The sequence below is a fragment of the Megascapheus bottae genome, chromosome 14, assembly GCF_031878675.1.
Source record: "Megascapheus bottae isolate mThoBot1 chromosome 14, mThoBot2.hap1, whole genome shotgun sequence".
Taxonomy (NCBI): domain Eukaryota; kingdom Metazoa; phylum Chordata; class Mammalia; order Rodentia; family Geomyidae; genus Megascapheus; species Megascapheus bottae.
In genome coordinates, this window is record NC_143522.1 from 32,066,005 (window position 1) to 32,136,453 (window position 70,449).

General features: G+C 59.7%; 2 protein-coding genes across 3 annotated transcripts; both read right to left on the reverse strand.

Moving 5' to 3' along the window:
* Positions 1–16,425: 16,425 nt before the first annotated feature.
* On the reverse strand, positions 16,426–57,574 carry Jag2 (jagged canonical Notch ligand 2). Of its 2 annotated transcripts, XM_090344945.1 has the most exons (25): positions 57,230–57,574; positions 30,815–30,872; positions 29,173–29,424; positions 29,025–29,085; positions 26,576–26,706; positions 26,345–26,464; positions 26,048–26,156; positions 25,465–25,586; positions 25,182–25,295; positions 25,059–25,105; positions 24,805–24,978; positions 23,963–24,113; positions 23,730–23,882; positions 23,536–23,649; positions 21,803–21,916; positions 21,608–21,721; positions 20,979–21,095; positions 20,577–20,604; positions 20,411–20,496; positions 19,881–19,994; positions 19,689–19,804; positions 19,100–19,348; positions 18,493–18,624; positions 17,491–17,647; positions 16,426–17,326 (listed from the first exon to the last, which is right to left on the reverse strand). In XM_090344945.1, exons 1-25 carry the CDS (start codon positions 57,566–57,568, stop codon positions 16,833–16,835), a joined length of 3,666 nt encoding a protein of 1,221 aa, XP_090201071.1. In that variant the 5' UTR covers positions 57,569–57,574; the 3' UTR covers positions 16,426–16,832. The 2 variants fall into 2 exon arrangements, with proteins under 2 accessions (XP_090201071.1, XP_090201072.1); XM_090344946.1 differs by lacking the exon at positions 25,182–25,295 and having other exon boundaries at positions 25,465–25,578; positions 26,043–26,156; positions 57,230–57,568.
* Positions 57,575–61,697: 4,123 nt separating this feature from the next.
* On the reverse strand, positions 61,698–68,357 carry Nudt14 (nudix hydrolase 14). Its single transcript, XM_090344158.1, is given in 7 exon segments — positions 61,698–62,048; positions 63,690–63,801; positions 64,121–64,261; positions 64,263–64,373; positions 64,491–64,532; positions 65,325–65,368; positions 68,237–68,357. Coding segments are annotated over 7 exon segments (882 nt in total). The 5' UTR covers positions 68,318–68,357.
* Positions 68,358–70,449: the final 2,092 nt, after the last annotated feature.

A 70,449-nucleotide genomic window follows, 5' to 3' on the forward strand; every position in this document is an offset into this window, starting at 1 on the left:
ACACTCTGCAGGAGAGCTCCGGGGACTGTCACCTGGAGATGGTTGGGGACACTCTCCAGGAGAGCTCCGGGGACTGTCACCTGGAGATGGCTGGCTGGGGAAACTCTGCAGGAGAGCTCCGGGGACTGTCACCTGGAGATGGCTGGCTGGGGACACTCTGCAGGAGAGCTCCGGGGACTGTCACCTGGAGATGGTTGGGGACACTTTCCAGGAGAGCTCCGGGGGTGTCACCTGGAGATGGCTGGTTGGTGACACTCTCCAGGAGAGCTCCGGGGGCTGTCACCTGGAGATAGTTGGGGACACTCTGCAGGAGAGCTCCGGGGACTGTCACCTGGAGATGGCTGGGGACAACTCTCCAGGAGAGCTCTGGGTGTGTCACCTGGAGATGGTTGGGGAAACTCTCCAGGAGAGCTCCGGGGGCTGTCACCTGGAGATGGCTGGCTGGGGACACTCTGCAGGAGAGCTCCGGGGACTGTCACCTGGAGATGGCTGGGGACAACTCTCCAGGAGAGCTCCGGGTGTGTCACCTGGAGATGGTTGGGGACACTCTCCAGGAGAGGTCCGGGGGTGTCACCTGGAGATGGTTGGGGACACTCTCCAGGAGAGGTCCGGGGGTGTCACCTGGAGATGGTTGGGGACACTCTGCAGGAGAGCTCCGGGGACTGTCACCTGGAGATGGCTGGCTGGGGACACTCTGCAGGAGAGCTCCGGGGACTGTCACCTGGAGATGGTTGGGGACACTCTGCAGGAGAGGTCCGGCGGTGTCACCTGGAGAGGGTGGCTCGGCAGGAGGTGCAGGCAGTGTGTGCAGGTGTGAAGCCTCTGCGGGCTTCCAGGCCCCGCCGCTGCCTGTGGCTCCGGTGCTTGAGGCCATCCGGGGAGTCAGGAGGGGCAAAGGCCCTGCCGGGCCTGGCGGAGCGCGGCCGCCCTCCGGGTTACCCCGGTGACGGCGCCCGGCTGGCGCTGGAACGTGGCCCAGGGCTCTGTCCCTGCAGGCCGCGGATTCCTCTCCTGGTGGGCGAGGCGGAGGCGGACCTTCCGCCCTTTGATGGCGGCCAAGTCTGAGGCGCGGACCGCCCAGGACCCGTGAGCCCCGGAGCGGCGTCGAGGGCGCCCCACCCCGCCCCACTCCCGACCTGTGCGGGCAGGGTCCGCGGGAGGGGCGCGCGGGCCTGGGACCCGGCCGGCGGGCCCTGCAGGGCGGGGTCCAGGGCCGCAGGCCGCTGCACCGGGAGAGGGGTGGGGGCCGGGCCAGGGCCGGAGACCCGCGGCGAGCAGAGCGCACAGCCCCTCCCGGAGGTGTCGGCGCGGGGAGAGCCGGCGGGGGGCCGGTGGGGGAGGGGAGGGAGCCCTGGGGGGGAGGGGGCTGGGCGGGGGCCGGGGCCGGAGACGCGCGGGGAGCACAGCGCACAGCCCCTCCCGGAGGTGTCAGCGCGGGGGGAGCCGGCGGGGCCCGGGGGGGGGAGGGGATGGAGCCCTGGGGGGGGCTGAGCGGGGGCCGGGGATGCCGGGCCAGGCCGACAAGCCCGCGCCTGCGCGCCCCCAGGGCTGGGCGCCCGGCGCGGGGGCGCACGCGGGGCGCGGTCGGGCCGCAGCGCCCCCGCCCCTCCACCGGACGCCGCCGGGACCAGGGCCGCGGGAGGCGGCGCGGCGGTGGAATGCACCGTTGTGAGCGGCGCGCGCGGAGCAAGTCCCGGCCGGCCGGGCCTGGCCTGGTGCTGCTCCGGCCCGCGCTCACCTGGTGGGGCGGGGAAGGCGGGGAGGTGGGCGGGGAGGCGGGGCCGTGAGCGGGGAGCGGGGCCGCGGGCGGGGAGGCGGGGCCGTGAGCGGGGGCCGGGGCCGCGGGCGGGGAGGCGGGGCCGTGAGCCGGGGGCGGGGCCGCGAGCGAGGGGCGGGGCCGCGGGCGGGGAGGCAGGGCCGTGGGCGGGGGGCGGGGCCGCGGGCGGGGAGGCGGGGCCGTGAGCCGGGGGCGGGGCCGCGAGCGAGGGGCGGGGCCGCGGGCGGGGAGGCAGGGCCGTGGGCGGGGGGCGGGGCCGCGAGCGGAGACCCCAGGCGTTCCTGGGGCGCGCTGTCCCCTGTGGCCCATGGCCCCACGCCAGGCCTGCCTCCCCGCTCGTGGCCCCGCCCCGCCCCCCGTCCCGCCTCCCCGGCCAAGCAGACCTGGGCCCTCGGTGGCTCTAGCACCTGGCAGCCTGCCCAGCCTCCATGTGTCTATTAGACTAGGTAGCAGGGAGTGTGCATGCTCACTCAGGTGTGTGTCTGTTAGAATAGGGGGTGGGGAGTGTGCATGCTCACTCAGGTGTGTGTCTATTAGAATAGGGAGTGGGGAGTGTGCATGCTCACTCAGGTGTGTGTCTATTAGAATAGGGGGTGGGGAGTGTGCATGCTCACTCAGGTGTGTGTCTATTAGAATAGGGGGTGGGGAGTGTGCATGCTCACTCAGGTGTGTGTCTATTAGAATAGGGGGTGGGGAGTGTGCATGCTCACTCAGGTGTGTATTAGAATAGGGAGTGGGGAGTGTGCATGCTCACTCAGGTGTGTGTCTATTAGAATAGGGAGTGGGGAGTGTGCATGCTCACTCAGGTGTGTGTCTATTAGAATAGGGAGTGGGGAGTGTGCATGCTCACTCAGGTGTGTGTCTATTAGAATAGGGAGTGGGGAGTGTGCAAGCTTACTCAGGTGTGTGTCTATTAGAATAGGGAGCGGGGAGTGTGCATGCTCACTCAGGTGTGTGTCTATTAGAATAGGGAGTGGGGAGTGTGCATGCTCACTCAGGTGTGTGTCTATTAGAATAGGGAGTGGGGAGTGTGCATGCTCACTCAGGTGTGTGTCTATTAGAATAGGGAGTGGGGAGTGTGCAAGCTCACTCAGGTGTGTGTCTATTAGAATAGGGAGCGGGGAGTGTGCATGCTCACTCAGGTGTGTGTCTATTAGAATAGGGAGTGGGGAGTGTGCATGCTCACTCAGGTGTGTGTCTATTAGAATAGTGGGTGGGGAGTGTGCATGCTCACTCAGGTGTGTGTCTATTAGAATAGGGAGTGGGGAGTGTGCATGCTCACTTAGGTGTGTGTCTATTAGAATAGGGGGTGGGGAGTGTGCATGCTCACTCAGGTGTGTGTCTATTAGAATAGGGGGTGGGGAGTGTGCATGCTCACTCAGGTGTGTATTAGAATAGGGAGTGGGGAGTGTGCATGCTCTCTCAGGTGTGTGTCTATTAGAATAGGGAGTGGGGAGTGTGCATGCTCACTCAGGTGTGTGTCTATTAGAATAGGGAGCGGGGAGTGTGCATGCTCACTCAGGTGTGTGTCTATTAGAATAGGGAGCGGGGAGTGTGCAAGCTCACTCAGGTGTGTGTCTATTAGAATAGGGAGCGGGGAGTGTGCATGCTCACTCAGGTGTGTGTCTATTAGAATAGGGAGCGGGGAGTGTGCATGCTCACTCAGGTGTGTGTCTATTAGAATAGGGAGTGGGGAGTGTGCATGCTCACTCAGGTGTGTGTCTATTAGAATAGGGAGCGGGGAGTGTGCAAGCTCACTCAGGTGTGTGTCTATTAGAATAGGGAGCGGGGAGTGTGCATGCTCACTCAGGTGTGTGTCTATTAGAATAGGGAGTGGGGAGTGTGCATGCTCACTCAGGTGTGTGTCTATTAGAATAGTGGGTGGGGAGTGTGCATGCTCACTCAGGTGTGTGTCTATTAGAATAGGGAGTGGGGAGTGTGCATGCTCACTCAGGTGTGTGTCTATTAGAATAGGGGGTGGGGAGTGTGCAAGCTTACTCAGGTGTGTGTCTATTAGAATAGGGAGCGGGGAGTGTGCATGCTCACTCAGGTGTGTGTCTATTAGAATAGGGAGTGGGGAGTGTGCATGCTCACTCAGGTGTGTGTCTATTAGAATAGTGGGTGGGGAGTGTGCATGCTCACTCAGGTGTGTGTCTATTAGAATAGGGAGTGGGGAGTGTGCATGCTCACTTAGGTGTGTGTCTATTAGAATAGGGGGTGTGTAGTGTGCATGCTCACTCAGGTGTGTGTCTATTAGAATAGGGAGCAGGGAGTGGGAACGCTCACCCCGGGCTGTGTCTTTATTCATTAGCCCTGTGTGCCCCACATAAGTTTCTTCTGAGGGCTTGGGGCCCCCTCTCAGCCACGGCCCCACAGTCCCTGCCGGGGTCCACAGAGAGAGCAGCACAGTGCCACCACCGGTGACCCCAGACACCCGTGGATGCTCCCCCCTGAAGGGCCCAGCCGCCGCCCTGGCTGTGCTGGTGTGTGCCATGGAGACAGGAAGGTGGGCTGCCGGCCCCACCCCACAGGGCAGCTGCCCCCTGGAGGTCCTTCCTGTGCTGGACCGGTTGCACCAACAGCCCCCTGCCCTAAGCCCTGGCTCCTGCCCGCCGGACGCCGGCCCGGGCTGCTGCACCCCTGCTTGTGCTTTCTTGTGGAGTTGGACACGTTAAGCGCTCCTCCTTCCTGCAGTCAGGTATGAGGAGCTGCAGGCCCCGCCTGGCCCTGGTCCTCCCCGAGCCCGTCCGGGAGTAGTCTGGGGAGGACAGCCCCTGGCAGGGCAGGGTGGGATGGAGGGGGGACGGGGGGCCAGGCCTCTGTCTGTCTGTATTAGAAACAGGAGTGCTACGTGGGTTGTGAGCCCCACAGAAGGGGACTCGAGGTCCTGTCTGGTGGACTCCAGGGTTGCCCCCACGGGGCCTCAGTGTACATGGGCAGCCACCTCCATGTCCTGTGGCCAGGCCTGGGCATCCAAGCGGTCGGCTTCTGCCCTGCTGGACCTCATGGCGTCCACCTCACTGTGCACTGGCTCCCTCCCTGTGCTTGGCTCCCCCCGGCCCCTGGTGCACCCTGCTCTGTCCTCAGCCCGGAATCCTCCTGAGCATTCGGCGAAGCCCCCAGACCTGCTCTCAGCCCCTCCACCCCTGCACTCAGCCAGCACTGCCCAGGCCCCGCGCGCCCGCAGAGCAGGGACCTTCCTGACCCTCCCCTGGCAGGAGCCTGCACAGCTCTGATACACCCAGCGCCACGGACCTCAGGCTCCCTGGTGTGCTGCGGGCTGGACTCGAGCTGGCCACTGGACGCCCTTTCCCTGCGGCCCTGGCCCCAGGCTCAGCTCCAGCCACGGGACCGCCTTTCCGTCCCAGCCAGCCAGCCCAGCCGGGCAGCCCTCATCTCCCTGGCCTGCCTGGCTGTGCGCCAGACTCTCCCAGTCAGCTCACCTGGGGTCTGAGCTGCAGCCATGGTGGGAAGAGACGTCCCCCTCCCTCCAGCAGCCTGTGGACAGGACATGGCGCCCCAGCCACGTGAAGTGTCTGCTTTGCTGTCACACAGCACCTCTGTGGCCAAGGGGTGCCTGCCCTCCCCCCTCCTGACTCTGAGAGGAGGGGCTGGCTCTTCACCATTACCAGTGCCTCCCCCCACGCATGCACATGCATACCCACAAGTGCACACGTGTGCATACACGCAGCGGCTTGGCGGAGCGGGGCAGCAGGCGTGCCCCAGCGTGCCCACCCTGCAGGCTGGGAATCCAGCCGGCCTGGCCACCACCTGGTGTCTCCCGAGCTCAGGCCTGACCTGAGACTGCCTGTGTGGACCCGGACCCAGGGCCTCTGTCCTGACCACTGAGCCCATAGGGAGGGGAGGAGCAACGGGAGCAGTCACAGGAGTCGGAGGAGCCCCCACGCTGAGGCCCGCTGCCAGCACGTGCAGAACCGCAGGAGCCTGGCAGGCCCGTAGCAGGCCCGGCCGCCTGGACCGGTCCTCAGAGCCCATCCTCTGCGAAGGCCCATGCTGAGCTTTCGGGGTTTCCCCCCTTTAAAAACTCCTTGCAGGGGTTGGGGATTTAGCTCAGCAGTTGAGCCCTTACCTGGCAAGTGCAAGGCCCTGAGTTCAGCTCTAGAAACACACACACACACAAACATACACACATGCACAAATACACACACAAATACACACATACACACAAACACACACACATACACACAAATACACACATACACAAACACACACATACACAAACACACACATGCACACACAAATACACACATACACAAACATACACACATACACAAACACACACATACACAAACACACACATGCACACACAAATACACACATACACAAACATACACACATACACAAATAAACACACATACACACACAAATACATACACAAACACACACCCATACATACACACACAAATACATACACAAACACACACAGACACCCGCAGTCCAAGCTTATTCCTGAACTTTTTCATATATATAACGCTCATTCTTTTAAGAAATAGAATCCCCACCTGTTAAACCTGTGCCTTTGTGGGCTACAGGGCGCCACTGGGAAACCTTGCTGGTCTTTGAAAAGTACTGGTAGTTGAGGTGCGGTTTGGGGATGTCAAAGTAAGTCATGGTGTTATCTGAAGACAGTCGGGACCCCTCCCCCCTAGTCATGAAACTCATTTTCTTTTCTTGTCTTGTTACATTGGCCGGAACTCACAGAGCGGGCGCAGCCTTCGCTTTCCCCAAGCGTGACGGGAGCAGCGCCGCACTGGCCGACCCCCATTCCCCGCGTGTCTGTACCTCGCTTGGGATCAGACGTCATCATGCATTTTATTCTGTACCAATGTCATGGCTAGGGTACCTTTTCTCAAACCTGGTGAGTTGCTGTGTTAAAAAAAAATCTGTCATTTGAAATACGATGTAAAAATCAGTGTTCATAAATTCTTTAATAAAAAAAAGACTAGTAAAAAAATTCTGGTTTGACTTGTCCTGATGTTGCTGAGATAAACGTAATGTGACCCTACTATCCAGCTGGCTTCTAGTCCGCTAACCTGTCAAGATTTTTAAAACTCTTTCTCGGGCCAGGAGTCTGGCCTAGAGGTAGAGTGCTTGCCTAGCATGCACGGAGACCTGGGTTTGATTCCTCAGTCCCACATACACAGAAAAAAGCTGGAAGTGGTGCTGAGGCTCAAGTGGTAGAGCTCTAGCCTTGAGAAAGTCCAAGGACAGTGCTCAGGCCCTGAGCTCAAGCCCAGGACTGGCAAAAAAAAGAAAGAAAGAAAAAAAACAAACCTCTTTCTCATCAATAAAACCCGCTTCCAATTCATGCATCTTTCACTGCCTAACTTAATTTCGCTTTGAAAAGTAGGTTTGGTCTCCTACATATTTCCCTTTCTTGAACTGACAAAATATTGTAGCTTCTCTGCTCTCTCTGACTGGTGAGAGGCATTTGTGCCTCTGAGGAGTCAGGGCCTCCGGGGGTGTGAGTGCACACGGCTCTGCGTGTGCACACGGCTCTGCGTGTGCACACGGCTCTGCGTGTGCACACGGCTCTGCGTGTGCACGTCTTCTGTGTCAGCTGATTTCCGTCTTTGAGAAGTTCTGGGGATGACCCAGGCCCTGCGCGGTTAGATATGTGTTCTGCTGCCTATGCCCTCTCCTCCAGCTGGCGTTTTGCTCATTCTCGGTTTGGACGTGGAGGCTCATGGAGTTATCGGCCAGGGCCCTCCGACCCCAGTGCTCTGAAGAGGTAGCAGGCTGTCCACTGCCCATGCACAACTCTGAGCTCCAACTGCTGCCCCCTGGCTCCACAGAGCTGGCTGCCCTCAAGCCCGTTCTTCATGACGAGCAGCCCAGCCCCCCAGCGTGGAACAGGGTTTGTTTTGTACCGTGTCCCGGGCACACAGGCACGTGTGCCCATGCCATATCGCAGGCAGGCAGGAATGCACACCTGCAGGGGGACCCGGGGAGGGGGTGGCTGTCTCCAGGGCCTCCCCACAGCTCAGGGTGGGTCATGTGATCCTTTAGGCCCTCGTACCCTTCCAGAACTTTATTGTTAGCTTATTCCTGGGGTTTAAACATTTTGGTGTTGGGATAAATGAAATCTTTCTTGCTCCGTCCCTCCTGCTGGCAGTGTGTGTGTCTGTGTGTTTGTGTGTGCTGAGGTTTGAACCCAGTGCCTTGTACTTGCTGGGCAAGTACTGGCTCTGCTGTTTGGCTGGCCTCAGTCCCCGCGCCTCCACTTGGGATGCCTTCTGCTTCTTTTCTAGCCCTGCCTGCATGGCGCTCACCATGTGGGTGGAGGGGCTTCTGGAGCTACACAGACCTCAGGCGCTGCCCACTGAAGGCCCCGCTTGGATTGGTGTCACGTCACCCAGGCTTCATGAAGAACACCCGGGCCCTCTGGCCACAGCAGAGGACGTGGGTTAATCTTGGAAGTTTGTCAAGAAAGCCACAAGGCTGAGCTGGCTCTGGGGAAGGCAGGCTTACGGGAGGGAAAGCAGACAGCCCAAGACGAGGCGCCCCAGGGAACGCTGGGCCAGCCTCACACTGTCACCTTTGCTTGTTTGTTTTCCCTGTGCTGGACCTGGGGCTTAAGCTGAACAGTTTGGCGCTCAAGGCCAGTACTCTACCACTTGAACCAGAGTTCCACTTCTAGGCTTTAGGTGGTTAGGTGGGGATAAAAATCTCACAGACTGGCTGGGACTTTGGCCTAGTGGTTAAAGTGCTTGCCTAGCATGCACGAAGACCCGGGTTCGATTCCTCGTTATCACATACATAGAAAAAGCCGGAAGTGGTGCTGAGGCTCAAGTGGTAGAGCTCTAGCCTTGAGAAAGTCCAAGGCCAGTGCTCAGGCCCTGAGCTCAAGCCAGGACTGGCCAAAAAAAAAAAAAAAAAAAGAATCTCACAGACTTTCCTATCTGGGGTGCTTTTCACTGAGATCCTCAAATCTCAGCTTCCTGAGTGTCTGTGAGCCACTGCGCCAGGCTGGAGAGATGCCTTTTTGATTAATGCACAGACACTAACACAGAGACCAAAGGAAGGAACAGGGAAGTAGATCCTGAACCCAGGAGAATGACAGCGCTCCAGAAACAAACCCCAGTGAGACCAAGGCGCGTGATCCAGCTGACAGACAATTCAAACTAACCACAGTAACGTTGCTCACCACGGGCAGGAGAAAGGTCTATGGACAAACTGAGAACTCCTAAAAGATGCAGAAAACAGTTTGACTGTGGAGTGGTAACCGTGGAGCTGGAGAAACTGGAGGATCCATCGAGCTTAGGGAGACTCAAGACGGCTCGGGAGATTCACCAGCAGTAAGAGTGAACACTCAAAAAGAAGGAAACCAGCCAAGGAGGCACAAGGTACCCACCGGAGGCTGCTAAGGGCGGAGGCAGGCGCTGCCTCAGGACAAGGGGAGGGGGAAATCACAGAGAAATGAGCTTACCAGTCCAGGGCTGACAAGAGGGGCATCCAGCCAGGAAGCCCAGGGGACCCACGTAAGATAAAACAAGGACCTCCATACCGAGACAAATCGTAGTCAGAATAAAAAGAAAGCTGAAAGCAGGAAGTTTGCAGGCCAGAAGGGAGTGGGCTGAGATATTTAAAGTGCAAAAAGAAAGAACCTTCCAGAGGAAAGGAAGGGGATGTGATGAGGGGTTATTTATTTGTTCAAAGTAGTTGTGTGCATGTACAGAAATACCACAATGAAATCTCCACATATTAAAAATGTACGCTAACTTAAAAGTGAAGCCATCAGAAGGAAACAAACCCAGCCAATCAAGAACAGTGTATCCAGGAAAACAACAAAAACAAAACCCCAGCAAGCTAAAGGCATCCAGACCTGACCTGGGGGAAGACCTGCTCCCCCTGGCCGTGAGAACTCCAGAAATCGTCCATAGAATTCTATCTCGGTTTTTAAAATTTGAGAGTGTCTATAAGCATATCCACTGTAAAAACAAAAGCAAAAAAACCTCAAATCACTATGCTAAAGAAAGAACATGAAGGGCCAAGAGTCTGGCCTAGTGGTGGAGTGCTTCCCTAGCATGCACGAAGACCGGGTTTGATTCCTCAGTACCACATACATAGAAAAAAACAGAAGTGGTGCTGAGGCTCCAGTGGTAGAGCTCTAGCCTTGAGAAAGTCCAAGGACAGGGCTCAGGCCCTGAGTTCAAGACCCTGAATTCAGGACTGACAAAAAAAAAAAACATGTTAAAAAAGAGAAACAGGGCTGGGAGTTTGGCCTAGTGGTAGAGTGCTTGCCTAGCATGCATGAAGACCCGGGTTCAATTCCTCGGTACCACATACATAGAAAAAAGCCGGAAGTGGTGCTGAGGCTCAAGTGGTAGAGCTCTAGCCTTGAGAAAGTCCAAGGACAGTGCTCAGGCCCTGAGCTCAAGCCCAGGACTGGCAAAAAAAAAAAAGGAAGAAAAGAAACAGCAGTGGCCAAGTTGTCCCACTAGGCCAAAATTCTGGCCTTTAACATGTTTTATTAATGTCCATATATTTTGCTAACAGTCACACATTTTCCCCTGCCAATTGTGGGGCTTGATCTCAGGGCCTGAGCATTGTCCTTGGACTTTTTTTTTTTTTTTACAAGTAAGGGGTGGTATCAGAGATATATTGTAATGTATAATTTCTTTCACTTAAAATTAAGGACAAACATTATTTTATGTCCTCAAGAAGCATATACAGGGCAGGGTGCAGTGGCTCACACCTGTAATCCTAGCTACTCAAGAGGCTGAGATCTGAGGTTCACAGTTCAAAACCAGCCTGGGAAGGAAAGTCTCTGAGACTCATCTCCAATTAGCCACCAGAAAGCCAGAAATGTGGCTATGGGAGCCAGTGAGCCAGGGGGAGGGGTCAGAGGTTAAATGGGGAGCCACAGGGTGTGAAGGCCAGCTATTGAGACAGAGACAGATATGAGGCCATGGTTTGGCAGCAAGCTTTATGTGAATCCCTTCCAGGACTGACCAGTGAGTAGGGACCTGTCACCAGGTCCTGAAAGGTTCCACAGACTTTTACCATCCCCCAGGACTCTACAGCCTGGGAACGCAAGCCACACCCACTCCTCAGCATCCCCCCTGCAGTGGACAGACCACAGCCTCCCTCTGGGGTCCCCGGGCTTTGGGGGAGTGCCATGGCCTGGGGTTTGCTTGGGTGCAGGCAGGAGGTGGTGGTCTTCTTTTCCATGGCTTCCTTCCTCTCCCTCAGGCCATGGCCTCGAGGGGCCGGTGCGGACAGTTACAGACCCAGGCTCCCCACCAGCCAAGGAAGGCAGCAGGCCCTCCAGGCCTAGAGCTACGGAAGGCAGAGCCTCGGTGCGTGCGTGCGTGCATGTGTGTGTGTGCATGCGTGTTGTGCATGTGCGCGTGTGCATGCGTGTGTGCATGCGCGTGCATGTGTGCGTGTGTGTGCATGCGTGTGTGCATGCGGTGTGTGCATGTGTGTGCGTGTGTGCATGCGCGCGTGTGTGCGCGTGTGTGCGCGTGTGTGCATGTGTGTGCATGCGTATGTGTGCATGTGCGTGCATGTGTGCGTGTGTGCATGCGTGTGTGTGCGTGTGCGTGCATGCGTGTGTGCATGTGCGTGCGTGTGCTCGTGCGTGTGTGTTGGCTCCCCAGACCTAGTCCACTGGGCAGCTCCTCTCCCTCCCGGCCTGGTGTTGGCAGAAGCCCCCCTGCCCCCCTCCTGACTCACGAGGCTTTTGATGTGTAAGCAGCCTGCCTTTCCCTGTACTTCCCCTGGGACACGCCAGGCTCTGATGGGAATTGCAGGCCTGCGGGCAGCTGCGGGGGTGGCAGCGGCAGCGGCACCTGCATCAGGGAGGTGAGAACAAGGCTTCCAGCAGGCCGGGGCAGGTCCCTGGCGGGGGAGGGTCGCTCCTGCTCACTGAGGTCCCTGTGCTGTGCTCTGCAGACCGCCTGGCCGCCTCCTTCCCCCCCTCCCTCCATCCCTCTGGGTTCTAGGGTCCAACTCACCTGGTCACCCACAGGCCATCACCCCGGCAGCTGTGTGGACACAGCCCCTGCCCTGCTCAGCAGTCTCCTGACCTTGCCCAGAGCCCCCCAAGCACCTTCCTCGCCTGTGTCCAAGCTTGGGGCCCCCTCACACCACTGGACATGCTGCTGCGAGCAAGGGGCGGCCTGGACCCAGAGGGACAGTGGTGTCGGGAGCCCGGGGTCTCTCAGAGGCCAGTGTCCTTGTTTCCTATCAACTCACCGTCCCCTCCCTGAGACTGAGGGCTCTTCCACCCTGGGTCTAGAGGTAGAAATATGGCGCCTGAGCAGGTGCTGGTAACTAACTCCCACTTGCAACCCTACTCGAGGCTGAGATCTGAGAACTGTGGTTCAAAGCCAGCCTGAGCAGGAAAGCCCACCTGACTCTTCTCTCCAGTTAAACACCAAAGAACCGGAGTGGAGCTGTGGGTCCTGTGAAGAGGACCTGAGCGTTAACCGCGTCCAGAGTTCAGTGCCCTGAGTGGAGGTCCCAGGACCTGTGAAGGAGGAAGAGAAGGGGAGGCAGAGGGGAGAGGAAGGGGGAGGAAGGGGGGGGAGGAAGGAAGAGGCAGAGGGGAGAGGAAGGAGGAGGAAGAGGGGAGAGGAAGGGGGAGGCAGAGGGGGGAGGAAGGGGGAGGAAGGGGGGGAGGAAGGAGGAGGCAGAGGGGAGAGGAAGGAGGAGGAAGAGGGGGGAGGAAGGGGGAGGTAGAGGGGGGAGGAAGGGGGAGGAAGAGGGGGGAGGAAGGGGGAGGAAGAGGGGGGAGGAAGGAGGAGGAAGAGGGGAGAGGAAGGGGGAGGCAGAGGGGAGAGGAAGGGGGAGGAAGAGGGGGGAGGAAGGAGGAGGAAGAGGGGAGAGGAAGGGGGAGGAAGGGGGGGGAAGAAATCTTGCACTGAACAGTCAGCCCCAAGTACCACCCTTGCCAGCCTCCAGTCAGCTTGAGGGCTCTGCCCCAAGCCCCACGACCCACCTCACACCTGGCTGGCCCCGTGAACGGGAGGCGCTCCTCACCCTGCTCCCCTCCTGCCCGCCCGCCTCCCCTCGCCATACAGCTGCTCAGAGCTGCTTCCTTGCTGCTTGTGAGTCCTCTGGGGCAAGGGAGGCCACAAGAATGTCACAGAGAAAACACACCCTTACTTCCAGGCCTCGGTTTCCGTTTTGGTAGAATCCAAGTCCCTGATACTCTCAATCTAGGGCCCTCCCAGGACCCTGCTGTCCTGAGTGGCCCGGATGCAGGGCAGCTGGAGTCAGGCCCCTTGCTGGCAGGGGTTAACGGGCCTGACCGTGGGGACCAGCGCTTGTGTGTATTCTCCAGGGCCCGAGGGACCGTTTCTTGGGAGACACCAAGGTTAAAGCTGTTGTCAAGCAGAACCAGCTGGCGTGATCCCTGGAGCGGGCAGTCCTCAGGGCAGCGGGGTGGGTGATGCTGTTTCCAGGCTTCAGAGCCACCCCAGTGCCTGCAGTCGATGGCCTGTGGGGACCAAGACCCCTGTCACTGCCCTCTACTCGGACCCCATGCAGAAATCAGGGTGGCCAGCCGGCGGGGGCGGTGGGAGGGCTGGTGTGTCAGAGGCCTGAGCACACCGCCATGCCACAGGGTGGGTGAGTGCCTGCCCTGCACACCACCGAGGCACTAAGGACCAGTCAGTCTACCCAGGAGTGAGCTGTGTCCTGTGCCCAAGGACTGTCCAGGCCTGCATGCTAGCCAGGCCCCCACCACGGGGCACCAGCGCCACAGCAGCATGCAGGGCCCTGCCAGCTGCCGTGGCCTGTGCCCCCTGCGGGCTGCCTCTGTGCCACCTCCCCTGCCCAGCTCTCTGCGCCTGGCATGACGAAGGGACACACCCTGCTGGGACAAGCAGCCTGTGGGCCCCCCTGGGAGCAGATCCAAGCTGCATGGGACACACTGGCTGCAGGCAGGGCCGCGGGAGGCCCACCGGGCCTTGGTGACTGTAGAGCTTCCTCCTCCTGCCCTCATCCCCACCACTCCTGCCACTTCCACAGAGCACCAGCCAGCCACAAGGAACGAGGGATGGGAAAGCAGCAGGGCGCCCGAGGCCTCTGGGAGCGTAGAAGCCTCTGCTGCGGGCCCCCCGCTGTCCACGCTCATCTGTCTGGCAGCAGCGACCGAGCTCAGGCCTGCAGAGGAGCAGAGCATCTTCCTGCAGGTGGTCAGTCCGGCGGGCAGCTGTGCAGTCACAGGGCAGCCTCCCGCAGCAACTGCTAGGATAGGAAGCGCCAAGCCTGCTGAGGAAGCAGGCCCTCTGACTCCTCCCCAAGAGGACCCAGGAGGCCATGGCCTGGCCCCTGCGTGCGAGGAGCAGGGAGGCAGCACAAATGGCTTTCTGGAGGCCGGCAGGGGCCCAGGGCGTTCAGGCCAACGCCAGCGCCCCAAAGAATCCAGCCGATCACCTGGCGGAGCAGCCGGCCCTCGAGCCGGGCCCCTTCCACGTGGCCAGGTCTCAGAAGGCACAGGACAGCCATCCACTTTCCACGCAGGGTACTTCATCACCCACGCAGGCGTCATCCACGCAGCGCACCTCCTCCAGCAGCCAACCAGGCGGGCAGCTTCAGAGGAGGGGCCGCCCCCTGGCCTCCCTCCCTGCCACCCTCCAGCCTTTGGCCGTGGCTCCCCCTTGGGGATGAGCAGGCAGGCCTGCAGTGCTCGCCTGCAGAGCCAGCTCAGCAGCTGAGCCCCCTGCAATACTTTCTGGGCCCATTTCCCCGAGAGTCTAGCCGGGCTCTAAGCGGCCTAAGATGGCCTTGCATTCAGCTGCTGCCACCTTCCACCCCTCCTCCTCAGGTGCATTACGGACTACTCTGGGTTGTCTTCAAGCTCCCCGACTCTCCTCCCGTGTGCAGTGACTGCTGAGCTTTGAGGTTCCAGCTGGAGAAATGTATGTTTCTAGATGTCCTACCTGGCTCTCTTCAGATTCACTGAGCCCCTCCAGCTCCCACTCGAGCTGTCAGGACTTCTGGCCTATCTTCCTTAAACACAGGAAGCAGATTTTCCATAGGCTGAGTCGGAGACATTCCAATGCACACAAGCAGATGTCTCGGGGGGTGTGAGGGCGTTTGCAGGTCTGCTGGTCACTGGACAGCTGCCTTTGTTCTGAGGCTTTTCAGCTCTTGCCTGTTCACCCACTGAAAAGTGAGGCAGAGGTCAAGAGCAGACATGGTTTGCATTTCTTTCTAATGAATAAATGCATCTGGGGACTCCAGCTCCAGTAAACCTCCGAGCTGGGCTGGTGGTGAGAATGTGAGTCCCTCCTCCACTGCAGTCACAATGGGGAGGGCTCCAGGCAGACCTGACGCCCGGGCTGCCGGGGCACTGCCTGGGGGGAGAAGGGGAGAAGGAAGGCCATTCGCTGGTCTCCGGGAGGACGGGGCAGGCCTGCGGGAGATCCACTGGTCTTGTCACACGCACAGTGGCGCTCAGTCCGAGTCCACACAGAAATGGCACCAATAAGAGTCTGTGAGATGCTTCTCTCCAGTTAACCACCAAAAGCCCCAAGTAGTGCGATGGTTCAGTGGCAGAGCACTAGCCTTGAGTGAAACGGCCCAGGGACAGTGTCCAGGCTGAGTTCAAATCCCAGGACCAGTGTGAAAAAGAAGGAAGGGCACGTGGTGTCCTCAGAGCAACACGTGCAGTGGCCTCCTGGCCAGTTTAACCCAAATACACGCACAGCCAAGTCTCCCAGGCTGCTGCTATCCACCCTTTTCACAAATGTGCTTCGTGGCTCCCCTCCTCCCCACCCACAAGCCCCTGCCCCTCACATGAGCGAGAGTGCTGTCTGCACAGCCGATGCTCCGGGCCCGGCCCCCTTGGCCGCTGGTGAGGAGCTGCAGGCGTATCGGCCGTCCCTTCCCTGGGCTTCTTTCTCTACACTCCACCCGAATCCCCTCACACACGGCCCTGGCAGGCTTCTGCAATTTCCTAATGCCACTTGACTGTTTAGGAGTGGGCGACAGGCACCCTGACTCCCTTCCCCATTCCCTGAAAGGGGCCCCTCCATGTCCCTGTCCCCAGTCCCAGAGGCCCTGGCAGGGCCGAGGCCGGAAGGCCCCTGCACAGGACGAGCCACGCCCACCGCTCAAGGCTTTGCCCCAGCTCCAAATAAAGGAATGGCACCCAAAGAACAGGAAGGCCAAAGCGTTTAAGTTATTAAATCAAATATACAGAGTGATTCGTTTAATATGTACATATTTACAGAAATGCACTTTCACGAGGAGGCGGCCGGGGCCAGCAGCCCGGAGCGCACGGCAAACGCTGACAGCTGCGGGAGTGTGAAGGCACTTGTCACAAGCTTCAATACTGCCGCCCCGGGGGGCAATGAGCAGTCGGGAAGGGCACTTCTGAAAGCACAGTTGGGGATCTCTGAGAGTTCTGGGCAGGAGGAAGCAAGGATGGCAGGTTGGGGATACCGGCCAGGGAGCGGATCCACTCACCAGCCCCACTGATAACCACAGGTGCCACCAAAAGCCACAGGTCATGCCAACAACCCAAGGCCACACCAACAACGAGGGCCACGCCGACCACCACAGGTCCCACTGACAGCCACAGGTCCCACAGACAGCCTCAGGCCACCCTTGCCAGCCACCAAGTCCTACTGAGACCCATAGGCCACACCCACAGCCTCAGGCCACACCCACAAGCCACACCCACAGCCATAGGTGTCAGTGGCTCTTTGGCCTGGAGCCACAGAGAAACCCAAGTGAGGAATAAAAATGAAGATTCTGTAAACAGCACACGACCTCTGGTAACAAACGTGACATGCTTTGGTGAGAACACAGCCACGTCACGTGTAACACACGGAAACTTTACAAAAATAGCAACGATCCGAGAATACTCCATTGTTTTCTGCCTGACAGTGACTGAATAACTTATACAAGGTTAAAGAAACGTAGAAAATAAACATTTGTTTTTTTTGTTTTTGGTGGGTTTTTTTTTTAACACAAAATAAAGAAACTGTGCACATGGCCTGGGCCTCCTGCAGTCCAGCGAGGTGTGGCGCCGGCAGGGGCTCCGGGCCCGGCCCAGCGGGCAGCTGTGGTCCTACTCCTTGCCAGGATACTGCACCTCCTTGGCGCTCCTGACCACGCGGTTGTCCACTTTGGGCCCCGAGGCCGCCCAGTGGGCTGGCCTCCCTGGAGAGCAGCTGGGGTCTTTGGTGAGTTTACGTGAGAGGAACTTCTCTGCCTCTTCTGGGGAGTCCTCTCCAAGGCCCAGCTCCTGGTCTTCCTCCTCCCCGCTCCCGCCGTGGGCGCCGGGTCCTGGCAGCGCCTCGCCCGCCCGGCGTGGCGGTGGCGTGAAGTTCTTGCACTGGAACAGCACGTCCCTGTGCCCGGTGCTGGGGCCGCTGGCCCCCGGCCGCTCGATGGGGTTGCGGATGGGGTTGAGGGGGGCCCACTGGTTGTTGGCGCTCTCATCCCGTGGCAGCCGGCTCCTCTCCCGCTCTTTCCTGCGCTTTCGAGTCCACCACACGCACAGGACCACGCAGGTCAGCCAGAGCACGCTGAAGGCACTGCACAACACGGGCACCAGCAGGCCTGGCGAAGGCAAGGGCAAGGGCAGGGGCAGGGCACTGAGGCGGGCCCCGCGGCCTGGCACCTCCCCTTGGGGTCTGGCTGGTGGGGGCTCCGGGAGCTGAGGCTGGGACAGCAGCAGGCGCCCACTACCCCAGGGATCGGGGACCCCTCCTGTCCCCGCTCACCTGCAGAAGAGCCGTCCACGACCGCCGTCTCCACTTTCACCTCCGTGACGGCCAGCAGCAGGGAGCCGTTCCCCCTCTGTGTAATGGCAGCCACAATGGCCTGGGCTGCGCTCTGGATGAGACTGCTGTCCAGGGAGTCCCACGCAGGGCTGAAGGACTAGGCCAGAGGGTGGAGCTGGGGGTGGGCCGGCCGCCACAGGACCCAGACCCGCCCGTGTCCCCAGACCAGGCTGAGGACGGGGCTAGGGGGACCGTGTACCCCGGGGGGGTCCTCCGGGAGGGCGGGGGGGAGGAGTGGGCCGGTGCTGTCCACCCCACAGCCCTGTCCTGTGGGAGGCCGCCAGAGCTTTCTCAAGACAACTCCCAGGCTTGTGCAAACAGCACTGCCTCCTCTCCTTTCCCAAGACCCACTTTAGGCCCCTCCCACCTTCCTCTCCCTGCCTGCTCACGCACCACTCTAGTCTCCAACCACAAAGTCACCTTGAGCCTCTGTCTCACCTCCCCTGCCCAGGCTCCTTCCCCGGGTCAACTCCACTGGCTGCCAGCTCAGTGCTGTCTCATTCAGGGTTGTTGAGCCCCAGCCTCCTCCCCAAGTACCCAGAACCCCGCTGTCGGATCCTGGCGCCACAGCTCCACACACTGGCCTGAAGGAACTGGAGCCCCCAGCCCAGCCTGGAAGGAATCTCCACTGTCACTGTCCAGATGTCCCCAGACCTCCTAACAGCCAGTCAGCAACTCCTGAGACCTGGGCCCACCCACCCTGCCTGTCCACTAAGGAGCTGGCCCGTGGACTGCTGGTGACACGGCTCCTGTGGTCTTGGATGTCGGAGGTTCTTTCTTCAGCGACCTCTGACCTCTGTCTACTCACTTCCACCCAGCCTCCCCCCGGCTCCACGGGTCTGTGTGGGCCACAGTTCCCACAGACCCGTCGCTCTCTCATCCTGCGACTGCTCCTCCCCTGGGGGCACCCAGAGCCTCGGGGCCAGACCTCCGCCCGCTTACCACAGCCACCTCCACGGTGCTGGCTCCCGAGGAGGCCTGGTCACAGAGAAGCAGCAGCAGGCGATCGCGGGCCACCGCCCTCGTGGCTGGCAGAGAGCGGATTCCAGAGCAGATGGCACCCACCGTGGTGCCCTGTGCAGATGACAGCAGGTGAGTAGGCTCACAGCCAAGGACCTGGGGACACGTGGAGCCCGCCCCCGCTCTATCTGCCCTGTCTCGAGGCCAAGGCAGCTCTAGGGAGGGGCGGTCACAGTGGGGACCGGGACGGGCCTCGTGAGCCTCTGTGCGCCTCATCCTGCCGGATGTGGAGACATGTTCCAAATGCCCAGGGACTGCGGCCAGGACGCCCAGCACCCTCAACACTGCAGGCTGCAACGCAGAGAGTGAGCGGCTGCGGGCCACCCCGGTCCAGCTGGACACATGTGCGACTGGGCATGTCCCAGGCTGCACACGTGAGCCACCCAGCTCGGACCCGACCCCACGGCCTCTGTGCCTGTGGAAGCCATGGTGGCTGCTCACAGGCCCGGCCGCCCTGCCCTACGAGGGCGAGCCCTGGCCGGGCTGCCACGCCAGTGCCCTGTAGCGTGAGGCCACCGGGCGCGCTCACCTGTGGCATCTGGTCTCGGTTGAAGCGCAGAGTGAGGCGTGCGCAGTTGCTGTCCAGGTGCCCGGAGCGTGGCAGGCAGACGGTGCGGGGGGGCAGGGGCTCCTGGGCCCCACACTCCCCCCAGGCCTCACAGGGGGGCTGCAGGCACTGGACCGGGGACTTCTCCCGACACTGCTGCCCCGGCGGGCACTGGACACTCGGGGCATCAGGCTGGACAGACAGCAGACAAGGCTTCCACCCACACCACACCTGGACACACGGGCACACGGCAAGGACCACGGACGGCAAGAGGCAGCACGCCGAGGGGGAAGACACAGCCGGTCAGTGAGGCCCATGGCGCTGTCCCGGCCAGGCTGGATGGCAGCCCAGAAAGGACTTCCTGCCATTCAGGTAGAGCGCGGTGGGCCCCAGGGCAAACCTTGGTGTCTCCAAACAGGAGAGTCAGGGTGCTGGGACCCCACCCCGCCCCCTCCCCTCCTCCAAGGACCACTTCAGAGGTGGGCGTCCCCCCAGCCAAGGCTCCGAGGGAGCCTCGGCACGCAGGACGGGGAAAGGCAGGGCAGACCAGGGGCATCCGGCTGGGCCCCACCTTGCTGCACTGCGGACGGCCATCCCGGCAGCGGCAGCTGTTGCAGTCTTCCACCCAGGAGCTCCCGTGTGGAAACGGCACGCCCCGCGACCAGCAGGGCCTCCCAAACTCCACCACTGTGGGGAGAGGAGGGAGGCTCAGTGGAACGTCCAGCTCTGAGGACGGCCCAGCCCGCTGTGGGGACAGACCTACCATCCTGGCACCGGGAGCCCGTGCGGCCTGGAGGGCAGCTACAGCGGTACCCGTTGATCTCATCCACACAGGTGGCCCCGTAGGCACAGGGCGAGGACTGGCACTCGTCCATGTCTGCAGGGAAGGCACCAGCCCTTGGGGTGGGGCCGGGAGATTGCCTGGCCCCCCAGCCCTGCAAGGCAGGACGCCTGCATTCACAGCAGCCCAGGCTGCGATCCGCAGCTGTGGGCCTAAAGCAGACACCTCCTCCCGCCTCGGCTCTGGGTGAACTGGGACTCTGGGGCCCCATCTCCCCAGGGTGGCCCCACTGCATGGCTGCCCCTGGTGGCAGACACCTGCCCTGCTACCACCCCAGACTCTACTCAGCGGAGTGTCCAAAAGCATATAGGACACCTGTCGGGTGTGGACAGACATAGCCTCTACTTGTGACACCGCACTAACCATGGCCCAGGCCCCCCCCCGCGCCCCCCCCAGTCCCTCAGGCCCTGCCCAGGCCTCCCAGGCCCCCAGACCCCGCCCAGGCTGCTCACTGATGCGGCAGTCTGGACCTGCAAAGCCCGGCGCACACTCGCAGCGGAACCAGTTCACACCGTCCACACAGATGCCACCGTTGTAGCTGCAGGGAGAAGGCAGACATCAGGGATGAGCCCCCGTCGCCAGCCCAGCCCCACCCCGGCTCCCAGAGCTGCCACTCACCAAGGCAGTGGGTTGCAGTCATTGGTATCTGCATTTAAGGGAAGAGAGAGGGTTTTTGTTCCGGCTCCTCCTGTTCAGGGCCCCCTCTGCCATGCCAGGCTGGTGGATGAAGGGACACTGCACTGGTGGCCAGGGGGAGGGGCAGGGGTGCTGGAAGGCTCGGGAGCCTGGCAAGGCCACACGGGCTGAGAGGGGTCACAGGCTACAGGGGGGGTGGGCAGTGGGTGGCCGAGGAGACTGCAGGGCATGGGGAAAGAGAGAGGGCCAAGGGACGCAGAGAGAGGAGGGCAGGTGGGGAGGGGCAGCTCCCTGGGGTAGGGAGCCACAGGGAGGAAGCCCGACCCGCAGCCCGCTCCCATCAAGAAACCACATCTGGTGCCCAGCTTTCCCGCCCCAGCTCACTGTGAGTGCAGGTCCGGCCCTCCCAGCCGTCCCGGCAGATGCAGGAGAAGGAGTCACCGCTGCCCACACAGGTGCCCCCATTCGCGCAGGGGTTGGGCAGGCAGCTGCTGTTCTGGGCTGTGAAGAGGAGGAATAAAGGAGCCGCTGTGGCTGCTCCCCCAGTGAGCAGGGAAGTGGTGTGGGCCGGGCTGGAGACCGGACAGGGAGGGACTGGGCTGGAGCAGGGGAGGGGACAGGACAGGACAGGGACAGGACAGGGAGACTGGGCTGGAGCAGGGGAGGGGACAGGACAGGGGGACTGGGCTGGAGCAGGGGAGGGGACAGGACAGGGAGGGACTGGGCTGGAGCAGGGGAGGGGACAGGACAGGGACTGGACAGGGAGGGACTGGGCTGGAGCAGGGCTGGAGGCAGGACAGGGAGACTGGGCTGGAGCAGAGCAGGGGACAAGACAGGGAGACCAGACTGGAGCAGAGCAGGGGACAGGACAGGGGGACTGGGCTGGAGCAGGGCTGGAGACAGGACAGGGACTGGACAGGGAGGGACTGGGCTGGAGCAGGGCAGGGGACAGGACAGGGGGGACTGGGATGTTCAGAGGGTGGGCTGGGGCTGGGCTGGTCCACGCTACCCACCAATGGTGCAGGTACTGCCCTTCCAGCCTGGTGGGCAGGCACAGCGGAAGGTATCCCCACTGTCATAGCACGTGCCCCCATTGCTGCAGGTGTAGGCATCACACTGGAACTCGCCTGTGGGCACACGGCCACTCAGCAGACACCCAGGGCCATGGCGGACAGCCCCACCCCCCGCTCGCTGGGCCCGGCACTCACGAGAGTGGCATGTCTTCCCCTTCCAGCCATCATTGCATGCGCAGTAGAAGTCATTGACAAGGTCATAGCAGCGGCCTCGGCTGTGGCACGGGTCGGGGAGGCAGTCGTTGGGATCTGGGGAGAGGATGATGGTCAGTGTGGGTTGTTGGGGGAGGAGGGGGAAGGGAAGGGGGGCAGGGGGTCACCAGCACTGTTCAGACCTCAGAAACCTGGGCTCACTGAGCTGTGTCCAGGGGTGTGGGGCGGAGCCAGCCGGGCCACGGGAGGTTGGGGGACTGAGCCATCAAGGGAGTGGGCGGGTGGTCCCCCCATCCCGCCCCCCAGAGCCAGCCAGCCAGGCAATGATGGAGCAGAGCCAGCCAGGCCGTGGGAGGGTTCAGGGCGGAGCCAGCCAGGCCGTGGGAGGGTTCAGGGCAGAGCCAGCCAGGCCGTGGGAGGGTTCAGGGCGGAGCCAGCCAGGCCATGGGAGGGTTCAGGGCAGAGCCAGCCAGGTTGTGGGAGGGTTCAGGGCGGAGCCAGCCAGGCCATGGGAGGGTTCAGGGCAGAGCCAGCCAGGCCATAGGCGGGTTCAGGACAGAGTCAGCCAGGCCGTGGGAGGGTTCAGGGCGGAGCCAGCCAGGCTGTGGGAGGGTTCAGGGCGGAGCAGAGCCAGCCAGGCTGTGGGAGGGTTCAGGGCAGAGCCAGCCAGGCCCTGGGAGGGTTCAGGGCAGAGCCAGCCAGGCCACGGGAGGGTTCAGGGCAGAGTCAGCCAGGCCGTGGGAGGGTTCGGGGCGGAGCCAGCCAGGCCGCGGGAGGGTTCGGGGCAGAGCCAGTCAGGCTGTGGGCGGGTGGGGTCAGAGCCAGCCAGGCTGTGGGAGGGTTCAGGGCAGAGCCAACCAGGCTGTGGGCGGGTGGGGGCAGAGCCAGCCAGGCAGTGCGAGGGTTCAGGGCAGAGCCAGCCAGGCTGTGGGTGGGTGGGGGCAGAGCCAGCCAGGCTGTGGGAGGGTTTGGGGCGGAGCCAGTCAGGCTGTGGGCGGGTGGGGTCAGAGCCAGCCAGGCTGTGGGAGGGTTCAAGGCAGAGCCAGGTAGGCTGGGTTCAGGGCAGAGTCAGCCAAGCTGTGGGAGGGTTCAGGGCGGAGCCAGCCAGGCTGTGGGCGGGTGGGGTCAGAGCCAGCCAGGCTGTGGGAGGGTTCAAGGCAGAGCCAGCTAGGCTGGGTTCAGGGCAGAGTCAGCCAAGCTGTGGGAGGGTTCAGGGCGGAACCAGTCAGGCTGTGGGCAGGTGGGGTCAGAGCCAGCCAGGCTGTGGGAGGGTTCAGGGCAGAGCCAGCCAGGCTGTGGGTGGGTAGGGGCAGAGCCAGCCAGGCAGTAGGAGGGTTCAAGGCAGAGCCAGCCAGGCTGTGGGAGGGTTCGGGGCAGAGCCAGTCAGGCTGTGGGCGGGTAGGGTCAGAGCCAGCCAGGCTGTGGGAGGGTTCAAGGCAGAGCCAGCCAGGCTGTGGGCAGGTGTGGGGGCAGAGCCAGCCAGGCTGTGGGAGGGTTCAGGGCAGAGCCAGCCAGGCTGTGGGCAGGTGTGGGGGCAGAGCCAACTAGGCTGTGGGAGGGTTCAAGGCAGAGCCAGCCAGGCTGTGGGCAGGTGTGGGGGGCAGAGCCAGCCAGGCTGTGGGTGGGTGCCGGGTGGGACGCAGGTCAAGCAGGAGTGAGGAGCAGGAGAGGGGCTGACCCGCCAGCAGTGGGCAGTGCAGGGGCACCGTACTCACTGGTATCACAGAGCTCCCCCTCCCAGCCACTGGGACAGAAGCAGCGAAAGGCGTCCACCTCATCTATGCATGTGCCGCCATTGCGGCAGGGCTGGCCCAGGCAGTCGTCAATGTCTGCAAGAGAGGCCGCCGCGGCCGGGTGAGTCCTCCCCAGGCTACCAGCCGCACCCTAGCCCACCCGGTACAGCACTCACTCTCGTGACAGTAGGTCCCGGTGAAGCCACTGTCACAGACGCAGGAGAAGTTGCCCTCGGGCTGGCTGACACAGTGTCCGTGGGGGCCGCACACGTTGGAGGGGGCCATGCCAGACACCCCTGGCCCTACCTCAACCCCGCAACCATCAATTACTGTGGCGGAGAGACAGACTGCAATGAGGCCCCTCTCCTCCCCACTTCACCCCAACTCCCCACCAGCAGCTACCCCGCACCTCTGCACGCGCCGCCAGGACAGCGCTCCCTGGGCACGGAGCAGTTCTTGCCAGCGAAGTCTTCAGGGCAGGCACAGTAGTAGTCCCCCTCTAGGCTGTAGCAGTGGGCACCGTTTAGACAGGGGCTTGGTTCACAGAAGTCCACGTTTACCTGTGAGACAAGAGGAGACACATGTGTCCCAAGAGCCACCCCTGCACAGGCAGACTTCAGAAGGTCCCTGAAGACCGCGCCTCCCCGGCCCTCCCCCAGCAGACGCCCCAAGTCCAGGCCTTGGCAAGCAGGCCCTCCCATTCCAGGGCAGGCAGTGCCACCCAGAGCCTAAAGCCCCCGCCCTGGGGTTGTCCAGGCCCTGTCAGCTGGCCGGAAACACCCGTGGGTCACCAGGCCCCCACCTCCACAGCAGCCCAGCTTCCTCTGCCTCCCACAGGCAGCATCCGGCCCTGACTCCTCCCACCAACTGGAGAGCCAGCTCCTGACCTGCCACACTGCCAGGCCACCCTCAGAACCAACAGGGGTCTCTCCAGAGCCAGCGCACCCATGGAATCTGGAGCTCCCCCAGCTCCTCCTACAGAGGCCAGAGCAGCACACGTGGCTGGCGGGCGGGAAGTACAGAAGGAGAACGCTAACGAGGGCACAGGCACCAGTGCTACCGAGAGACGGCCAATCCTGTCCAAACACACCCTGCTGGCCCTGAGGACCAGAGAGGACGAGGCCCCTGCTCCCCCAGGGTCCTCTCCCAGGCTGCTGCCGACCGTGGGGCCTCCTCAGCCACGCCCCCACGACGCTGCGGCCCGTAGATGAAGTCCCTGCGTGGGGACGGTGGCCGAGCCGCAAACCTCACCTCACAGAGCCATCCGGCCAGGCCCCGGGGGCAGTGGCAACGGAAGCCATCCTGCAGGTCCTCGCAGATGCCTCCCCCACGGCAGGGGCTGCTGGCACACCGGCTGTGCTCCAGCTCGCAATGCCGGCCGCCGAAGCCCCGCGGGCACAGGCACTGGTACCCGTTCACCAGATCCTGGGCAGGGGAGCCAGTGAGCCTCAGCGTCCCTCCCGGCCTCCCCCCCGGGCCCGCCGGGTGGGGGAGGGGCGCCTCACCTTGCAAGTCCCGCCGTGCTGACACTGCTGGCCACAGTCGTCGATGTCTGGGGAGAGAGGCGCAGGGAGGGTCAGGGGCCTGCGGCCGCCGGCCCCCCCACCTGCAGCGCCCACCATACTGACTGATGTGGCAGTTGGTGCCCTTCCAGCCCGGGAGACAATCACAGTAATAGCCGCCAATCAGGTTTTTGCAAGAAAAAGCATTAAGACAGGGTTTCCCTTCGCACTCATTGGCGTCTGTGAAGAGACAACGGGGCCGTGGGGCTCAGGCTCTGCCTGCCACGGTGCCCGGCGCCCGCAGTGCCCGCCGGCGCCCGCCGTGCCCGCAGCCCAGCTCCACCAGCAGCAGCCAGCCACACGGTCAGCGCAGTCCATGCTCAACAGTCCCGCCCTGGGCGCTCCTTACCCAGCTGGCAGGTGGCCCCTACCCACTGCTCAGGGCAGATACACTCGAAGCCGTCCACCTGGTCCACACATGTGCCCCCAGCTGCACAAGGGTTGGAGGCACACTCGTCTATGTCTGCAGAAATAAGAGGCCCAGGGCGTGGCCGGTGGGCCCCAGGGTGAAGGTGAGGCCCAGGGCGTGGCTGGTGGGCCCTGGGTGAAGGTGTGGCCGGGGCATGGCCAGGGCCTGGCCGGTGGGTCCTGGGTGAAGGTGTGACTGGGGCATGGCCCGTGGCCCCACATGGGGCATGCGTGGTCCGTGGCATGGGCCATGGCTGTGAAGTAGGTTAGGGTCTGTGTGAGTCAGGAGGATAGACAAATGTGGACTGAGTGGTCAGGTGAGTAGAGTGACCAGTGTGCGGGGGGCACAGCCTGGGGGGTCAGGAGGCCCGGCAGTGTAAGACAGGAGCCAGCTGTCCCCTGGCCACAAAGTCCACCACACAAGTGGACCAGACCCCCAGGGAACTAGTCATCACACAAACCCCCCGAGATGTGGCCGGAGCCACAGACACACGCCGGGGTCCCTGCCCCGGCACTCACCCAGCGCACAGGTAGGTCCTTCCCAGCCCGATGGACAGTGGCACTCAAAGCCCGATGGCACCTCGTGGCAGGAGCCCCCGTTGGCACACGGGTTGGAGGTACAGGCATGCTCGGCTGCAGAACCACAGTAGGGGTGGTGAGGTAGACGGGCAGACCCAGACTCCCCTGGTCCCCAAGCCCACAGGGCGGGCAGCGGAGCAAGGCAGCCCTGGAGGTGGGTGTGGTTGGTCATCTGGCTGTGGCAGCCGTCTCAAGGGCCACCCTACACCTGGCCAACGTTCAGGGACCGGCCTCTGACGTACCCCGCTCACAGTTCTTGCCGGAGTAGCCCTCTGGGCAGGCGCAGTGGTACTGGTCGGGCTCTGCGTTGATGCACGTCCCCCCGTTGACACAGGGGTGGTGGCTGCCACAGTAGTTCAGGTCTGGGGGGAGGTGTGGAGCTCAGAGAGCAGGCCTGGCCAGTCCCCCCTTTCAGCTTGAGGGCAGCCCTGTCCGCCACTACCCTGCCCACCTCCCGCCTGCCCACCAGCTACCTTTGTCACAGAGCAAGCCGCCCCAATTGGTCTCACAGTCGCAATGCCAGGGCTCCACACAGCTGCCGTGCACGCAGCCGGGGTAGGGGACACACTCGTCACAGAACCTGCCCTGCCAGCCGTAGTTACACCTGGGGGCCGGTGGGGGAGGGGCGAGGCCGTGAGATGGGCAGCTGAGAGCAGCCAGGCAGGCAGATGCAGAAGCGCCCCGCATACTCAGAGCCAGAGCAGCTCCGAGCCAGGCCTGGGCCCCGCAGGCACAGGCGTGCCCGGCTGAGGGCTCTGACCGGCAGCCCCAGCTGCCCTGTCACTCCTCCCTGAGCTATTCTAGGACTCACCCTGAGCCAGGCCCCAAGAGCAGGCGCCGGGAAAGGAAGACCCAGCCTGGCCGTGGGGCGTGAGGGCCAGCGCCCATAGCAGAGACAGAAAAACCTGGGGAGGAGCTCTAGCCATCCTGGCAGGGTGACCTTGAGGACTTCATGTGACCTCGCTGCTACCCAAGGGCAGCACCTTCTCTGGCTTCCAGTAAAGCCCAGATAGGGCATCCCTCACAGGCCACCCCAGGGCAGCTCCTGGCCTGACTGGCCTGGCGGCTGCCCTGAACACAGCGCTGAGGGCCGTGTGGCCACAACCCCCAGGTCAATCTCTGCGCCCACTCTGGGGGTCCTGCAAGGGGTGAGCAGGCTCCCTGTGCAAAGGTGGCAGATAGGAGCTGGGGGCTCTGAGGACCCCCTCCCAGAGGGCTCCAGCCCCAGGGGCGGGAGTGACATCCAGGCCCCGGCGCTTCCACACCGGCACGAGGAGTTATTCTTAGAAAAGAACCACAGCCCTTCCTGAGCCACAGAGCCCTTCTGAGTCACAGAGCCAAGGTTACGGCCCAGCTCACACAGCCGGGAACCGGGAAACTGAGGCTCTGAGCAGGTGGCTCTGGAGACAGCTGGGTATGCCGTTGACAATGGGCTTCACATCTGCATGCCAAGTTCTCTCTCCAGGTGACAGGACAGACAAGGGCGGGGGCGGGTGGTCCAGTGATCCAGGGCCAGGCTGGGACCCCAGACCCCTGGGCGGAGCACCAGACCCTGCTTCCCACTTTCCTGCCGGCAGCTCCAGGGCCTGGGGAGGCGCAGCAGGAAGGCACAGCCATCTCCTCAGCATCCGGCTGAAACCCGAGCCCTGGCGGCCGGCCGCGGGCCTCACCCGCAGGGCCACCTACTGCCCGGCCCGGGCCTGTGCTCCTGCCCCCATCTTCCGGTGCGGCCCACAGCCTTCCTGGGGGGCGGGAGCGGGGCTCCTCATCCACCCCGCCTGCCTCCGTGGGGGACACTCGTGTAGCACCAACACCGGGACAGCCACCAAGAAGTGCAGAGGGCACTGACCTCACTGCCCACACAGGGTGTCTGCCCACAGCTCCAGCTTCCCTCCGGCACCCAGGCTGGGCGGAGCTGCCCCACCCCCTGCCCAGGAGTTGACAGGCACCAGGGGTGGCCCTTGTAAGATCATCTTGTCTGAAGCCCCCGGTGAAGGAGCCGGGAGCTGCCTCCCACCATTCCCTCGCTGGAATGGGCACAGGCGGGTTGCTGCTCCCACCATCTCCCACCAGTCCACCCCGGCCTGGGACTCCCTCTGCCCCGCTCTGTGCCTCAGCACCCCGTGTGAAGAAAACGGGGTGGGGGTGGCCAGAGAGATGGAAGGATGGGTAGGTGAGGCCCGGGGCTTCCTGCTGCCTCCCCCAGCGGGGTGCCAGCTGACAACCTCCAGCCCTTCCGCAGGGCCTTCTCCAGCACCTCAGGGTGCTGCACCTGCCTGAGGACGTCTGGCCCCAAGTCCCAGCTCCTGGCCAGCCTGACTTCCACCCTGTGTGCTCGGCAAAGGCCTCCGCTGGCCTCCCTCCAAATCCTGCTGCTCCCTGCAGTCTAGCCAGCTCCTGTGTCCACACACCTTCACCTGCTGGGCCGGCCAGGACTCGCGTCTCAGCCCCTGCTCCCCTCCGCCTGCACACACCACGGGCCTCTCCCGGGGAGGCCTCCTTTCCCCACGGGCCCTGCCCTCCCAACCCCGCAGCTCCACCACCCAGCGGTGCAGGACCCCCTGCCCTCCTCTTCCTCTCGGTCCTGCGGCGAACGACTCACGAATCCTGGTCCAGAAGGGAATCTGTGGGCTCTGCCTTTCACCTCTCCATGCTGCCTCCCTACAGCTCCCCGACTCTACCACCTCACCCTGGCCTTCCTGAGGTCCTTCCTGCCTCACCACAGCTCTCCAGGGCCCAGGACCTCTGCTGCAGGGCCTGGCCTGTGGAGGGCTGGCTCCTGACCCTGCTCCCGGCCTGCCCATCACCACTTGACCCTGCCGGCCTGCCCTCCCCTCGGCAAGCGTGTCTCCCCCCGCCCCCCCCCCCAGGGCCCCAGCAGCTGTTGAGGGCAGAGAAGGGGCAGGCGCTGGAGGTTCTCACCTGCACTCCCCAGGCACCGAGCATCCCCCATGGAGCAGATGACATCCTTGTTTACACACGGCTGTGAACAGAGGTGAGGATGCCCAGCTGCAGCCGGCTCCACAGGCAGGCCCGGCCCCCCCGCCGGCCCCACCGCACCCCCACGCACCTTCCTTGCACTCCTTGCCCATCCAGCCGTCCATGCAGGCCTTGTTGCCGTACTGGTCACAGGTGTAGTGGCCGAAGAAGTCGTTGCGGGGCCTGCAGAACTTGTTGCAGGTGGCGCTGTAGTAGTTCTCGTCACAGCGCACCCGGATCTGCAGCTCCAGGTGTGCCACGTGGCCGCTGAAGTGCAGGCTCTTCCAGCGGTCCTCGGGGTTGATCATGCCCGCGTGCGTCACGCGCTCGATCAGCAGGTCCTCTTTAGGGGCAGCAGAGACAGCCAGCTACGCCACCCACCGCCACAGGCCCAAGACACCAACCTGGCCTGGCAGCCGAGGGTCGGGGACAGGCCAGCCCTAACCTGCAGTGGCCATGAAGGTGGAAGGGGCCGATACTGGCCAGAGCACACAGCAGCTAGGCAGAGCCCCGCCCGCCCTGCTCCCTGGCCAGCCCACACCCACATGGGGAAGCACAGGAGGCCGAGGCCTCTAAGGAGCCGGGCCTGCACCACGGCTTCCCCCGGGAAGGCTCGGGCGGCTCCAGCGCTGGCCAACGCCCTTGCACGGCTCGGTGTCCGGCTCTGGCCCACAGGGGGGCAGCACTCGGCCGTCCACCTGCCTTCCTGCTCAGCGACGACCTGGCAGCTCCAGGCACTCTGCATTCCGACACCATCTTTTCCCACCCCACTTTTTCCTGGGGTTTGGACACGATGGTTTGAAGGTAGTAGCCAGGCACTCTGCCACTTGAGCCACACCTCCGGCGCTTTTTGTATGTTATTTTACAGGTATGGTCTCATACTTTGGCCCAGTGTGGCCTTGGCCTGAGGTCCTCCTGTCCACATCTCCACACAGCTGGGATTACAGACATGTACAACAAGTCCAATCCTTGGGCTTGGACTCGGGGCCTGAGCAGTGTCCTGGGGCAGGTGCCCTGGGCCAAGACAGCCCTAGCTCCATGCCATCTCTCCTCAGACTTCCAAGGCCCAAGAACCCCGCTTCTTCCCTCTGCAGTCTCCTGGGCTGGCACCCAGGACTACAGAGACCTCCTGAGGCCGTGCTTAGGCAGAAAGGGGCCCATGGGAGGGCATCTTGGTCTTCTACATAATCAGCTTAGGCCCAAAAAGAACACGCCCCAGGGGCTGGGAGGTGTGACCTAGTGGTAGAGGGCTTGCCTAGCATGCATGAAGACCGGGTTCCATTCCTTGGTACCACATACATAGGAAAAAGCCAGAAGCGGTGCTGTGGCTCAGTGGTAGAGCTCTAGTCTTGAGAAAGTCCAAGGACAGTGCTCAGGCCCTGAGTTCAAGGCCCAAGACTGGAAGAGAGAGAGACAGAGAGACAGAGAGAGAGAGAGAGAGAGAGAGAGAGAGAGAGAGAGAGAGAGAGAGAGAGAGAGAGAGAGAGAGAGAGAGGGAACATGTCCAACTGGACAGTAATAATGAAGCCAGGACCAGGAAGAAAACAGTGTGCATACAAGATGGCAGAGCTTCCTGGCAGCAGGGCAAAAAGGGTAAACCACATCTAAGACTTTCCAGGCAGAGGAGGCATGAATGGAGCCTGAGCTTTCGGCCCCAGCAGACAGACAGCCAAGCCCCCCTTGAGGACCTGACCTCCCAGTCAGAGGCAGGCCTGCTGGCGGGGTTTACTCACCGTCCGGGGTGGTGTCGTTGTCCCAGTCCCAGGCCTCTACAATGAGTGTGAAGGAGCGCTGTGAACACGGGGCGGGAGGGAGGGAGGGCGGGAGTGGGGGACCGCGGTGAGCCCAAGGCTCCTGCCTGCCTGCCCATCCCCACCACACCCTCCACGTCCCTCCTCAGAACCCAAAGCTCCCGGCTCAGTCAAGGGGCCTGGCCGGGACCCTGGGGAGATGCTGCGTCCTGGCTGGAGGGACCCTACACCAGCCTGTCCACCCCCGCTCAGACCAGGCTGAGAAGGCTGAGGCGCCCAGCAAGAGGCTGGGGCCAGAACTAGGAGAAGAGCACTTCCCTTGGGCAGGACAGTCGGGCACCCCCAGCCTGCAAGCCAGCCGCCATCCTGGCTGCCCTCTACCAGATACATGGGGCCCAGCAGACCTGCGGTGAGGGCCCCCAGTAGGAACAGAGCCACCAGACAGGACCCACAGAGTGTCTAGCCCCACACAGGGAGGGGAGGGGCCTCTCCAGCACAACCTCAGTCCCCGTGGCTGCAGCCCGGCCCCCAGCTCCCTCTGCCTTGGAGGAAGGGGCTCTCCCCAGGGCTGCCCAGCCCTCCAGGAGGTGAGGGAGCGTCCTGACGTGGGCCCTGGGCGGCTCAGGCCTGAAGCCTGGCTGACAAAGAGCAGAGGCCCCACCAGGCCGTCTTCCCCAACCCCAAGCCAGCTCCACCAGCCCCAGAGCAGGGTCTGATCCTGACACACACAGCCTGGTCTTGGAGGTCCTCTGCACTCCCACGTCCCCTCAGACGGGGTGTCCTCTGCATTACTCCCGAGTACACCTGCCTGGAAACCCTGCTCTAACCCAGACCCATATCACCCAGAAGCTAGGCCGGGGGCCGGAAGCCGCCCTGGCCCCACCGGCAGCTCCAGCCCCAGCTCTGGAGTCTTGCTTGCTCCTTGTCCATCCTGGACCCAGTCCCCTCCAGGCCACCTGCAGCTGCTCTTCTCCCGGGCCCCGGGGGACGCCGTGCAGGCCCCCACGTGCAGGACCCCGGGAGGGCCGGCACCAGAGCCCCTTCCACTCCTCTCCTTCCCTTCTGGCCTCACCAGCCACTCATTCCTACATGGCACCCGGGTCAAACACCACCGCTGTCCCAGTGACCAGAGCTCACAGAGCAAGGAGCAGCCAGGGTAGCAGAGGAGCCCATGGGGGAGCCTGCTGGAGGGAGAGAGCCACGCAGGGGGCAGGGGCCGCTGGAGAGGGGGAGGCGGCTCCTCAGCACAGAGCACGGATGCCCAGCAAAATGGCCGTTGGGGCTGAACGTGGCCTAGCTGGGGATGGGCCAAGCGCAGGACGAGCCCACCAGCCAAGCCCACGCAGAAGAGCCAAGGCGTGGGCTTCCGGCCTGCTCCCGGGAAGGCCACGCCCGCTGCACAGGTAGAGTTACCACCCGGTCCGCCCGGCCGGGCTCGGGTTACCGGCTCCCATGGGGACGTGCGCAGGCCCGCGAGGGCCCCACCGCCCACCAGCTGGGCTCCTTACACCTGGACGGGAAGCTGCTGAGCCTGAGCTGGCAGGCTGGCCAACTCCCCACCTGCCACTGCAGCCCCCAGCTGCCTGCCAGCCTCCACGACTGCACCCTTCACGGCCAAGCCAGTGGCAGTGACCGCCTGACTCTGGGGCCTGGTGGGCAGGGACCCCGATCCCTGGGCGGGAGGCCCGTGGAGACACATGAGCTGGGGGACTGGGGATGGGATCTGGGGCAGCTCAGAGACCAGCTCCCTCAGCCACTGGGAGAACGGGGGCCTTCCTGCCAGACCGGCCCCCACCGCCAGAGGCCTCCCCACTCCAACCATGCCCCTCCCATGAGCTGGGCCCCAGGTCCCCAAGGACAAACCCCAGCCTGAGATCCATCTCATCACCATCTGACTGGTTCCAAGGCCAAGTCAAAACCCTCAGCAGCCCCCCAGACATGGGCGGATGGCAGGGCAGGAGACCAGATGTATGGACAAAATAGACTTGAGTGCAGAGGTGTGGCTCTCTGGCCCTCTGGCCCCAGAGCACACGGATCCCTGGCCAGCAAACGCTCCGTGCCATGGGGACCAGGCTTCCAGGGCCACTCCATTCTCCACAGCATCCCTGCCTGGCTGCCAACACAGGACCAGGATGTGGACCCAGCACCGCAGCCCAGCAGAGATGCAGCTCCTGAACCCTCAGCTGTGGAGAGACCAGGCCTATGCAACCACTGTCACCTAAGGGACGGGGGAACGGGCAGCGACCGTGGCTCTGGGCCCGGAAGACCACAGCAGAACAGAGGCCAGGCCCACCCACGAGTGAGCCAGGGGCCCAGGTGCACCCCAACAAGGGAACCAGGGGTCCATGTCCACTCCACAAGGAAGCCAGGGGACAAGGTCCACTCCATGAGTCAGCCAGAGGACAACGTACACCCCAAGAATGAGCAAGGGGACAACATCCACTCCACGAGTGAGTCAGGGGACAACATACACCCCAAGAATGAGCCAGGGGACAACGTCCACTCCATGAGTGAGCCAGGGGAAAACGTACACCCCAAGAATGAGCCAGGGGACAACGTCCACTCCACGAGTGAGTCAGGGGACAAGGTACACCCCAAGAATGAGCCAGGGGACAACGTCCACTCCACAAGTGAGCCAGGGGACAACGTACACCCCAAAAATGAGCCAGGGGACAACGTCCACTCCACGAGTGAGTCAGGGGACAAGGTACACCCCAAGAATGAGCAAGGGGACAAGGCCCACTCCATGAGTGAGCCAGGGGACAACGTCCACTCCACGAGTGAGCCAAGGGACAACGTCCACTCAACAAGTAAGCCAGGGGACAATGTCCACTCCACGAGTGAGCCAGGGGACAACGCCCACTCCACGAGTGAGCCAGGGGACAACGTCCACTCCACGAGTGAGCCAGGGGACAACGTCCACTCCACGAGTAAGCCAGGGGACAACGTCCACTCCACGAGTGAGCCAGGGGACAACGTACACCCCAAGAATGAGCAAGGGGACAACGTCCACTCCACGAGTGAGTCAGGGGACAAGGTCCACTCCACGAGTGAGCCAGGGGACAACGTACACCCCAAGAATGAGCAAGGGGACAACGTCCACTCCACGAGTGAGTCAGGGGACAATGTCCACTCCACGAGTGAGCCAGGGGACAACGTACACCCCAAGAATGAGCAAGGGGACAACGTCCACTCCACGAGTGAGTCAGGGGACAACGTCCACTCCACGAGTGAGCCAGGGGACAACGTCCACTCCACGAGTGAGCCAGGGGACAACGTCCACTCCACGAGTGAGCCAGGGGACAAGGTCCACTCCACGAGTGAGCCAGGGGACAACGTCCACCCCAAGAATGAGCAAGGGGACAACGTCCACTCCATGAGTGAGCCAGGGGACAACGTCCACTCCACGAGTGAGTCAGGGGACAACATCCACTCCACGAGTGAGTCAGGGGACAACGTACACCCCAAGAATGAGTAAGGGGACAACGTCCACTCCACGAGTAAGCCAGGGGACAACGTCCACTCCACGAGTGAGCCAGGGGACAACGTACACCCCAAGAATGAGCAAGGGGACAACGTCCACTCCACGAGTGAGTCAGGGGACAATGTCCACTCCACGAGTGAGCCAGGGGACAACATACACCCCAAGAATGAGCAAGGGGACAACGTCCACTCCACAAGTGAGTCAGGGGACAACGTCCACTCCACGAGTGAGCCAGGGGACAACGTCCACTCCACGAGTGAGCCAGGGGACAACGTCCACTCCACGAGTGAGCCAGGGGACAAGGTCCACTCCACGAGTGAGCCAGGGGACAACGTCCACCCCAAGAATGAGCAAGGGGACAACGTCCACTCCACGATTGAGCCAAGGGACAATGTCCACTCCACAAGTAAGCCAGGGGACAACGTCCACTCCACGAGTGAGTCAGGGGACAACATCCACTCCACGAGTGAGTCAGGGGACAACGTACACCCCAAGAATGAGTAAGGGGACAACGTCCACTCCATGAGTGAGCCAGAGGACAACGTCCACTCCATGAGTGAGCCAGGGGACAACATCCACTCCACGAGTGAGCCAGGGGACAACGTCCACTTCACAAGTAAGCCAAGGGACAACGTTCACTCCACGAGTGAGTCAGGGGACAACGTAAACCCCAAGAATGAGCAAGGGGACAACGTCCACTCCACGAGTGAGCCAGGGGACAACGTCCACTCCACGAGTGAGCCAAGGGACAACGTCCACTCCACAAGTAAGCCACGGGACAACGTCTACTCCACGAGTGAGCCAGGAGACAACATCCACTCCACGAGTGAGCCAGGGGTCCATGTCCACTCCACGAGTGAGCCAGGGGTCCATGTCCACTCCACGAGTGAGCCAGGGGACAACGTCCACTCCACGAGTGAGCCAAGGGACAACGTCCACTCCACAAGTAAGCCACGGGACAACGTCTACTCCACGAGTGAGCCAGGAGACAACATCCACTCCACGAGTGAGCCAGGGGTCCATGTCCACTCCACGAGTGAGCCAGGGGTCCATGTCCACTCCACGAGTGAGGCAGGGGACAACGTACACTCCAAGAGTGAGCCAAGGGAAAAGTCCACTCCACGAGTGAGCCAGGGGACAATCGTGGACAACGTCAACTCCAAAAGTGAGCCAGGGGAAAACGTCCACTCCACAAGTGAGCCAGGGGTCCATGTCCACTCCACGAATGAGCCAGGGAACAAAACCTACTCCACGAGTGAGCCAGGGGACAACGTCCACTCCACAAGTGAGCCAGGGGTCCATGTCCACACCACTAGTGAGCCAGGGGTCCATGTCCACTCCATGAGTGAGCCAGGGGTCCATGTCCACTCCACGAGTGAGCCAGGGAAAAACGTCCACTCCACGAGTGAGCCAGGGGTGCATGTCCACTCCACGAGTCAGCCAAGGGACAATCTCCACTGATGAGTGAGCGAGGGGACAATGTATATCCCCGACAGAGCCAGGGAACAACGTCCGATCGAGGAGAGAGCCAATAGTCCCGAAGCGCCCCACAAGTGAACAAGGAGTCCACGACTACTTCAAGAGTGAGGCAGGGATTCAGGTAAAGCCCACGGGAGACCTAGATATCCGAACCACCCAAGAGTGAGCCAGGGATCCATGTCTAACTCACGGGTAAACCAGGGGTCCTGGATACTAAATGAGAACAAGAATCACCTCCTCATAAGGACCTGGAACTCCTCTACACCTGGATACTAAATGAGAACAAGAATCACCTCCTCATGAGGACCTGGACCTCCTCTACACCTGGAGAGTAAATGAGAACAAGAATCAACTCCTCATGAGGATCTGCACCTCCTCTACACCTGGATACTAAATGAGAACAAGAATCACCTCCTCATTAGGACCTGGACCTCCTCTACACCTGAATACTAAATGAGAACAAGAATCACCTCCTCATGAGGACCTGGAACTCCTCTACACCTGGATACTAAATGAGAACAAGAATCACCTCCTCATGAGGACCTGGACCTCCTCCACACCTGGATACTAAATGAGAACAAGAATCACCTCCTCATGAGGACCTGCACCTCCTTCACACCTGGATACTAAATGAGAACAAGAATCACCTCCTCATGAGGACCTGCACCTCCTCTACACCTGGATACTAAATGAGAACAAGAATCACCTCCTCATGAGGACGTGGACCTCCTCTACACCTGGATACTGAATAACAACAAGAATCACCTCCTCATGAGGACCTGCACCTTCTCCACACCTGCATACTAAATGAGAACAAGAATCACCTCCTCATGAGGACCTGCACCTCCTCTACACCTGGATACTAAATGAGAACAAGAATCACCTCCTCATGAGGACCTGCACCTCCTCTACACCTGGATACTAAATGAGAACAAGAATCACCTCCTCATGAGGACCTGCACCTCCTCCACACCTGGATACTAAATGAGAACAAGAATCACCTCCTCATGAGGACCTGGACCTCCTCCACACCTGGATACTAAATGAGAACAAGAATCACCTCCTCATGAGGACCTGCACCTCCTCTACACCTGGATACTAAATGAGAACAACAATCACCTCCTCATGAGGACCTGGACCTCCTCTACACCTGGATACTAAATGAGAACAAGAATCAACTCCTCATGAGGACCTGGACCTCCTCCACACCTGGATACTAAATGAGAACAGGAATCAACTCCTCATGAGGACCTGCACCTCCTCCACACCTGGAGACTACATGAGAACAAGAATCACCTCCTCATGAGGACCTGCACCTCCTCTACACCTGGATACTAAATGAGAACAAGAATCACCTCCTCATGAGGACCTGGACCTCCTCCACACCTGGATACTAAATGAGAACAAGAATCAACTCCTCATGAGGACCTGCACCTCCTCTACACCTGGATACTAAATGAGAACAAGAATCACCTCCTCATGAGGACCTGGACCTCCTCTACACCTGGATACTAAATGAGAACAAAAATCACCTCCTCATGAGGACCTGGACGTCCTCTACACCTGGATACTAAATGAGAACAAGAATCACCTCCTCATGAGGACCTGCACCTCCTCTACACCTGAATACTAAATGAGAACAAGAATCACCTCCTCATGAGGACCTGGACCTCCTCTACACCTGAATACTAAATGAGAACAAGAATCACCTCCTCATGAGGACCTGGACCTCCTCTACACCTGGATACTAAATGAGAACAAGAATCACCTCCTCATGAGGACCTGCACCTCCTCCACACCTGGATACTAAATGAGAACAAGAATCACCTCCTCATGAGGACCTGGACCTCCTCTACACCTGGAGACTAAATGAGAACAAGAATCAACTCCTCATGAGGACCTGCACCTCCTCTACACCTGGAGACTAAATGAGAACAAGAATCACCTCCTCATGAGGACCTGGACCTCCTCTACACCTGGATACTAAATGAGAACCACAATCACCTCCTCATGAGGACCTGCACCTCCTCTACATCTGAATACTAAATGAGAACAAGAATCACCTCCTCATGAGGACCTGGACCTCCTCTACACCTGGATACTAAATGAGAACAAGAAACACCTCCTCATGAGGAGCTGCACCTCCTCTACACCTGGATATTAATGAGAACAAGAATCACCTCCTCATGAGGAGCTGCACCTCCTCTACACCTGGATACTAAATAAGAACAAGAATCACCTCCTCATGAGGACCTGCACCTCCTCTACACCTGGAGACTAAATGAGAACAAGAATCAACTCCTCATGAGGACCTGCACCTCCTCTACACCTGGAGACTAAATGAGAACAAGAATCACCTCCTCATGAGGACCTGCACCTCCTCTACACCTGGATACTAAATGAGAACAAGAATCACCTCCTCATGAGGACCTGCACCTCCTCTACACCTGGATACTAAATGAGAACAACAATCACCTCCTCATGAGGACCGCACCTCCTCTACACCGGGATACTAAATGAGAACAACAATCACCTCCTCATGAGGACCTGCACCTCCTCTACATCTGAATACTAAATGAGAACAAGAATCACCTCCTCATGAGGACCTGCACCTCCTCTACACCTGAATACTAAATGAGAACAAGAATCACCTCCTCATGAGGAGCTGCACGTCCTCTACACCTGGATACTAAATGAGAACAAGAATCACCTCCTCATGAGGACCTGCACCTCCTCTACACCTGGATACTAAATAAGAACAAGAATCACCTCCTCATGAGGACCTGCACCTCCTCCACACCAGGATAATAAATGAGAACAAGAATCACCTCATGAGGACCTGCACCTCCTCTACACCTGGAGACTAAATGAGAACAAGAATCAACTCCTCATGAGGACCTGCACCTCCTCTACACCTGGAGACTAAATGAGAACAAGAATCACCTCCTCATGAGGACCTGGACCTCCTCCACACCTGAATACTAAATGAGAACAAGAATCACCTCCTCATGAGGACCTGGACCTCCTCCACACCTGGATACTAAATGAGAACAAGAATCACCTCCTCATGAGGACCTGCACCTCCTCTACACCTGGATACTAAATGAGAACAAAAATCACCTCCTCATGAGGACCTGGACGTCCTCTACACCTGGATACTAAATGAGAACAAGAATCACCTCCTCATGAGGACCTAGACCTCCTCTACACCTGAATACTAAATGAAAACAAGAATCACCTGCTCATGAGGACCTGGACCTCCTCCACACCTGGATACTAAATGAGAACAAGAATCACGTCCTCATGAGGACCTGCACCTCCTCTACACCTGGATACTAAATGAGAACAAGAATCACCTCCTCATGAGGACCTGGACCTCCTCCACACCTGGATACTAAATGAGAACAACAATCACCTCCTCATGAGGACCTGGACCTCCTCCACACCTGGATAGTAAATGAGAACAAAAATCACCTCCTCATGAGGACCTGCACCTCCTCTACACCTGGATACTAAATCAGAACAAGAATCACCTCCTCATGAGGACCTGGACCTCCTCTACACCTGGATACTAAATGAGAACAAGAATCACCTCCTCATGAGGACCTGCACCTCCTCTACACCTGGATACTAAATAAGAACAAGAATCACCTCCTCATGAGGACCTGCACCTCCTCTACACCTGGATACTAAATGAGAACAAGAATCACCTCCTCATGAGGACCTGCACCTCCTCCACACCTGGATACTAAATGAGAACAAGAATCACCTCATGAGGACCTGCACCTCCTCTACACCTGGAGACTAAATGAGAACAAGAATCAACTCCTCATGAGGACCTGCACCTCCTCTACACCTGGAGACTAAATGAGAACAAGAATCACCTCCTCATTAGGACCTGGACCTCCTCTACACCTGAATACTAAATGAGAACAAGAATCACCTCCTCATGAGGACCTGGACCTCCTCCACACCTGGATACTAAATGAGAACAAGAATCACCTCCTCATGAGGACCTGCACCTCCTCTACACCTGGATACTAAATGAGAACAAGAATCACCTCCTCATGAGGACGTGGACCTCCTCTACACCTGGATACTGAATAACAACAAGAATCACCTCCTCATGAGGACCTGCACCTTCTCCACACCTGCATACTAAATGAGAACAAGAATCACCTCCTCATGAGGACCTGCACCTCCTCTACACCTGGATACTAAATGAGAACACAAATCATCTCCTCATGAGGACCTGAACCTCCTCCACACCTGGATACTAAATGAGAACAAGAATCACCTCCTCATGAGGACCTGCACCTCCTCTACACCTGGATACTAAATGAGAACAAGAATCACCTCCTCATGAGGACCTGGACGTCCTCTACACCTGGATACTAAAGGAGAACAAGAATCACCTCCTCATGAGGACCTGGACCTCCTCTACACCTGGATACTAAATAAGAACAAGAATCACCTCCTCATGAGGACCTGCACCTCCTCTACACCTGGATACTAAATGAGAACAAGAATCACCTCCTCATGAGGACCTGCACCTCCTCCACACCTGGATACTAAATGAGAACAAGAATCACCTCATGAGGACCTGCACCTCCTCTACACCTGGAGACTAAATGAGAACAAGAATCAACTCCTCATGAGGACCTGCACCTCCTCTACACCTGGAGACTAAATGAGAACAAGAATCACCTCCTCATTAGGACCTGGACCTCCTCTACACCTGAATACTAAATGAGAACAAGAATCACCTCCTCATGAGGACCTGGACCTCCTCCACACCTGGATACTAAATGAGAACAAGAATCACCTCCTCATGAGGACCTGCACCTCCTCTACACCTGGATACTAAATGAGAACAAGAATCACCTCCTCATGAGGACGTGGACCTCCTCTACACCTGGATACTGAATAACAACAAGAATCACCTCCTCATGAGGACCTGCACCTTCTCCACACCTGCATACTAAATGAGAACAAGAATCACCTCCTCATGAGGACCTGCACCTCCTCTACACCTGGATACTAAATGAGAACACAAATCATCTCCTCATGAGGACCTGAACCTCCTCCACACCTGGATACTAAATGAGAACAAGAATCACCTCCTCATGAGGACCTGCACCTCCTCTACACCTGGATACTAAATGAGAACAAGAATCACCTCCTCATGAGGACCTGGACGTCCTCTACACCTGGATACTAAATGAGAACAAGAATCACCTCCTCATGAGGAGCTGCACCTCCTCCACACCTGGATACTAAATGAGAACAAGAATCACCTCCTCATGAGGACCTACACCTCCTCCACACCTGGATACTAAATGAGAACAAGAATCACCTCCTCATGAGGACCTGCACCTCCTCTACACCTGGATACTAAATGAGAACAAGAATCACCTCCTCATGAGGAGCTGCACCTCCTCTACACCTGGATACTAAATGAGAACAAGAATCACCTCCTCATGAGGACCTGGACCTCCTCCACACCTGGATACTAAATGAGAACAAGAATCACCTCCTCATGAGGAGCTGCACCTCCTCTACACCTGGATACTAAATGAGAACAAGAATCACCTCCTCATGAGGACCTGCACCTCCTCCACACCTGGATACTAAATGAGAACAAGAATCACCTCCTCATGAGGACCTGGACCTCCTCCACACCTGGATACTAAATGAGAACAAGAATCACCTCCTCATGAGGACCTACACCTCCTCCACACCTGGATACTAAATGAGAACAAGAATCACCTCCTCATGAGGACCTGCACCTCCTCTACACCTGGATACTAAATGAGAACAAGAATCACCTCCTCATGAGGACCTGCACCTCCTCCACACCTGGATACTAAATGAGAACAAGAATCACCTCCTCATGAGGACCTGGACCTCCTCTACACCTGGATACTAAATGAGAACAAGAATCACCTCATGAGGACCTGCACCTCCTCTACACCTGGATACTAAATGAGAACAAGAATCACCTCCTCATGAGGACCTGGACCTCCTCCACACCTGGATACTAAATGAGAACAAGAATCAACTCCTCATGAGGACCTGCACCTCCTCTACACCTGGATACTAAATGAGAACAAGAATCACCTCCTCATGAGGACCTGGACCTCCTCTACACCTGGATACTAAATGAGAACAAAAATCACCTCCTCATGAGGACCTGGACGTCCTCTACACCTGGATACTAAATGAGAACAAGAATCACCTCCTCATGAGGACCTGCACCTCCTCTACACCTGAATACTAAATGAGAACAAGAATCACCTCCTCATGAGGACCTGGACCTCCTCTACACCTGAATACTAAATGAGAACAAGAATCACCTCCTCATGAGGACCTGGACCTCCTCTACACCTGGATACTAAATGAGAACAAGAATCACCTCCTCATGAGGACCTGCACCTCCTCTACACCTGGATACTAAATAAGAACAAGAATCACCTCCTCATGAGGAACTGCACCTCCTCTACACCTGGATACTAAATGAGAACAAGAATCACCTCCTAATGAGGACCTACACCTCCTCCACACCTGGATACTAAATGAGAACAAGAATCACCTCATGAGGACCTGCACCTCCTCTACACCTGGAGACTAAATGAGAACAAGAATCAACTCCTCATGAGGACCTGCACCTCCTCTACACCTGGATACTAAATGAGAACAAGAATCACCTCCTCATGAGGACCTGCACCTCCTCCACACCTGGATACTAAATGAGAACAAGAATCACCTCCTCATGAGGACCTGGACCTCCTCTACACCTGGAGACTAAATGAGAACAAGAATCAACTCCTCATGAGGACCTGCACCTCCTCTACACCTGGAGACTAAATGAGAACAAGAATCACCTCCTCATGAGGACCTGGACCTCCTCTACACCTGGATACTAAATGAGAACCACAATCACCTCCTCATGAGGACCTGCACCTCCTCTACATCTGAATACTAAATGAGAACAAGAATCACCTCCTCATGAGAACCTGGACCTCCTCTACACCTGGATACTAAATGAGAACAAGAATCACCTCCTCATGAGGAGCTGCACCTCCTCTACACCTGGATATTAATGAGAACAAGAATCACCTCCTCATGAGGACCAGCACCTCCTCTACACCTGGATACTAAATAAGAACAAGAATCACCTCCTCATGAGGACCGCACCTCCTCTACACCGGGATACTAAATGAGAACAACAATCACCTCCTCATGAGGACCTGCACCTCCTCTACATCTGAATACTAAATGAGAACAAGAATCACCTCCTCATGAGGACCTGCACCTCCTCTACACCTGAATACTAAATGAGAACAAGAATCACCTCCTCATGAGGAGCTGCACGTCCTCTACACCTGGATACTAAATGAGAACAAGAATCACCTCCTCATGAGGACCTGCACCTCCTCTACACCTGGATACTAAATAAGAACAAGAATCACCTCCTCATGAGGACCTGCACCTCCTCCACACCAGGATAATAAATGAGAACAAGAATCACCTCATGAGGACCTGCACCTCCTCTACACCTGGAGAGTAAATGAGAACAAGAATCAACTCCTCATGAGGACCTGCACCTCCTCTACACCTGGAGACTAAATGAGAACAAGAATCACCTCCTCATGAGGACCTGGACCTCCTCCACACCTGAATACTAAATGAGAACAAGAATCACCTCCTCATGAGGACCTGGACCTCCTCCACACCTGGATACTAAATGAGAACAAGAATCACCTCCTCATGAGGACCTGCACCTCCTCTACACCTGGATACTAAATGAGAACAAAAATCACCTCCTCATGAGGACCTGGACGTCCTCTACACCTGGATACTAAATGAGAACAAGAATCACCTCCTCATGAGGACATAGACCTCCTCTACACCTGAATACTAAATGAAAACAAGAATCACCTCCTCATGAGGACCTGGACCTCCTCCACACCTGGATACTAAATGAGAACAAGAATCACCTCCTCATGAGGACCTGCACCTCCTCTACACCTGGATACTAAATGAGAACAAGAATCACCTCCTCATGAGGACCTGGACCTCCTCCACACCTGGATACTAAATGAGAACAACAATCAACTCCTCATGAGGACCTGGACCTCCTCCACACCTGGATAGTAAATGAGAACAAAAATCACCTCCTCATGAGGACCTGCACCTCCTCTACACCTGGATACTAAATGAGAACAAGAATCACCTCCTCATGAGGACCTGGACCTCCTCTACACCTGGATACTAAAGGAGAACAAGAATCACCTCCTCATGAGGACCTGGACCTCCTCTACACCTGGATACTAAATAAGAACAAGAATCACCTCCTCATGAGGACCTGCACCTCCTCTATACCTGGATACTAAATGAGAACAAGAATCACCTCCTCATGAGGACCTGCACCTCCTCCACACCTGGATACTAAATGAGAACAAGAATCACCTCATGAGGACCTGCACCTCCTCTACACCTGGAGACTAAATGAGAACAAGAATCAACTCCTCATGAGGACCTGCACCTCCTCTACACCTGGAGACTAAATGAGAACAAGAACCAACTCCTCCTGAGGACCTGGACCTCCTCCACACCTGAATACTAAATGAGAACAAGAATCAACTCCTCATGAGGACCTGCACCTCCTCTACACCTGGATACTAAATGAGAACAAGAATCACCTCCTCATGAGGACCTGCACCTCCTCTACACCTGGATACTAAATGAGAACAACAATCACCTCCTCATGAGGACCTGCACCTCCTCTACACCTGGATACTAAATGAGAACAACAATCACCTCCTCATGAGGACCTGCACCTCCTCTACATCTGAATACTAAATGAGAACAAGAATCACGTCCTCATGAGGATCTGCACCTCCTCTACACCTGGATACTAAATGAGAACAAGAATCACCTCCTCATGAGGACCTGGACCTCCTCCACACCTGGATACTAAATGACAACAAGAATCACCTCCTCATGAGGAGCTGCACCTCCTCTACACCTGGATACTAAATGAGAACAAGAATCACCTCCTCATGAGGAACTGCACCTCCTCTACACCTGGATACTAAATGAGAACAAGAATCACCTCGTCATGAGGACCTGGACCTCCTCCACACCTGGATACGAAATGAGAACAAGAATCAACTCCTCATGAGGACCTGGACCTCCTCTACACCTGGATACTAAATGAGAACAAGAATCACCTCCTCATGAGGACCTGGACCTCCTCCACACCTGGATACGAAATGAGAACAAGAATCAACTCCTCATGAGGACCTGGCCCTCCTCCACACCTGAATACTAAATGAGAACAAGAATCAACTCCTCATGAGGACCTGGACCTCCTCTACACCTGGATACTAAATGAGAACAAGAATCACCTCCTCATGAGGAGCTGCACCTCCTCTACACCTGGATATTAATGAGAACAAGAATCACCTCCTCATGAGGACCTGCACCTCCTCTACACCTGGATACTAAATAAGAACAAGAATCACCTCCTCATGAGGACCTGCACCTCCTCTACACCTGGAGACTAAATGAGAACAAGAATCAACTCCTCATGAGGACCTGCACCTCCTCTACACCTGGAGACTAAATGAGAACAAGAATCACCTCCTCATGAGGACCTGCACCTCCTCTACACCTGGATACTAAATGAGAACAAGAATCACCTCCTCATGAGGACCAGCACCTCCTCTACACCTGGATACTAAATGAGAACAACAATCACCTCCTCATGAGGACCGCACCTCCTCTACACCGGGATACTAAATGAGAACAACAATCACCTCCTCATGAGGACCTGCACCTCCTCTACATCAGAATACTAAATGAGAACAAGAATCACCTCCTCATGAGGACCTGCACCTCCTCTACACCTGAATACTAAATGAGAACAAGAATCACCTCCTCATGAGGAGCTGCACGTCCTCTACACCTGGATACTAAATGAGAACAAGAATCACCTCCTCATGAGGACCTGCACCTCCTCTACACCTGGATACTAAATAAGAACAAGAATCACCTCCTCATGAGGACCTGCACCTCCTCCACACCAGGATAATAAATGAGAACAAGAATCACCTCATGAGGACCTGCACCTCCTCTACACCTGGAGACTAAATGAGAACAAGAATCAACTCCTCATGAGGACCTGCACCTCCTCTACACCTGGAGACTAAATGAGAACAAGAATCACCTCCTCATGAGGACCTGGACCTCCTCCACACCTGAATACTAAATGAGAACAAGAATCACCTCCTCATGAGGACCTGGACCTCCTCCACACCTGGATACTAAATGAGAACAAGAATCACCTCCTCATGAGGACCTGCACCTCCTCTACACCTGGATACTAAATGAGAACAAGAATCACCTCCTCATGAGGACCTGGACGTCCTCTACACCTGGATACTAAATGAGAACAAGAATCACCTCCTCATGAGGACCTAGACCTCCTCTACACCTGAATACTAAATGAGAACAAGAATCACCTGCTCATGAGGACCTGGACCTCCTCCACACCTGGATACTAAATGAGAACAAGAATCACCTCCTCATGAGGACCTGCACCTCCTCTACACCTGGATACTAAATGAGAACAAGAATCACCTCCTCATGAGGACCTGGACCTCCTCCACACCTGGATACTAAATGAGAACAACAATCACCTCCTCATGAGGACCTGGACCTCCTCCACACCTGGATAGTAAATAAGAACAAAAATCACCTCCTCATGAGGACCTGCACCTCCTCTACACCTGGATACTAAATGAGAACAAGAATCACCTCCTCATGAGGACCTGCACCTCCTCTACACCTGGATACTAAATGAGAACAAAAATCACCTCCTCATGAGGACCTGGACGTCCTCTACACCTGGATACTAAATGAGAACAAGAATCACCTCCTCATGAGGACCTAGAACTCCTCTACACCTGAATACTAAATGAAAACAAGAATCACCTCCTCATGAGGACCTGGACCTCCTCCACACCTGGATACTAAATGAGAACAAGAATCACCTCCTCATGAGGACCTGCACCTCCTCTACACCTGGATACTAAATGAGAACAAGAATCACCTCCTCATGAGGACCTGGACCTCCTCCACACCTGGATACTAAATGAGAACAACAATCACCTCCTCATGAGGACCTGGACCTCCTCCACACCTGGATAGTAAATGAGAACAAAAATCACCTCCTCATGAGGACCTGCACCTCCTCTACACCTGGATACTAAATGAGAACAAGAATCACCTCCTCATGAGGACCTGGACCTCCTCTACACCTGGATACTAAATGAGAACAAGAATCACCTCCTCATGAGGACCTGGACCTCCTCTACACCTGGATACTAAATAAGAACAAGAATCACCTCCTCATGAGGACCTGCACCTCCTCTACACCTGGATACTAAATGAGAACAAGAATCACCTCCTCATGAGGACCTGCACCTCCTCCACACCTGGATACTAAATGAGAACAAGAATCACCTCATGAGGACCTGCACCTCCTCTACACCTGGAGACTAAATGAGAACAAGATTCAACTCCTTATGAGGACCTGCACCTCCTCTACACCTGGAGACTAAATGAGAACAAAAATCACCTCCTCATGAGGACCTGGACGTCCTCTACACCTGGATACTAAATGAGAACAAGAATCACCTCCTCATGAGGACCTAGAACTCCTCTACACCTGAATACTAAATGAAAACAAGAATCACCTCCTCATGAGGACCTGGACCTCCTCCACACCTGGATACTAAATGAGAACAAGAATCACCTCCTCATGAGGACCTGCACCTCCTCTACACCTGGATACTAAATGAGAACAAGAATCACCTCCTCATGAGGACCTGGACCTCCTCCACACCTGGATACTAAATGAGAACAACAATCACCTCCTCATGAGGACCTGGACCTCCTCCACACCTGGATAGTAAATGAGAACAAAAATCACCTCCTCATGAGGACCTGCACCTCCTCTACACCTGGATACTAAATGAGAACAAGAATCACCTCCTCATGAGGACCTGGACCTCCTCTACACCTGGATACTAAATGAGAACAAGAATCACCTCCTCATGAGGACCTGGACCTCCTCTACACCTGGATACTAAATAAGAACAAGAATCACCTCCTCATGAGGACCTGCACCTCCTCTACACCTGGATACTAAATGAGAACAAGAATCACCTCCTCATGAGGACCTGCACCTCCTCCACACCTGGATACTAAATGAGAACAAGAATCACCTCATGAGGACCTGCACCTCCTCTACACCTGGAGACTAAATGAGAACAAGATTCAACTCCTTATGAGGACCTGCACCTCCTCTACACCTGGAGACTAAATGAGAACAAGAATCACCTCCTCATGAGGACCTGGACCTCCTCCACACCTGAATACTAAATGAGAACAAGAATCAACTCCTCATGAGGACCTGCACCTCCTCTACACCTGGATACTAAATGAGAACAACAATCACCTCCTCATGAGGACCTGCACCTCCTCTACACCTGGATACTAAATGAGAACAACAATCACCTCCTCATGAGGACCTGCACCTCCTCTACATCTGAATACTAAATGAGAACAAGAATCACGTCCTCATGAGGATCTGCACCTCCTCTACACCTGGATACTAAATGAGAACAAGAATCACCTCCTCATGAGGACCTGGACCTCCTCCACACCTGGATACTAAATGACAACAAGAATCACCTCCTCATGAGGAGCTGCACCTCCTCTACACCTGGATACTAAATGAGAACAAGAATCACCTCCTCATGAGGAACTGCACCTCCTCTACACCTGGATACTAAATGAGAACAAGAATCACCTCCTCATGAGGACCTGGACCTCCTCCACACCTGGATACGAAATGAGAACAAGAATCAACTCCTCATGAGGACCTGCACCTCCTCTACACCTGGATACTAAATAAGAACAAGAATCACCTCCTCATGAGGACCTGCACCTCCTCCACACCTGGATACTAAATGAGAACAAGAATCACCTCCTCATGAGGACCTGCACCTCCTCCACACCTGGATACTAAATGAGAACAAAAATCACCTCATGAGGACCTGCACCTCCTCTACACCTGGAGACTAAATAAGAACAAGAATCAACTCCTCATGAGGACCTGCACCTCCTCTACACCTGGAGACTAAATGAGAACAAGAATCACCTCCTCATGCGGACCTGGACCTCCTCCACACCTGAATACTAAATGAGAACAAGAATCACCTCCTCATGAGGACCTGGACCTCCTCCACACCTGGATACTAAATGAGAACAAGAATCACCTCCTCATGAGGACCTGCACCTCCTCTACACCTGGATACTAAATGAGAACAAGAATCACCTCCTCATGAGGACCCGGACCTCCTCTACACCTGGATACTAAATGAGAACAAGAATCAACTCCTCATGAGGACCTGCACCTCCTCGACACCTAGATACTAAATGAGAACAAGAATCACCTCCTCATGAGGACCTGGACCTCCTCTACACCTGGATACTAAATGAGAACAAAAATCACCTCCTCATGAGGACCTGGACGTCCTCTACACCTGGATACTAAATGAGAACAAGAATCACCTCCTCATGAGGACCTAGACCTCCTCTACACCTGAACACTAAATGAGAACAAGAATCACCTCCTCATGAGGACCTGGACCTCCTCCACACCTGGATACTAAATGAGAACAAGAATCAACTCCTCATGAGGACCTGCACCTCCTCTACACCTGGATACTAAATGAGAACAAGAATCACCTCCTCATGAGGACCTGGACCTCCTCCACACTTGGATACTAAATGAGAACAACAATCACCTCCTCATGAGGACCTGGACCTCCTCTACACCTGGATACTAAATAAGAACAAGAATCACCTCCTCATGAGGACCTGGACCTCCTCTACACCTGAATACTAAATGAGAACAAGAATCACCTCCTCATGAGGACCTGGACCTCCTCTACACCTGAATACTAAATGAGAACAAGAATCACCTCCTCATGAGGACCTGGACCTCCTCTACACCTGGGTACTAAATGAGAACAAGAATCACCTCCTCATGAGGACCTGGACCTCCTCTACACCTGGATACTGAGAACAAGAATCACCTCCTCATGAGAACCTGCACCTCCTCCACACCTGGATACTAAATGAGAACAAGAATCACCTCCTCATGAGGACCTGGACCTCCTCTATACCTGGATGGTAAATGAGAACAAGAATCACCTCCTCATGAGGACCTGGACCTCCTCCACACCTGGATACAAAATGAGAACAAGAATCACCTCCTTATGAGGACCTGCACCTCCTCTACACCTGGATACTAAATGAGAACAAGAATCAACTCCTCATGAGGACCTGCACCTCCTCTACACCTGGATACTAAATGAGAACAAGAATCACCTCCTCATGAGGACCTGCACCTCTTCTATACCTGGATACTAAATGAGAACAACAATCACCTCCTCATGAGGACCTGCACCTCCTCTACACCTGGATACTAAATGAGAACAACAATCACCTCCTCATGAGGACCTGCACCTCCTCTACATCTGAATATTAATGAGAACAAGAATCACCTCCTCATGAGGACTTGCACCTCCTCTACACCTGAATACTAAATGACAATAAGAATCACCTCCTCATGAGGAGCTGCACCTCCTCTACACCTGGATACTAAATGAGAACAAGAATCACCTCGTCATGAGGACCTGGACCTCCTCCACACCTGGATACGAAATGAGAACAAGAATCACCTCCTCATGAGGACCTGCACCTCCTCTACACCTGGATACTAAATGAGAACAAGAATCACCTCCTCATGAGGACCTGCACCTCCTCCACACCTGGATACTAAATGAGTACAAGAATCACCTCATGAGGACCTGCACCTCCTCTACACCTGGAGACTAAATGAGAACAAGAATCAACTCCTCATGAGGACCTGCACCTCCTCTACACCTGGATACTAAATGAGAACAAGAATCACCTCCTCATGAGGACCTGGACCTCCTCCACACCTGAATACTAAATGAGAACAAGAATCACCTCCTCATGAGGACCTGGACCTCCTCCACACCTGGATACTAAATGAGAACAAGAATCACCTCCTCATGAGGACCTGCACCTCCTCTACACCTGGATACTAAATGAGAACAAGAATCACCTCCTCATGAGGACCCGGACCTCCTCTACACTTGGATACTAAATGAGAACAAGAATCAACTCCTCATGAGGACCTGCACCTCCTCTACACCTAGATACTAAATGAGAACAAGAATCACCTCCTCATGAGGACCTGGACCCCCTCTACACCTGGATACTAAATGAGAACAAAAATCACCTCCTCATGAGGACCTGGACGTCCTCTACACCTGGATACTAAATGAGAACAAGAATCACCTCCTCATGAGGACCTAGACCTCCTCTACACCTGGATACTAAATGAGAACAAGAATCACCTAGTCATGAGGACCTGGACCTCCTCTACACCTGGATACTAAATGAGAACAAAAATCACCTCCTCATGAGGACCTGGACCTCCTCCACACCTGAATACTAAATGAGAACAAGAATCACCTCCTCATGAGGACCTGCACCTCCTCTACACCTGGATACTAAATGAGAACAAGAATCACCTCCTCAGGAGGACCTGGACCTCCTCCACACCTGGATACTAAATGAGAACAAGAATCACCTCCTCATGAGGACCTGGACCTCCTCTACACCTGGATACTAAATGAGAACAAAAATCACCTCCTCATGAGGACCTGGACGTCCTCTACACCTGGATACTAAATAAGAACAAGAATCACCTCCTCATGAGGACCTGGACCTCCTCTACACCTGAATACTAAATGAGAACAAGAATCACCTCCTCATGAGGACCTGAACCTCCTCTACACCTGAATACTAAATGAGAACAAGAATCACCTCCTCATGAGGACCTGCACCTCCTCTACACCTGGATACTGAGAACAAGAATCACCTCCTCATGAGGACCTGGACCTCCTCTACACCTGAATACTAAATGAGAACAAGAATCACCTCCTCATGAAAACCTGCACCTCCTCCACACCTGGATACTAAATGAGAACAAGAATCACCTCCTCATGAGGACCTGGACCTCCTCTATACCTGGATACTAAATGAGAACAAGAATCACCTCCTCATGAGGACCTGCACCTCCTCTATACCTGGATACTAAATGAGAACAAGAATCACCTCCTCATGAGAACCTGCACCTCCTCCACACCTGGATACTAAATGAGAAAAAGAATCACCTCCTCATGAGGACCTGGACCTCCTCCACACCTGGATACTAAATGAGAACAAGAATCACCTCCTCATGAGGACCTGGACCTCCTCCACACCTGGATACTAAATGAGAACAAGAATCACCTCCTCATGAGGACCTGGACCTCCTCTACACCTGGATACTAAATGAGAACAAGAATCACCTCCTCATGAGGACCTGCACCTCCTCTACACCTGGATACTGAGAACAAGAATCACCTCCTCATGAGAACCTGCACCTCCTGCACACCTGGATACTAAATGAGAACAAGAATCACCTCCTCATGAGGACCTGGACCTCCTCTATACCTGGATAGTAAATGAGAACAAGAATCACCTCCTCATGAGGACCTGGACCTCCTCCACACCTGGATACAAAATGAGAACAAGAATCACCTCCTTATGAGGACCTGCACCTCCTCTACACCTGGATACTAAATGAGAACAAGAATCACCTCCTCATGAGGACCTGCACCTCCTCCACACCTGGATACTAAATGGCAACAAGAATCACCTCATGAGGACCTGAACCTCCTCTACACCTGGAGACTAAATGAGAACAAGAATCAACTCCTCATTAGGACCTGCACCTCCTCTACACCTGGAGACTAAATGAGAACAAGAATCACCTCCTCATGAGGACCTGCACCTCCTCTACACCTGGATACTAAATGAGAACAAGAATCACCTCCTCATGAGGACCTGGACCTCCTCCATACCTGGATACTAAATGAGAACAACAATCACCTCCTCATGAGGACCTGCACCTCCTCTACACCTGGATAGTAAATGAGAACAAGAATCACCTCCTCATGAGGACCTGGACCTCCTCCATACCTGGATACTAAATGAGAACAAGAATCACCTCCTCATGAGGACCTGGACCTCCTCCAACCTGGATACTAAATGAGAACAAGAATCACCTCCTCATGAGGACCTGGACCTCCTCTACACCTGGATACTAAATGAGAACAAGAATCACCTCCTCATGAGGACCTGGACCTCCTCCACACCTGGATACTAAATGAGAACAAGAATCACCTCCTCATGAGGACCTGGACCTCCTCCATACCTGGATACTAAATGAGAACAAGAATCACCTCCTCATGAGGACGTGGACCTCCTCTCCACCTGGATACTAAATGAGAACAAGAATCACCTCCTCATGAGGACCTGCACATCCTCTACACCTGAATACTAAATGAGAACAAGAATCACCTCCTCATGAGGACCTGGACCTCCTCTACACCTGGATACTAAATGAGAACAAGAATCACCTCCTCATGAGGACCTCCACCTCCTCTACACCTGGATACTAAATGAGAACAAGAATCACCTCCTCATGAGGAGCTGCACCTCCTCTACACCTGAATACTAAATGAGAACAAGAATCACCTCCTCAGGAGGACCTGCACCTCCTCTACACCTGGAGACTAAATGAGAACAAGAATCACCTCCTCATGAGGACCTGCACCTCCTCTACACCTGAATATTAAATGAGAACAAGAATCACCTCCTCATGAGGACCTGCACCTCCTCTACACCTGGAGACTAAATGAGAACAAGAATCACCTCCTCATGAGGACCTGGACCTCCTTGACACCTGGATACTAAATGAGAACAAGAATCACCTCCTCATGAGGACCTGGACTTGCAGCCGGGTTAGTTCACACCTCTGTCATGGTGGGGTGATAGGACTTAGCCAGGTAGGGCTTGGAATCCAGCTCCGGAAGGGTTAGGACACCTCCTGGGAGGGACGGTGAGACCCTTTCTGGATTAGACTTTGTCTACAGACCTCCCTGCAGCTCACAGCCTCCCCCGTTCTCTGAGGATCTCTGGTCAAACCTGACTGCGCTCTGCCTGCCGGCACTTCAGGGAAACTGAGGGGAACTCTGGCAGGTGACACTCTGTTTCCTATCCTGGACTCTACTCACACAGAACACTCACACCAGCTCTAGGAACTCACATCAACTCACAGCGTCCACACAAGCCCAGAGCTCTCACTACCCACCCAGAGCACTCACCACCAGCCCAGACTCATGCCAACCCAGAGCTCCCACACCCACCCAGAGCTCCCACACCCACCCAGAGCACTCACCACCAGCCCAGAGACTCACACCCACCCAGAGTGATCACACCAGCCTAGAATCTCCCCCATCTCAAGCCGCAGCCCCCTCCATTGATTTCCTCTACGGCTGGGTCAGCCTCCCGCCAGCTTGGTCTCTACTTTGCCTGGATACTGGTAGAGTCCCATCCCACCCCCCGCCTCACACGAGACCCTCTACCTATCAGGCTGCAAGCCAGCTGCAGAGTGAAACAGAACCCGATGGAGCTACACGACGCAGGACTCCTGGTCTCCAGCGAGGTGTAGGGGGCTGGGGCAAGGGCCTCCAGCACACAGAGTGAAGACCCTAAAAGTGGGCTGAGGCCACAGGGCGAAGAGACAGGCCCTGTATCCACATCTCACCAGCCTGCCCCTAGCACTCACACCCCTGGCCTATCACAGCACCTCCACTCTGCCCTTTTTGCCCCTGAGACCTTGGCTTCATGCTGTTCAGCTAGAAGGGCAGAAAGAGGGCTAGACAGTCTGGGATAGCTTCAGCATGAGCCTGGACGGAGGCCCTACAGCTGACCTCGGGGGTGGGGGTGGGGGAGGGGATGCTGTCCCATCATTTCCGAGTTGTCAGAAGCAAGTCCTACCTCAGCTCTTCCCATGTCCCAGACCTGCCACGGGGCCCGTGCCCAACCACGCCAGCATGTGCAGCTACCCCTCTGGCACCCACAGTTTGGTCCACCTCCGAGGAAGTAGACCAGAGAGCAGGCACTGTGCTGGGTGGTCTCCTGAGCTCTAACGTGGGGCTAGCCAGCAAAGTGTGTCTCCTGCTACACAGACATAGCTCACCCTCTGTTCTTGCCAAAGTAAAGCCCTCTTTCCTCTGAACTGTCCGCTGGCCACCTGCCACACCCACAGTGCTCACACATGAACCAGTATGGCTTCCACCCTGCCAGCCACAGACCAGGCACTAGGGTCAACCCAGAGCGATCCTGTAGGCAGGAGGAAAGGAGCAGTGCCCACCACTTGGACAGCCTGTGGCCCACCCACTCAAGGAGGTGGAGCCTGAGATGGACACAGAGCCAGAGGCTGTGGACAGCAGGGGAGGAACACGGGAAGCCACAGGGAACTCTGACACGGCCATCCCCAGGGAGCCTGAGAGAGGCCAGGCTACTCCGGACACAGTCCACTCTCCCTGTCCACCAAGGCCTTTGCCTCAGTCTCACCACTGTCCCTACTATCTCCAGCGGGAGCCCAGTGCACCAGTGAACACCTCAATTCAATGCAACACAGCTCAGGGAGCACAACTGGATTTGCAGCAAATTATGGAGCGTGGCCCCAGGGCTACTGCCCAACGAGGCGGATGCTGGCATCACCATGCCAGCCCCTCACCTGGCAGCCACTGTGTGCAGCAGGAGGGGAGACGGAAGACCAGACTGCCCTTTGAACATGCTGACACCCTTAGGGTCTGGCCTTCCACTCAGGGCCTGTCCCCTCCTGGGACATTTGAAGGAGAAAGCTGGGAGCAGGAGGAAGGGAGATGGCCCCAAGACCCTGTGCCAGGCTCCAAGAAAGGTAAGAGCCTGGCCTGGCCCATCCCATCCCATCCCATCCCGCCCAGCCAGCTCCTGGGGCGCATGGCCACGAGGGACACATTCCTCCAGGGCCTCCCTGCCCCCACACCCACTGCTGCCAATCCAAGCAGAAAACATCCTCAGGTAGCGATTTGGAGCCTCGCTGGCTTGGGCCCAAGTGCAGATGACAGGCTGCAGGCCCTGCTCAGACCTGCCTGCTGTGCCTCTGTGGGGGCGAGGGGGGCTGGGCTTAGCCTAACTGCCTGAGCTCCTCCCATGCCTGCTCCTACCTTCTCCAATTCGGGGACACATTTCCGGCCCTGAGGCCTACAAGTCCAGTGGGGAAGAGGAAGCAGGAGGACTGTGGCAGCATCTGGGGGTGGTGAGCGGGGAGCCCAGGAAGGGTGAATTCAAAGCAGAGGCCAGGCAGTGCTAGGGAGAAGGTAAGCCTGGAGCTCAGCACCTGGCAGCAGAGGGGCTGCTGGATCAACCCTGGCTCTAACCGTCTGTGTCAGGACCAAGTTGCGAGGTGGATGAGCTCCTGCCGCTGCTGGCAGCTGGGCCAGCCAGAAGTCAGCATCCAGGAAGGCACCTGGGGCAGCGCCTGGCACCCCTGCCTCCACCCTCGAGCCCGGGCCTCCTCCAGGCTCACCCACCCCTGAGGCTCCTGACTTACTGGCTAACTCCAGGAGCGCCTTCCAGGACGGCTCTCGTTCCCGCCCCGCCCGTCTCCTGCTCTCCCTGTCACTGATGGTGACAGGCCGGTCAGGGCCTCTGGGCAGAGCCAGCACGCAGACGAAGCACTAGAAGGCTCCCCGTCCACAACTCTCCCCACCTGGAGGTTCGGGCAGCTGCGGGCCCTGGGGCCTGTCCGGCCTGGTACCGGATCCCCTCACCACCCACTCCTAGGCACCGGCCCCGCCGCGGCCCTGGCTTCTGCCCTCTTAGCGGGCCAGCACCAAAGCAGCCGGGAGGCCCCTGCGCTCCGACTCGCTGGCCAACAGCGGGGCGACAAAGGGTCCCAGAGGGTGCCGGTCTCCCTGCAGCGTCCGCCCTGCGGCCCCGTCCATGCCCCCGGGCATCCAGGAAGCTGCAGGGCGGGCGCGCAGGCTGGCTGCGGGCCCGGGGCTGCTCCGTCGGGGCCTGCCCGGGACCAGCCCCAGCACGCGCGGCGCACAAGTCTGCGCGGCCCCCGGGCGCCTCGCGCCTCCCCACCCAGACAGACACGCGCAGGGCGCCGCCGGCACACGCCGCCCCGCGGACCGCGCGCGCGGGCACCCCCGCCCCGCGCCCCGCCGCGCCCCGCCGCCCCGCGCCCCGCGGCCACCGCGCGCCCACGTGGCCCGGCCAGGCCCCAGCCCACCCGCCGCGCGGCGCCCCCTGCCGGCCCCGCCCCGGCCCCGGCGCCGCACCTGCGGGGGCGCGGGGAAGGGGGGCGCACGTACCGGCCAGGCGAACTGGAAGGGGATGACGACGAGGCCCGGGTCCTGGTCGGCGCCGGCGCGGGGCCGCGCGCGCGCCCGGTCCCCCGCAGCGCCCGCCGGCGGCAGGTAGAAGGAGTTGCCGCCCAGCACGGGCGTGGCGCCGTGGCCGTAGCTGCAGGGCCCCGTGGGCGTCGCCTTGGCCTGGTACTCCTTGAGGCACACGCGCACGTACGTGTCGCACTCGTCGCGGCCGCAGCCCCCCGCGCGCGTCGTCCGCCCGTCGCCGTCGCAGCAGGCGCCGCTCAGCAGCTCCCCGTTCGCGTTCCGCAGCGCGCTCAGCCGCAGCTCGAAATAGCCCATGGGCCGCGCCGCCTGCACACGGGGCGGAGGGAGGGCGGGAGGAGGCGCGGGCCGGGGTCGGAGCCCGCCCGCCGCGCGCCCCCGCCGCCCCGCGGCCCGGCCCGGCCCGGCCCCGGCCCCGCGGGCCGCCCGGTGCGCCCCGGCCGCCCCCCCGCCCCGCCGCCGCCGCGCGCCCCGCTCACCTGCACGCACAGCGCCAGCAGCAGCAGCAGCCGCCGGGGCAGGCGCCCCCGGCCCCGCATCGCCGCCCCGCCGCCGCCCGCAGCCCCGCCGCCGCCCGCTCCGGCCTCCAGCGCTCGCCCGCCCTCCGAGCCCGGCGCGCAGGCGGCGGCGGCGGCGGCGGCGGCCCAGGCGGCGCGGGCGGGGTCGCGCAGCGCGCGGGCGGCGCGGCGGGCGTGCAGGGGCGGCGGCGGGGCGGCTCCGGCTGGCGGCGGCGGCGCTCGGCGGCCCGCCCGGCTCCCCCTGCGGCGGCCCGGCTCCCCGGGCGGCGGCGGCGGCGGCGGCGGCTCGGGCGGCGGCGGCGGGTCCCGGCCTCGGCTCGGCGCGCCCGCGTCCCCGTCCCCGCAGCCCACAAGTTCGGGGCGAGACTGACAGCTCGCTCGCCCATTCGTCACCCGCGCACCTGCATATGCATGAGGGGCGGGGCCTCGCCGGGGTGGGGCCGGGGTGCCGGGGCGCCCCGAGCTCCGGGCGCGCGGCCTGCGCCGGGGGCCACGCGCCGCGGCCTCCGGGCGTGCGAGCGCCCGCCGGCGGGGCCCCCGCCCCCGGGGTGCCGGGTCCCGCGCAGCCGCGCGCCGCCCGGCCGACGCCCCTTCCCCGCCCCCGCGGCCCCCCACTCCACGTGCGCGCCCCGGGCCGCGCGGCACATCCAGAGGGCGGCTCCGAGCCGGCCGCCCTCGGCCCCCCACCGCCACCACCGCCCCTCCCTGACCTCCACGCCCCTCCGCAGGGCAATGCCCAGGGTGCCTTGGCCCAACCCACTCGCCTGCACCCAGCGGGGCTCTTCCCGGGGCTCGTGGTCCCCTTGGTGGTTGGACAGCCTCCTTCCTGCCCGCCCCGGCTCCCCAGAGCCCTGGTCGCCATCATCAGCCTGAACCAGCCTGGCCGTGCCCAGGTGGTGTTGGGAGGAGGAACTTCAGAAGCACAAGTGCCTGGCAGGTAGAGGCGCGGGCAGCGGCTGGCCAGCCCTCTCCCCGGCCGTGACCCAGGCACGCCTGCCCCTGCCCTTCCCGGCCTACCAGCCCTGTCTGTGGGTCCTCCAGTGCCTGGCCTGCCGCAGTCCCGGGCCCACCCCCCCACCTGAGCCCCTGGGGACTTGGGGGATGACGGGTTAGGTGGGGGCCAGACACAAGCCAGGCCTGGCCACACACGGAGACCCCCGCCAAATAAGGGAATTGAAGCTGTGTTCAGAGCTTCTGGTTGCTTTCTTCCTGCAAGAAGGGACTCCCTGCAGCGACACCTCCTCTTTTCCTGCCCTAGCAGAGGAGGAGACACCAAAGGAGAGAAACTCCATGCTTGTCCAGGCTGTGGCCCCTGCAGTCCCGAGGCCCCTCTCTGTGCGGGGACAGACAGCAACTGAAAGAATGTAGACTACCTGAAGTCTGTCGTCAGAATGCCGAGGGCAGAGAGCAAGCCAGGGACGGAGGAGCTGGAGCGGCACGTGACAGGCCCTGGCTGACGGGGCCTGTATGGGAGAGGCAGGGTGGGCCAGCCAGGCCAGGGGAGGGACAGCCGTCCTCCTGCTGCAGCCATTGGGAAGTCACGCCAGCCTCACATCGTCACCTACATCTCTGCCTGCAGTCAGGCGAGGCGGGAGCAAGGTCGAGACACTCATGTAGGGCAGAGGGGACGCATGCTGGGGACTCCATCTCCCCAGCCTCTCCCTGGCCTACCTCCGCGGCTTCCTGCTGCTGGCCGGCTGGGGGAGCAGGACCAGCAGGCTGGCTCTGCTTCAGGGAGCCCGGGCTCTTCTGTGGCTGCATCTAGCTCAGGACACTGGCTCATTCCGGCAGGGTCACAGCCTCCCTGGGGCCTGTCCACTGGCCCGGCCTGCGGGGTAGAGACCCCGCCGACCCCGCCCCGGCCTCTCCTGGCTTCCTCGGGCCCTTAGGGAGTCAGACCTTTGTTCTGACAGCCAGAGCAGCCGGTGAGCAGGAAGGGCCGGCCTGTCTTCCCACTCAAGATGGCACCTGCCAGGCCTGTGAGCCCTCTCCCCCAAAGCAACCCCCCCGCCCCGCCTCCTGAGATGTCCAGGAGAAGCTAGGTGTGAGCAGCACCCACGCTTCCCACACTGTGGGGAGGAGCTGGGCACCCAGAGGCCCCACAGGGCTCCCTCCCCGCAGGGGCCCCACAGGGCTCCCTCCCCGCAGGGGCGGCTGGACCCACCGTGGCTTCCCAGAATGGAACAGTGACCACCAGGACCCATGCAGTTCTCAAACGATGCCTTGGCATCTCTGTTCTGTGCCAGGCTGCCCCACCTCTCCCAGGAAGGCCTCCATCACAAGCTATCTTGGGGTCCACAGGACAAGCACCCCTCAGCCTCCCAGCTCCACCCACCCACCAGCAGCAGGTGTCTGAGTGAGCTCTGAAGAGCGGCTCAGCTGTGCAGGGTGGAGAGAAGAGCCGCTCGGCCTGGGCAGGGCCTTTAGGCTGGAGGGCACTCCTGATGACCAGACAGCCCAGGGTCTGGGCAGAGCTGGCTGGGCTGGGGAGTGAGCTCTGCTTCCGCCCATGTCCTGGGGTGCTAAATATAGCAGCCAAGGAGGGGAGTTTCCGGTTACAGCCCCCCCCCCCCGCCGTGCTGGGAAATCGATGCCAGCTCCATTAGGCCCAGAAGCCTCCTGACCTGCCCATCAGGCTGCAGAGCAGAGCAAGGGGACTGGACTGCACCCAAGTCTGGGTTCCTGCCCCTCACCCGGCGCCCACCAGATGTCCCTGAGGCAGCTGATAGCGCCTGCGGACCAGCCAGGGGCCTGGCTCCGGGTGAGCATCAGACAGGAGGTGGGGCAGAGGCCACGTGGGGGGGCAGGACTCCCGTCCTCACACTCTGGTCCTGGGACTGTTCTCCTGGGGCCTCCTCCAGGCAGGGTGAAGCACACCACACACCTAGGGCCCCTCCCTGGTGGTGCAGTCATTCACCTGGCTGAGGCCCCACCTGGGCTGTGACCCACATTTACATACAGGTGGCGTTGCTGCCACCGTGGGCCTGCTGCTCAAGACTCCTCAGGGCGGCCCCAATGCCAGGCCCACCCAGGGGCATCCAACCTGTGGCTCAGGCGTCCTCAGGGCTTTGTGGGCTGGCAGGAGGTGGGGGGCTGAGTACCTGGGGTGGGGCAGGGGGTGGAGACGCAGGCTGGTGCCTGTCCTGGCATGTCCTGTCTCAGTGTCAACCATCAGGACGCCATTGTTTCAGCTCAGGGCCAGGGGGACCCAGGGCACAGAGCAGAGTCTGGGGTCAGTGACCCATCACCTAGAGTTTGGGAGAAGGGGATCTAGAAAAGGGCCAGGCCAGGTCACCAGCCTTGCCTTGCTTCATATATTACTATCCCAGGCCAGACTGTGAGCTACACAACCTCCGGCCACCCCAGGGACAGGATCCTGGAGGACATCGCTAAGCTGCCTGCGCCGCACAGGGCCGACCTCAGGCAGGGGGCAGGAGTGCTCTGAGGTTTGCAGGTCCGTGCCACACAGGCCAGCACAGCCCTCGTGCCAGGCCTGGGCTGTCCAGCCCTGGAGACTGCTTTGCGGGGCACCTGCCATCCGCAAGCCCACTGACACTCTCTGTACCCTGCTGGCGGAGTGAGGACCCTGGCACCCTTGGCCCAGGCCACCCTGGCTCAGGCTCCTGGAGGAGGTCCCTTCAGCCCGCCAGGAAGGTAGAGCAGTACAGCGCCCGCCTCTCCTCTCGGCTTCCAGGCTCTGCACAGCCGCTAGTGGGACTGCAGGCAGTCCTCCCTGAGCGGCCTCCCCTCTCCCTGTCTGCTCCCAGGCTGCTCCAGCTGCCCATCAAGCAGCAGTAATCCTCATTTGTCCCCAGCCCTCTGCCTGCAAGCCTTAAGGGGAGCCAGGGCCTTCCTGGACAGCCTGCATCCCGTGAGGCCCGTCTCAGGGTCATCCAAGGTCACAGAGTTCAGACGTGGCCACTGGCTGTACCTATGCAAGCTTTATTGGTCCAAGCTTTATTGGTGGAGGGTGGGAGGTCAGGAAGGACCTCTGGGTCTTGCTGGGGGCCCAGGTGAGGGGCTATCTGGCTGAAGAAGCACGAGATGACAAAGAGAACGCCGAGGGTCTTGGGGATGTCGGGGTCGTTTGCAAAGGCCTGGGCGCCATCCAAAGGCAGATGCACGACGTCGATGACCTCGCCCTCCTCCGCCACACCTCCACCCAGTGCACTGCGCTGGGCGTCCGTCACCTCCGCATAGAACACGGTCTGGCTGGAGCCGGCAGGCCCACTCCAGCCCTGCGGGAGGAGAGTGGGGCACTAGGCAAACCACCCAGTAAACCATCTGCCCCTTCCACTCACTCCTCTGGCCTTCCAGGAGGCAGGACCCAGGGGACCCCCCTCCTGACTCTGAGCCCTGGTTGGTAGGTCCCTGTGAGCTGCCCCCTTGAGCAGGGCACCCAGGAACGTGTGAAGCCATGTTTTCCATAACTTAGCCATGTTACACGTCAGAGACTGGTGTGTGACACACACACACAGGTGACTCAGGGAACCCCAAGACCCCATCAGAGGAGCTGGAGAGAGGACTGCGAGGTCAGAGAGATGCTGTCTACTGGCCATGAGGACAGTGGTACGTGGTTGGCAGGAGCCTCAGAGGCAGCTGAGAGAGGTCCCCAGCCGGTAGCCAACAAGGAAACATGGCTTCTGCTCGTGGCCACGCGAGTAGAATTGGACTACAATTCTGTGAGCTGGGAAGAGGACCCCAGAGCTGGGCACATCATGGATCTGACTGGCGGCCCTGGCAGGTGAGGTCCTGGACAGAACACGAAGGGTCAGGACACAGCCTTCCGACCGGGAGAAGCCGGGAGGTCAGAAAGGGTGTTGCTGGCACCCACTGCCTTGGGCTGCCATCCTCACTGGACTCAACTCAATGCTTCCTTCCAAGGCCCAGGCTGCCCGCCCCAGGGACTTCCAGCAGGCCTGAGGTGGCCGGCTTGGTTTGTGCAGACGCCTGCCTCTGACCCCACAGACAAGTTCAGGAGGCGGGAGGGGTGGGGGGCGTGGGTGTGAACCGCAGTGAGTCTAAAGAGAAGCCTGGATCTGGTGCCTGGTGCATGAACCAAGGCCAGCCAGGGGCCTGAGAGAGGCGGAGACGCCTCCCGCACACAGGCCTGGGAGCAGAGACGATGGTGCACCCAAGACCTCCCTGCCCGTCTCCACGCCCCTTCCCCGCCAGGTGGCCACAGTCTGCCAGTTGATGGGAGCAGCCAGCCTGTGGTGTCTCCAGCTCAGTTTCCTCAGCTCATCGAGAAGACAGACGATGGTCCCTTGGCTTTCCTGGGCTTGTCATCTGTGGCTGGCAGGTGAGTGCCTGGCGTACCACCGGGCGAAGGACAGGAAGTCACCATCATTGTCACGGAGTGGATGGCCCCCCCATCCAGCCCCCGTGACTGCATCAGTCCCAGCTCCTGCCCTCCTTTCCACAACACAAGTACGAGTGGGTCCTAGAATCAGACCAAAGCCTACAGGCCCTGACGATGGACCCGCTGGCCAGCACGCCTCTGCAGGACCCATCCCAATACCCTGTGCCCTCCACTGCTGCTCCACTGCCAGCCTACCGACTAACCTCCTCCGCAAGCCAGGCCCCTTGATTCTCCCTGCACCAAGTTGGGCAGTCCTGGGCAGAGGCCTTCCACACGGAGGACCCCTGAAGGCAGGCTGTCCAATCCATTACCAAGGAAACACATCCTTCAGGGAGACAAGGGCAGGTCCTCAGACCGACGGCTGGGTCGCAGGTCCAGCAGGGAGTGCTGTGAGGCACCAGAGACATCTGGCCCTTCCCCAGGCAGAAGGGGACTCAGCACTCTAGGAAAGGTGCCCAGAGGTTGGAGCCCAACAGAGCCAGGGTGACAGGCACTGAATGACCCTCTCCCTCTCCCTGGACTCCAGCTAGGCTAGAACCTGTGCCAGGGCTCTCAGGGCAGGGGACAGCTGCACCCCAGCGTCCTGTCCCGTGAAGGCCTCCTGGGAGCAGTAATGGGGGTGCCTGGGCTTAGCCCTCCGCAGGGCTGCCCTGTGGCCCAAGATAGCCTTTCCTCATTTCTGAGCCGCACTGAGAGCAGAGCTGTGACTCACCCACCCCCAGCGCAGTGCTTAATCCCACAGGAAGTGGGGCATCTGTCCACAGCAGCTGGGGCTGGGGCTGCAGACAGGGCCTGAGATCCCGCGTTCCCGCCTGACTCAGCCCCTGAGCAGCATCTGTCCCAACTTCGCTTTGGTCACAGGAGGATTCTGCCTTGCGTCCACATCCAGGGGGCAGGGCAAGCCCCCCACCCCGCATCCCGGGCCATCCTGGGGATCCTGCTGCCGGCCCAGCCCGCCCAGCCCCTCACCTGCACGTGGCCACCCGCTGCAGGTCCCAGGGGTCCAGGTGGTAGCCACACTTCTCCAAAGCCTCCTTGCAGGCTACTTTTTCCAGCGAGAGCCCCGGCTGGTCCACCAGGCCAGCGCACAGCTCCAGGGTCACCCCCACGCGCCGGGCAGCCCTGGACGCGGCTCCGAGGCCCATCCTGGGCTGTGACCGCCAGGGATTCTGGGAAGCGGCGCTCCACCTCATTTGCATACACAGCTGGTTGGAGGAGCAGAGCCCCATGGTGGCCCCCCACCGGGACAGGCCACCCGCCACACCCTGTACTCTGGCCCTCAGAACCACGGGGACCTAGAGACCAGCTGCCGATGCCCCCAGCTCGGCCCGCGCGCCTCACCTGGCTCCTTTGAGAAGTGTTGAACATGAGAATCGTCACACTGCATGAGGGAGACAGCACAGAAGCAGGCCCCACCCTGTGGCCCTGTTCCACTCCCACAGCCTCAGAACCCCGGCCCCGTCCTCAGCCTGGACACAGCTGGCAGGCCGCCATCTTCTGGTACACCACCAGACCAGGACCTGCTGTGGTCCGGCGAGGAGATGCTGGGAGGCTGGGAGCTGGGGCGGGATGGTGAGAGATATTTGCCCTTGCTGGCCAGCTGGCCATCAGCCTCACCTTCAGGCCAATGGCTGTCCAGGCTACATCCTGGGAGCCGGGGCAGGGCGGTGGGATCGCCTCTCCAGCTGCCACCGGGGCCCATCAAGGGCCTGGCTCAGCCTCCCACTCCTGGCTGACCCCGTGCCAAGCTGCAGGAGGTTTCTAAAGACCACGAGGCAGGCTGAGGATGTGACTCGAGTGGTAGGCCCTGGACTCACTCTCCAGAACTACAAATTGTAGTGATAACAGCAACGACCAGGCCAGGCACGGTGGCTCACGCCTGTCATCCTAGCTACTCAGGGGGCTGAGATCTGAGGATCGCGGTTCAAAGCCAGCCAGGGCACTAAAGGCCGTGAGATTCATCTCCAATAAACTACTCAAAAAGCAGAAGTGGCTTAAAGTGGTGGAGTGCTGGCCTTGAGTAAAAGAGCTCAGGGACAATGCCCAGACCCAGAGTTCAAGCCCCACACCTGGAAAAAGAATAATAACAACTATGAAAGGAGCAGAAGCTGGGAGTGGAGGGCTACAAATCCCTGGGCCCCAGAATCAGCTCAAGGGCATCCCTGGGCCTCACCTGTCATGTGTCTTCATGAAGTCCCAGGACTTGTGGACACCGTTCTGAAAAAAGCAAAGACAGCAGTCAGGGTCACATGGCTGCCAGCACCAAGATGCCCTATGTGGTTCTGCTATGATAAGACAGACCCCGCCCACTGGTTGCCAGACAGGAGGACCTGCTCACAGCCTGCGCCCACTGGCAGGAGGAACCGCAGCAGGCGAGGGAGAAGGCACAGCCCTCCTGACGTTCTGAGAGTGGGACAGAAAAGCTGGCAAGGAACGAGAGGCATGCCATGAGCATGAGGGGCTGCAAACACAGCCACGGGTGTAGAAGGGGTCGCGAGACCCAGAGGGGCACATGGCCCATTACAGACAGGGCAGGGAGGACCCCAAGGAGCTGGAGCAGAGGCCATGTCTACTGGGCCACTAAACAGCAGGACAGAGGGTGGGAGGGGCTGGCTGCCTCCCAGGAGGCACCACCGCTGGGGTTATATGCAGGACTTGTCGATTTGGTGATGTGGCCTGAGAGTGGGACACCTCTGTCCTATAGGGCTTCTGCCACCACCTGCTTCCCCAGCAGGTGGGATGGGCTGGAGGTAGGGCAGACCAGGGCAGAGCTGGGCCCACTGGGAAAGCCAGAGCCATCACCTACAGGCCCAGCCTATGAAGGAGGGGGGAAGAGGGGCCCACGCTGTACAAGGCAGGCTCCTCCAGTGACTGCAGCAAACAGTGGCCAGTACCCCCTGACAAGTTTGTGCTGGTGGCTTAAGCCCCCCAGCCTGCTTAGGCCACCCACCCCTCAGTCTCCATGGCCAGCTCGGCACAGGTGCTGGGGCTCCATCCTGACTGGTTCCGAGACCACCTGACTGAGCCCAGAAGACCTAGTGTGCAAGCAGGCTTGGAGGAGGGAGGAGGCCATGGCACTGCCCTGGGAGGGCTTCCTGGATGAGGCACAGAATGAGGAAGGGCACTCCCGGCCAGACAGTCTCAGACAAGAGGCCCAGCAGGTCCGCAAGACCCAGGGGACGTGGCTGTAGCAGAGGTGCCCTGGGTGGGTGGAGAGCCGATGTCCTGCACAGGCAGGCTTCCCAGGGCGAGCCTGGGCCTGCCTGGTGACCAGCCACCCACCCCGAAAGGCTCCAGGGACGCCCCCTCCCTCCCCACCCACGCCCACCCCTACAGCCTCCCTCCAAGCAGGTCAAGTCCCAGGACGTTCTCAGTTCAAGACCCTTAGTTCCGGCAAGCTGAGTGGAAGGTGGGGTGACCTGACCCGGGCAGCGGAGGGAGGCCAGGCCGTGTGGCCGTCTCAGCCTGCTCAGGCGTCTCTGTCCATCCCAGCCTCCCTTGCCAGCTGCAGCAAAAGTAAGAAGGGCTGCAGGGGCCCACCTCTAGTGGGACCCAGCCCTGTGTCTGCGGGGAGGAAAGCTGTCCTCGGCCCGCCCAGCCCAGGGCCCTCAGCTGCTCCGCTCCACTCTGCTACCAGGGCTCTGACTGGAAACGGGCAAGTGGCTGCTGCCCACGTGTCCACCCCACATGCCCCCCCCACTGCCCTTGGTCCTGGCTCTTGGGGGCTCCCTACTCTGGACCAATGAAAGACAAAGGACCAGTCAACTCCCACCTCTGCCTCTCCACCTCTGCCTCTCCATTGGCCCTCCCCCCCCCCCCTGGGCTGGACCACCGTGGAGGAAGCATGAGGAACAGTAGACACCACCTCAGGGTCAGCAGAGGATGGGCACTGGGCTGGGACAGGGAGGGACAGGGCAGGGCTCGCCAGTCCAGGAAGCTGGGCGGAAAACACCCAGAGCTCCAGACGCTCTGACCTGGTGGAGGCGCAGGGAGCGGCCACCCTGACCAAGGCCAGGTGGCCATTGATAGGAAGCCAGGAAGTGTGGCTGGAGAGAAGGTGGCCAGGCTCTGCCTGCAGGGAGGAGCAGGGGGGCTGCAGGGACTCAGCCACCAGGATGGCCTGAGTCCACCCAGGCCCGCGCAGCTGCTGCCCCGCCACCCGGGCGCCCCGGGGTGCTCCTCCCTCAGGTCAGCGTGGAGACCCCGCCTGTGCAGAGCCTCCCCATCCCGGGGTCCTCTTCCCCATCCCGGGGTGCTCCTCCCCATCCCGGGGTGCTCCTCCCCATCCCGGGGTGCTCCTCCCCCAGGTCAGCGTGGAGACCCCGCCTGTGCAGAGCCTCCCCATCCCGGGGTGCTCCTCCCCATCCCGGGGTGCTCCTCCCTCAGGTCAGCGTGGAGACCCCCGCCTGCGCAGAGCCTCCCCATCCCGGGGTCCTCTTCCCCATCCCGGGGTGCTCCTCCCCATCCCGGGGTCCTCCTCCCCATCCCGGGGTGCTCCTCCCCATCCCGGGGTCCTCCTCCCCATCCCGGGGTGCTCCTCCCTCAGGTAAGCGTGGAGACCCCCGCCTGCGCAGCGCCGCCCCATCTCGGGTCGCCCGAGGCTCCACGGACGCCAGCAAAGCGCTCTGAGAGCAGCGGGACTTCGGCCCCGGCCACCCTGTGTACGAGCCCTTCTATGGGCGAGCCAGGCTAGGGGTGCAGACGGGGCTCGGGGTCGGCGGGGGGCGAGTGGGGGGACAAGTGGGTGGAGCCTGGGCTGGGCCGGGGCGGGCGGGGCCTCGAGGACAGGGCGGGTGGGGCCAGGAGAGGGCGGGGCCTGGAGGGCGGGGCGGGGCCGGGAGAGGGCGGGGCCTGGGGCGGGGCGGGGCCGGGAGGGCAAGGCGGGGCCATGAGGGCGGGGCGGGGCCTGGAGGGCGGGGCCATGAGGGCAGGGCGGGCCTTGGGGCGGGGCCGGGAGGGCGGAGCGGGGCCTGGAGGGCGGGGCCTCGAGAACAGGGCGGGGCCGGCCGGGCGGGCGGGCGGGCGGGGCCGGGCGGGCGGGCGGGCGGGGCCTCGAGAACAGGGCGGGCGGGCGGGGCGCCTCACCTGGCGGTAGTGCAGCGCGTAGGGCCTCAGGTAGGGCGAGCCGGGGCAGCGCCGCACCGCCACCCCCTCGATGCAGTACATGGCGGCGGGGCAGAGCCCGCGGGGTCCGGACCTGCCGGACTCGGAGCTGGAGGCTGGCCGTCGGCTTTGGGCATGCTCAGTGCGCGGGGAGGAGGAGGAGCGGGGAGGAGGAGCGGGGCGAGGAGGGGAGGGGAGGGGGGGGAGGATCGGGGAGGAAGACGGGCAGGGAAGGGAAGGGAGGCGCGGGGAGGGGAGTGGAGGGGGGTAGGAGGGGAAGCTCCAGCACCTGGCCCCCTCCACCATCACCTGCCCCCCTCCACCAGCACCTGCCCCCCTCCACCATCACCTGCCCCCCTCCACCAGCACCTACCCCCCTCCACCATCACCTGCCCCCCCTCCACCAGCACCTGCCCCCCTCCACCAGCACCTGCCCCCCCTCCACCAGCACCTGCCCCCCTCCACCAGCACCTGCCCCCCCTCCACCAGCACCTGCCCCCCTCCACCAGCACCTGCCCCCCTCCACTATCACCTGCCCCCTCCACCAGCACCTGCCCCCCTCCACCATCACCTTCCCCCCTCCACCATCACCTGCCCCCCTCCACCATCACCGGCCTCCCCTCCACCATCACCTGCCTCCCCTCCACCATCACCTGCCTCCCTCCACCATCACCTGCCCCCCTCCACCATCACCTGCCCCCCTCCACCGTCACCTGCCCCCCTCCACCGTCACCTGCCCGCCTCCACCGTCACCTGCCCCCCTCCACCGTCACCTGCCCCCCTCCACCGTCACCTGCCCCCCTCCACCGTCACCTGTCCCCCTCCACCGTCACCTGCCCCCCTCCACCGTCACCTGCCTCCCCTCCACCATCACCTGCCCCCCTCCACCATCACCTGCCCCCTCCACCATCACCTGCCCCCCTCCACCATCACCTGCCTCCCCTCCACCATCACCTGCCTCCCTCCACCATCACCTTCCCCCCTCCACCATCACCTGCCCCCCTCCACCGTCACCTGCCTCCCCTCCACCATCACCTGCCCCCCTCCACCATCACCTGCCCCCTCCACCGTCACCTGTCCCCCTCCACCGTCACCTGCCCCCCTCCACCGTCACCTGCCCCCCTCCACCATCACCTTCCCCCCTCCACCATCACCTGCCCCCTCCACCATCACCTGCCCCCCTCCACCATCACCTGCCTCCCCTCCACCATCACCTGCCTCCCTCCACCATCACCTGCCCCCTCCACCATCACCTGCCTCCCTCCACCATCACCTGCCCCCTCCACCATCACCTGCCCCCCTCCACCATCACCTGCCCCCTCCACCATCACCTGCTCCCCTCCACCATCACCTGCCCCCTCCACCATCACCTGCCCCCCTCCACCATCACCTGCCTCCCCGCTGCATCACCTGCCCCCCTCCACCATCACCTGCCCCCCTCCACCATCACCTGCCCCCCTCCACCATCACCTGCCCCCCTCCACCATCACCTGTCCCCCTCCACCATCACCTGCCCCCCTCCACCATCACCTGCCTCCCCTCCACCATCACCTGCCCCCCTCCACCATCACCTGCCCCCTCCACCATCACCTGCCCCCCTCCACCATCACCTGCCTCCCCTCCACCATCACCTGCCTCCCTCCACCATCACCTGCCCCCTCCACCATCACCTGCCTCCCCTCCACCATCACCTGCCTCCCTCCACCATCACCTGCCCCCCTCCACCATCACCTGCCCCCCTCCACCATCACCTGCCTCCCCTCCACCATCATCTGCCCCCCTCCACCATCACCTGCCCCCCCTCCACCATCACCTGCCCCCCTCCACCATCACCTGCCTCCCCGCTGCATCACCTGCCCCCCTCCACCATCACCTGCCCCCCTCCACCATCACCTGCCCCCCTCCACCATCACCTGCCCCCTCCACCATCACCTGCCTCCCTCCACCATCACCTGCCCCCCTCCACCATCACCTGCCCCCTCCACCATCACCTGCCCCCCTCCACCATCACCTGCCCCCCTCCACCATCACCTGCGTTCCTCCACCATCACCTGCCACCCTCCACCATCACCTGCCCCCCTCCACCATCACCTGCCCCCCTCCACCAGCACCTGCCTCCCCGCTGCATTACCTGCCTCCCCCTCCAGCGCCTGCCTGGTCGTCCTGTTTCCAGGAAGGGCAGACCTGCTCAGCTC

Coding starts and splice junctions, on each gene's coding strand:
- Jag2 (XM_090344945.1), bottom strand. CDS start 57,568: ATGGGCTATTTCGAGCTGCGGCTGAGCGCGCTGCGGAACGCGAACGGG. Junction 19,995..20,410: donor AGGTCCAGACTGCCGCATCA/GTGAGCAGCCTG, acceptor CCTTCCCTGCAG/ACATGGACGAGTGCCAGTCC. Junction 18,625..19,099: donor ACCGAGACCAGATGCCACAG/GTGAGCGCGCCC, acceptor TCATCTGCACAG/GGCACCACGGTGGGTGCCAT.